General features: G+C 37.2%; 1 protein-coding gene across 1 annotated transcript; it reads left to right on the forward strand.

The window, feature by feature from the left end:
* Positions 1–10,300: 10,300 nt before the first annotated feature.
* On the forward strand, positions 10,301–59,754 carry IL15RA (interleukin 15 receptor subunit alpha). The gene is made up of 7 exons (XM_074195335.1): positions 10,301–10,388; positions 23,970–24,164; positions 25,159–25,227; positions 26,749–27,024; positions 27,827–27,856; positions 56,501–56,555; positions 57,227–59,754. Exons 1-7 carry the CDS (start codon positions 10,301–10,303, stop codon positions 57,312–57,314), a joined length of 801 nt encoding a protein of 266 aa, XP_074051436.1. The 3' UTR covers positions 57,315–59,754.
* Positions 59,755–60,948: the final 1,194 nt, after the last annotated feature.

Raw genomic sequence — 60,948 nt, forward strand, 5'->3', positions numbered from 1 at the left:
AGATGACTCTGGAGGACAAAGTGTGGCTGATGACTTAACACAGCATCCCCATCACTCAAATGCATGCCATGAGATCACCTCCCTGATATCATGATCTTCTTCAAGATTGAGGGACAAATACCATCATCATCATCATCATCATCATCATCATCATCATCAAAAATAGCAGCTAGGTGATACTGGATAGAGCACTGACCATGGAGTCAGGAAGACCAGAGCTTAAATCTGACCCCAGACACTTACTATTTACCTAGCTGTATGACCTTGGGCAAGTCACTTAACCTTATTACTTGTCAAAAAAAAAGTACAATGAGTTAACTTTCTAATTAACTAAAATAGACATTAATATAATGACTTTTGTGTCATGGAACAGGTTCTATGGTTTATAGCTCTTGAAAGTTTTGATAATCATTTTGAAGCACTTCATTAAAGTACAATTATTCCAGTAGCAAAATATATTTTAGTTATTGGACTATTTGATAAACAAAGACTTCCTCTTGAGTTTCTGAAAGTACAGTGGAGACTATACTTTGGAGACACATCTTTGGAGCAAGTGTGTCCAATCCATGACCCATAGGCTGCAGAGGCCCTCAGAGTCCATTCATGTGGAATTATTATATTATTATCATATTAATTGGTAATATGGGTTATGTATTATAGTAAACATTATAAATATTAAATTCTATATGCAGCTCTCGACAAGTTTTTGTTGTGGCCCAGAAGAGCTAAAATGTTGGCTGTAGTATATTATCACTATCTATAGCCATTTAAAACTAAGTGATCTTGAATATTGCTGCTTTTCTTGTCTAAAGTTCATGTGAGATTTGTAAGTATTCTCAGGAGCATAATTTAAAACAGGATACCTCTTTATTAAATCATTTTGAGAAGGTTAGATTCTCTTAATTTAGGTGAGTTAATGCATGTGATTCAATCTAGTTGATTAAAATCAACAAAAAGTAATCAGAGTCAAGATCTTTAAAGAAAACTGATATCCATATCATTTTAAAATTTAAAAATAGAAAAGTAAGTGAAAGGAATTCATATGGTGTCTTGCCCCAAAATCTCCCCCACAGCAAGATTTTCAAGGTTTCCCTAAACAAGGAATCCAATCCAATTCTTTTTTTTTGCAAGGGTTAAGTGGCAAGTGGCTTGCCCAAGGCCACACAGCTAGGTCATTAGTAAGTGTCTGAGGCTGGATTTGAACTCAGATCCTCCTGACTCCAGGGCCAATGCTCTATCCACTGCTCCATCTAGCTGCCCCCAGTCCAGTTCTTATGAAAGAGTCCAGGAAGCTCCAGATTGAATCTTTTCATAGTCAAGCACTATTTAGTAATGTCAAGGACTAGGATAATTTCTAACCTACTTAAATATTAGCACTACATAGGAGTCATGACAAATATCTGATGTTTGTCCTTCATTCACAAAAGAAGACCATGACATCAGGGGAGGTGATGCCATGACAAGCACATAAACTGGATTTGAGTGAGGGGGGCTGTGCTGAGTCACCAATCTCACTTTTTCCTCCAAAGCCATCTGGGTCCACTGGTCAGAAATGAATCAGGACAAATGAAGATGGCCCTGGTTTGAGGTTATAAGGGTGAAGTGACTTGCCCAAAGTCATACAGCTAGTAAGAGGTAACTTATCTGAGGCCAGATTCAAAGTCCTATCTTCCTGACTACCAGGTCAGTGTTCTATCCACTGTGCCACTGTCCCCTGACAAAAGTGGCAAGGTGGCACAGTAGATGGTCTTGGAAATCAGGAGGATAGGAGTTCAAATTCAGTTTCAGATATTTACTAGTTGTGTGACCTTGAGAAAGTAACTTCACCCTGATTGCCTCGATCCAGGGCCATCTCCAAATCTGGTCACTGGGTCCAAATGGTTTGGGAGGAAAAAGTGAAACTGGTGACTTAGCACAGCTTCCCCTCACTCAAATTCAATTCATGTGCTTGTCATGGCATTATTTCCCTGATGATGTTTCATAAATATCTAAATGATGCTGAATTGCAATCATATAATATAGTATCATATAAACAAAGGACCCATATATAGGATGGATAGTTTTATATATCTACTACTTTCAGAGAAGAACACAAAATGAAAACTGTCAAAAAAATTGGGATATATCTATATGGGCATGCTTTCTTTTGAATTGGTTTATACTAATAATAGTTTCCAATAATTGAATAAAATTTCAGAAAGGAACTTATATGTGGAAAATTGATGTTGCTCTTTATCTAGAGAGAGATACTGAATCTCTTGTTGACAGATGTGCAGACAGTCTATCTTGGAAATCATGAAGATAATGATATTGCTTTATGGTCTGCATACACACACACACACACACACACATACATACATACATACAACATATATTTGTGTTCTGTATGAGAGGAGAGCTGTCAAAATAACCAGTACCAAACCTCTTAGACTTCCAGCAGCAGCATGGAATCATCATTCCCACCACCCCATACCAGATGGAGATACTCCTGACAAACCTATGCTGTGAAATCCTTCAAGAGTTTGCAGTCTATCTTGAAAATAACTGGAAAACCTAATATGTCGTTACAGAAGACTTAGTGATCTTGTCTTAGAGAAACATCTCCTACTACATTTATTTGATACAGTATCATCAGGGCAGGCAATCGACAACCTTTGAGATTATTCAAAATTTAGCAGAAGGAATAAAAACTAATACAGGAAACAGGCTGAATTACTTTGGGGAAATTGAAAAGGTCCCTGAATTACCCCAAGCTTCCCATGGAAATATTCTACTGGTATTGTATTGCGGTGAGACATGGAATGTAATAGTCTTTGGAGAACTGAAAATGAATATCACACAAGGAGTAATAAAAAGAAGTATGGTAGGTATGAGCAGGCTGCAACATATAATTAATGAGAAACTTTAAAAGAATAGGAATAAAAGATGTTATCAAGGAAATGTATAGTTGGATGGCCTAGCCATGTGTCAAGATAGTGGGATAATAGGTAGACAGTCATCATCATGGTGTACCCCCTGTGGCAATCTTCATATAAAAACACAAAACAACAACAATCATGCAGTTTGAGCAAGCATGCATGGACTGTGATCTGCACAAGGGAATTTCCAAGTCAATGAAATCACAGGTCAGTTTGAATGTTTAAATATTTGAGTTGTTAGTCCCATGACTGAGAAAAATGACCCCTTCATTAAAAAAGCTTTTAAAAAATATAAAACTCTGACTTTTGAAATAAAAATGCTTGGCAGACTCCTCACTTGAAGAAGAAATACTTTTGGTCAAAGATTATAACTAGAGTGAAAAGCTGGAAACAACTAAGAACTCCATTGTCTTGTGACCAATCAAGCCTATTCCAAGAGGCTTCTGAGGTAAGCTACATGTTCAACTGTACAATATCCATACACAGAGCATCCATCAGAGCAGCACTGACAAGATGAAATGACTGAGGAAATAAGGCTTGCTTTTCCAAGCATATCACTTTACTAAGCAATGCGTGCCAATTGCCTAACAAATCAGGGTCAGGCCCCTTCTTCAGATTAGAGCTGGACCCCAAATACAGGGAGAGATGGACTTTTATACATTAAAAACAATTAATCAAATAAGGTCAATTAATTGAAAGGAAATAATACAATATTAGCTAATCTGATTTCTAATTGGAGGTAAGATTAGGAACTTTCCAAGTCAGGAGGGGAAGGAAGAGTGAACAGGAGAGATAGGTATTTTGCTTACCCCAAATATTTATAAACAATCAAAGAAACATGGAAACTATATCTGTCTGATCAGTATAGGACCAGTTTTCAGATCATACTTATGGGTTGCTTGAGAAGTATGCTTGTGAGAAACTCCTTACTTTAATATCTGGATTCCGGTCATCATAATCAAGGTCCCATGTTTAAGGGTCCCTATGGAGCAGGGAGAGGTGGTCCAGTTTCCCAGTCTTGCAGGGCTAGGTTCAAACAAAACAATAAGGTTTTCTACCAATTCCCACAAATAAATCAGGTTTTCTCACAATACAGAAATTCGCCTAGACCCACAGTTGAATAGAAAGAGAAAAGAGCTAGCTCCAGAATTGAGTCACAAATGGAATGTGTGGTTCACTTATTAGCTATTTTAATATACTAATCCCTCAATTTCCTCACCAGAGGGGAGTAGAGCCAGCAGGAACAATGTGATGACATATCCAATGAATATAAAGCAAACATAAAAGATGATATCATAAGCAAGGAAGAAATTACATTTCACATTTTAGGATAAAAAGACTTTTTAATCAAATAAAGGGTTGGGGTGAGATTTAAGAGATTTTGCACAAACAAAAATTATAGGGAAAACTGATACCTATATATATTTTGCAGTCTACATATAATATTTTATCTACATATATACATACATATACATATTCAAATTTATAAGTATATAAGTTAAAATCTTTCCCCTACATGTAAGCAGGGCTGTTATTTTGGGGCTTAAAGAGGGATTGCCTCAGAAAGAAAAAGTACCAAGTTAGAATTATATTTACCTACTCCCTTAAATACTATTTAGTTGAGAGGATATGGTTTCCATGTTCAAGTTAACAGATTCCCAGTTTTATATCTAAGGCTTAATTCTCCACCAAATACTAATTCTACAATGAGCATACAGAGCAATTAAGAAAGAAATCCATTTATCCATATCAGTAGCAAAAATAGAAGTCATATAAGAAAATGTATCAGGCTACAAAGAGAAGGAGCTCTTTTGCTGAGAGTGAGGTGACAGCATAGCCACAAGAGGGAGTCCTAGATCTCAACCAAGGAGAAATTCCTCAAAATTGCTAGTATATCAAGTTGAGGGTACGAATATGATTCCTCTCAGTTCATCTTCAGTCCAGATTTTTTCCTTCAGCACTCTAAAGTGGGTTGAAATTGTCCATCTTCTCTCTCAAAGTTATAAACCAGAAGCACCTGAAACCTGAAGATACTGAAGACATTCTCAAGCCTGAAGAAAAAATCCTTCTCTCCCGCTCTCAACAACTCCACTAGACTTTTCACAAAGGGAGAAGGTATTGATCTTCACCAATGAGAGTGACTCATACCAATGGACTTTGGCACTTAGATTACATGAAAAAAATTAAAATTTCCCAGAAGATAAACAATCAAACATATAACAGATTTGGGGGGGGGGGATTAACAATCATGTGAAAAATTAATCATTAGGAAAATAAAAATTAATTAAAATAACACTGAAATTTCACCTTACATCCATCAGATTAGCAAAGAAAACAAAAGAGAAAAATGATGAAGGTTGGAGGGGTTGTGGAAAGGTAAGCACAGTACTGTTGTACAAGTTCTAGCTATTCTGGAAAGTTAATTTGCCCAAAAGTTCACCCAGTATTGCCACTACTAGATCTATATTCCCAAAGAACTCATAGAAAGAGAAAAACAACTTAAATGTATGAAAAGATTTCTGCTTGATCTTTTTGTAACAACAAAAACTAGATATTAATGAGATTTCCAACCATTAAGAAATATCTAAACATATTTTAATATACAAAAGTAATATATTATTATTGTGCCATAAAAATTACAAAATTGAGATTTACAAAGGAAATGTATACATTGCATGAACCCAAGCAGAATGAAGTGAGCAGAAAACTAAAGAAATAAATTATGTAACAACATTAGAAGCAAAGATAACTTTAAAAGACCTTGGAGCTCTGATCAATGACTCAAAACTAGCTTGTGAGATATTAAATGAAAATATAATTATTCCCATTTTATAGATGAGGTAAGTAAAGGTTGCCATAGGGAGCCCAAGGACTGGGTAATCCTAAAAACTAATTCTTGTTCAGATATACATTTTTAGACACAGTAGTAGAGCAGGGACCCTCATCACAATTCCAGGGCAAAAAAGAATGCTTGGTCACTAACAGATCAGAGCACAGACTCACAAAGTAGTAAACATACCTCTTCTTAAATCATATCATTTTGAAAGAACTGAAAACTTATAGGTCTCTAGAAGTATCTGAAAACAGTTGCACAAAAACCCTGCATCTGGGGACAAGTGCACCCTCCACCCATGAAATGGATTGGAGAAATGAGCAAATTACAGAAAAATTTCTGACTACAGGAAGTTACTATAGTGGCAAGGGAGATCAAAACACACTCAGAAGAAATCAAAATCAAAGTTTCTGTTTCCAGAGCCTCCAAGAAAAATATGAATTGGTCTCAGGCCATGAAAGACCTCAAAAATGATTTTGAAAATCAATTAAGAAAAGGTAGAGGAAAAAATAAGTAAGAGAAATAAGATTGATGCAAGAAAAGCATGGAAAAACAAATCAAAAACTTAGTAAAGGAGATATGCATACAAAAAAATACTAAAGAAAACATCATCATAAATAACAGAGTAGGCCAAAGGGTAAAAGAGATACAAAAAAGCCAAAAAGGAGAAGAGTGACTTAAAAAGCAGAATTGGCCAAATGGAAAAAAGAGACACAAAAAATCACTGAAGAAAAAACACCTTAAAAAGTAGAACTGAGAACGGCTACGTGGCACAGTGGATAGAGCACCGGCCATGGAGTCAGGAATACCTGAGTTCAAATCCAGCCTCAGACACTTAATAATTACCTAGCTGTATGGCCTTGGGCAAGTCACTTAACCCCATTTCATTGCAAAAAAAAAAAGTAAAACTGACCAGATAGAAAAAAGAGGCACAAAAGCTCACTGAAGAAAATAACTCCTTAAAAATTAGAATTGAGCAAATGGAAACTAGAAGACAATGTGAAAAATCTCTGGAAAATCAATCAAAGAGATATAATTTTAAAATTATTGATCAAAAAAAGGACCTAGATATCATCTTTTAAGAAATTATCAAGGAAAACTACCATAACATGGCCAAACCAAAGGATAAAATAGAAACTGAAAGAATTCACCACTCATCTCCTGAAAGAGCTCACAAAAAAGAAAACTCCCAGAATTGCCAGGTTAAAGAAAACATATTGCAAGCAACCAGAAAGAAGCAACTCAAGGATCATGTAGTCACAGTCAGGATAACACAAGATTTAGCAGCTTCTACAGTAAAGGATCAGAGGACTTGGAATATAATATTCTGGAAAGGAAAGAAGCTAGATTAAAATCAAGAATCACCTACCCAGCAAAACTAAGTAGAAAATCTGATTTTCAAAAGAAGCATAAAAAGGTAAACAATAAGAGAAATCATAAGTCTTTTAAAGTTTAATTGTTTATATTCCTACATGAGATCATATTTCTAATTCAAAAGACCTTTTTCATTATTAGGACAGTTAGAAGGAGCCTATAGACAGAGGGCACAGGTATGAGTTGAATATGAAGAGACGATAGCTAAAAAAAAAATAAGGGATGAGAGGAATGTGCTAAGAAAGAGGGAAAGAGAACAAAAGAATGGGGCAAATTATCTCATAATTTAGACTATAGAGGCTAAAATCATGCCTATCCTTTGATCTAACAATACCACTACTAGGTATGTATTCCAAAAGAGATTAAAAACAAATTGGAAAAGGATTTATAAATGTACAAAAATATTTATAGTAGCTTTTTTCCAGTGGCAAAGAATTGGACATTGAAGGGATGGCCATCAATTGAGGAATGATTAACAAATTGCAATATGTGAATTTGATGGAATACTATTGTGGTATAAGAAATAATGAACAAGACTCTCAAAAAAACCTGGAAAGATTTATATGAACTGATATGAAGCAAAATGTACTGGGTACAAAATAACAACAATTTTGTAGGACGATCAGCTGTGAATTACTTAGTTATTCTTAGCAATACAGTGATCCAGTGATTGACTTTATGATGAAAAATGCTAACCATCTACAGAGAAAAACTGATGGTTTCTAAAAAGAAACATACTTTTTTACTTTACTTTTCATAAGGGGTTTTTGTTGCTGTTCACTGTTTTCTTTCACAATATGACTAATAGTTTATGGGAAGAATGATTAATTATTCATTTCCTGACTTTAGTCTCCCAGAAACCATTCAAATTACAATTCCCTTGAATACAAGATCAAATGCATCATCAAATGAAGATGGCCTTGGTTTTTTTTTTTTGATCAAGTCAGAATCAAACTGGAGGGAGAACTTACAGGTTTTTCCCCCCTTGATTTTTACATATTAATGCTTACTAAGATTCATTAAGGAAGGAAGAATAAACTTCTATCCTTTGATCCTAATAGGATGGGGGGAAGGGAGGGAGGAAAGACCTCAATTATGGATATAACTGAATATAAAAGTATGTAATGATATATCAACATTCATTTATTAAATATCTAGATACCAGGAACACAAAGACAAAAAAATGAAACAAACAATACGTACATAAGAAGACTGAATCAATCCAAGAATCATTTCTTAAAGAGGGCAATCAGTAGGAGTTGGAGAATATCAGAAATGGTTTTGTGTAAAGTGATACTTGAGTTAAACTTGAAGGAAATGAGGGATTCTATGAAGTGAAGGTGAGGAGGAAATGCATTCCTGGCAGAGATGACCAGAGCAAAAGCACAAAGATGGAAAATGGAGTGTGATATGTAGAATAGAGAGAAGGCCAGTTTGGATGGACTATAATAGATAGGAAATGGCATAATGTATAATGATAATGGAAAAGTAGTTTTGGATTAGGTTATAAAGAATTTTAAAAAGCAAACTGAGGGAGAAAGTGAGACTGGTGACTAATTTGCATAGCCCTCCTTGCATGTCATGATATCTCCTCCCCTGTATCATGATCCTCTTCAAGAACAAAGGACAAGGGGCAGCTAGGTGTCTTAGTGGATAAAGCACTGGCCTTGGAGTCAGGAGTACCTGGGTTCAAATCCGGTCTCAGACACTTAATAATTACCTAGCTGTGTGGCCTTGGGCAAGCCACTTAAGCCCATTTGCCTTGCAAAAACCTTAAAAAAAAAAACTATGTGCTATGACTTTGGTAAGTGATGATGATATAAATAGAATATTGTTGTAACGGTATTAAATTTTTCTGCAAATCTAGGTCTTTTTTTCCTTTTTTAGACTTATTTAGTCAATGCAAACGAACACAGTTTGAAAAATTCTGGATTACTATTTTAAAATTTCTTGGTACATTTACAGTGGGTCTACTTTTTTAGTAAAATTTCATTTTAATAATATTTCATTTTTCCAATATAATGTAAAAAAACAATTTTAATTCATTTTCAAAAAAGGTGGTGCAGTGGATAGAGCACCGGCCCTGGAGTCAGGAGTACCTGAGTTCAAATTCAGCCTCGGACACTTAATGAATACCTAACTGTGACCTTGGGCAAGTCACTTAACCGCCATGCCTTGCAAAAACTAAAAAGAAAAAAAAAAGAATGAGGTGATTGTTACAAGTAGCCAGTTAAATGGTACAATATCCAGAGCACTGGGGCCAGAGTCAGAAATATTTGAGTACAAATCTGGCCTTGTTACTTATATTATGTATGACCCTGGACAAGTCATTTAACCGGTCATTTGCATCAGCCAACAGGACAGGATGGACACATAAGTGATCTTGAGGGGGGAAAAAGAAAAGATCTGTCTCTGACACCATTTTCTGTAGGTAATTACTTCGTCTCTCTGGAATTCTGTTTCCTTATCTGTAAAACAAGCAAAATATGAGCCATTGGGGATCCCTTTGAGAAAATGTGAAGCGATCGCTTCCAGTTGGACAGGGAAGAATCAGGTCCCCGGGAGACGTTCCATAGTCGCCCGCACAGTTCCCACCCTTCTAGACAGGACAAAAGTGACTATTCACAGCTCTAACTCTCAGAAAGGTCCGAAAGTCGTCGCTTTCTTGCAAGGCAGGGGGTGAAGTTAGCCCAGGGCCACGCAGCTCGGGCGTTATCAGGCGCCTGAGGCCGGATTGGGAGCCGGGGGCTCCGGGCCCGGGCCGGCGCTCTGTCCACTCTCCGCCCGAGCGCCCTCGTTCCTCGGTGCCCCGCGGCGCCATCGGCGTGGCCGGGCATTCGGGGTGGAGGCAGGAGGAGGCCGAGGCCGCCTCCGCCGGCCCGGGGCCGCCTCGGAGTCCGGGAACAGGGGCCCCGGCTGGTGCGGGCGAGGGTGGGGGCGCCTCCTCCTCGCGCTCCCGGTCCTGGGTGCAGGAAAAGCAAAAGCGAAAGTGAGGGCGCCGCCCCCGGGCCGCCGCTCCTCCGCGGCCCTCGCGGACCCCCGTGCCCGGGGCGCGGGCCGAGGCGCGGCCGGCCGGGCCGCCAGGGCGCGCGGCTCCCGGCCCGGGGGCGCCCCGCTGGCACGCCCCGGAGCCCCGGGTGGGCGTGGGGAGCGCGGAGGCGGGAAGCCCGGACTCATGGCCAGCCGCAGCCCGCGCCGCCGGCCCCTCCTCCCGCTGCTGCTGCCGCTGCTGCTGCCGCTGCCGCCGCCCGGCGCCGCGCCAGGTAAGCCCTGCCCGGGGGGCCCGGGGGGCCCGGGGGGCCCGGGGTCCTGCCCGGCCCGGGGGGCCCGGGGTCCTGCCCGGCCCGGGGGGCCCGGGGTCCTGCCCGGCCCGGGGGGCCCGGGGTCCTGCCTCGGCCCGGGGTCCTGCCCGGCCCGGGGGGCCCGGGGTCCTGCCCGGCCCGGGGGGCCCGGGGTCCTGCCCGGCCCGGGGGGCCCGGGGTCCTGCCCGGCCCGGGGGGCCCGGGGTCCTGCCCGGCCCGGGGGGCCCGGGGTCCTGCCCGGCCCGGGGGGCCCGGGGTCCTGCCCGGCCCGGGGTCCTGCCTCGGCCCGGGGTCCTGCCCGGCCCGGGAGACCCGGGGTCCTGCCCGGCCCGGGGGGCCCGGGGTCCTGCCCGGCCCGGGGTCCTGCCCGGCCCGGGGTCCTGCCTCGGCCCGGGGTCCTGCCCGGCCCGGGGTCCTGCCTCGGCCCGGGGTCCTGCCCGGCCCGGGGTCCTGCCTCGGCCCGGGGTCCTGCCCGGTGGACAGCTCAGCCCTTCTCGGCCAAGGCGGGAGTGAGGCAGTGTCAAAGGACTCGGGGTGGAAGAACAATTTTTAGTTGTTTAATTAGCTGCTTAGTGTGGGGGGGCTGAAAGTTCACTTTTTTCTTGTTTTAGGTTTTTGCAAGACAATGGGGTTAAGTGGCTTGCCCAAGGCCACACAGCTAGGTGATTATTAAGTGTCTGAGGTCGCATTTGAACTCAGGTCCTCCTGACTCCAGGGCTGGTGCTCTACCCACTGCGCCCCTTCTTTCTTTTGGGTTGACTTTTTTTTTTGGCAAGGCAATGGAGTCCAGTGACTTGCCCAAGGTCCCGTAGCCAGGCAATTACTAAGTGCCTAAGCCCAAACTTGAACTCAGTACGCCTGGGTCCAAGCTCTGGTTACTGCGCCACCTAGACGCCCCCCTGTCTCTGGCTCCTAAGAGAAATCTTGAAGTTCCTCAGGTCCAAGTGAAGCCCCTGAGATGACTGGATTTCAGTCGGTTGGGCGCTTCTCTCCTTAGGGGCTTAGTTGCAACCAGTGTGGTTACTGTGCAAGAAGATGGCCAGGACAGGCCTCTGTAGACCCGTCATTGAAGGCTGGTCCCCCTTCTCAAGAAGTGGGGAGCCGAGGAGGCATGGCCACGATACACTGCGTCTGCAAGCCATAACCAACCTTCTTGAGAGCTACAAAAGATTCAGTTTTCTTTTCTACCTTCCTGGGGGTACTTTCCACTTGACTTTCTCTTTCTTTGAAATGCTTCTATCTCCTAATTTGGCTCCTATAATCATCATAAGTTCACTATGATTCATAAGTTAATTAATTGCTGGGGGGGAGGAGGGAAGAGGGAGACTATGACAGAAAACAGTTTGGTTTACACAGAATTAAAGGAGTCAGAAGTTTTGACCTCTAACTGGAATGCTAAAGATTCCCTAGTTTATAAGCAGATTGTGAAAGAATTTTATGACTTTTATTGATACCTTTCAGGAGTACTAGAGTAGCAAAAATTGGTAAATTATTTGACTTAAGACTATACAGTCCCTGGACTGCTAATGGAGATTTTGGTGAACCAGATTCATATGACTTAAAACACGGTGTTTCAAGGAAGTTCCAGCTTCAAAAGCTGCGTGTGGGGATAGGAGTGGGACTTGGGGGTGAACCCGGGACTTGGACCCGGGAAAGGTCTTGCTTTCTGGGATAACCAATGGAAAGAGAAAGGTGTGGTCTATAAACAATCTATCCTACCCACATTCCTCAGGTGGGAGGGAAGCTGAGGAGAAAAGGACTCTTCCTTTTGCTTTCACTTTCCTTTGTCAACTTTTAACTAGATAAGGAGAGAGGGTGAGATAGAAAGAGCCTCCCCTTCAGCTTTATAGCTAGAGACACAGGCCTTGTGGAGGGGCAGAAGGTGGACATTCCAAACTGACAGACCTCAATTAGAGACTGATAGAACAGCTTTTGATCAGAAATATAGATCAGAAATATTTTGATTCCAATTTAGAAAATATCAGCTTCTGCAGAGATTTGCAGAAGGCTACAAATTCGCCATCTAGCTAGTCCTCAGAGAGGCATTTTAAGGAGGTAAAAGAAGGGAAATACTGGGAAATATAAGGGATATGAAATCAAAAGGTAACAAAACCTCAAAAATTAAAAAAAAACAAATTATTTCTGTGTGACTAAAGAACTAGATATCATGGCAAAAGTAAGACATGTTTTTAAAACTTAGTCAATCACAAGTATCTACACTAGACACTGTGCATATGAAGATATAAAATCATCTCTTCCCTCATGAAACTCACATTCTATCAGGGGAGACAATATAATCAAATATACATATAATGTATATGTTCATAATTGTTGTGGTTTGCTTCCTTGGGGCCCACAGTGGCAACCTTCCTCCAGGAGGGAATAAGGGGTCAAGCCACCACTGCCTTATGCCTCCAGCTCAATTTTATTACTGCTTAGCTATTACATATATACTGTTAGGTCTTCCAGGGTAGAACAAAGAATAATGAGGTAATTGAGGGGGATACAAGTGGGGTGTACATGCAGCATCTTGCATTACAGGATAAGGGGGTATGTCGGGGGGGGGGGTAAAACACAGCTGTGTCTAGTGCCCTTAGGTCAGTGGGGTGGAATGTCCAGCTCCCAAGGACTCCAGCACACCTTTATCTCTAAGGGCAGCTTGCCAGCTCGAGATTGTCCAGGTGGCGGTTTACTTGGAGATGATTCGTGTCATGGCTGTTAGAATAGCCTGTGTACCCACATCTCCCCCCTTGTTTTTCATTTAGGACCTGGAGGGCCTGGATATTCATGGCAGAGCCCATAAGGGCTTTTGCTGCTCTGCACCAGTTAATCAAAGAACAGAGGAGGAGTAATAGACAAGTAAGAATGAGAATCCCAAGAATGATTTTAGTTGGGGAAGTCCAGCTAAAAAAAATCATGCAAGAGCATGTCTATGGAATCACTATCCAGTCGTGGTCGGATGACCATGTTATTGAGGTCCAGGACCTTATATGTCATGTTGGCAAGCAGGGATTGCAAGTGGGAGTCCCACTGGGATGAAAGCTGCCTATTGAGGAGAGTTGGAGCATGGGAAAAGTTTTTTACAAGGAATGGTGTCACACAAAAGGAGGTATATCTTGCATCACACATGGTCCTAATTTGCTGTTCTACAAAGGAGATTTGTTCATTAGTGAAGGCTAACTGTTGGTTTAGGTTAAGAATAGCTCCCCGGGGCAGCTAGGTGGCGCAGTGGATAAAGCACCGCCCCTGGAGTCAGGAGTACCTGGGTTCAAATCTGGTCTCAGACACTTAGTAATTACCTAGCTGTGTGGTCTTGGGCAAGCCACTTAACCCCGTTTGCTTTGCAAAAAAAAAAAAATAGCTTCCCACAGGAGATTATTGACCTCATTTTTCTGGTGAAAGATTCCAGCCATTTGTCTGACCATGTGCTCTATATCCTCCGGCCATGGCATGGTGGCAAGGGTGGTGGCTATGGAGGCAGCTTTAGAGGCTATAAATGTAATAAGGGATGCTATGAGCAGGGCAAGTAGGCCGATGGCTCAGGATTCTCTATGATAGATTGTAACTTGTTGTGTCCACCCATCAGTGGTCACGGGTATCCAGAGATACCTGGGTGTACGGACCAGGATGTGCGTGTTGGCATCAGGCAGGGTGCAGGAGGTAAGATAGCAAGAATTATTACAGGAACAGTTGAGGATATCAGAATGGTCAGGGGTCAGATTGGCAGCTACCCAGAAAAATGGGGGTGTGAGACAGGCCTGAAAAAGTATTGATTTTTCTGGCTGTATTGTAGGCTCAACCAGGGCTAGCTTGGACCACCTGGGGTTCGTTTTCTCCCAAGTTCCATTCTACCAGACAAGCCCTCTCATGAAAAAAAGAGGTCTAATGTCTGTGCAGGCTGAAGGGCCGCACAGAGGGGCCTGTGACAGGGCGGTGTATTTTGCATATGGGGGGTCTATATCTCAATGGGGGTGCCCCAATCTCATCTAAATCAGAATAAATACTGAGCCGGGAACCGATGCAGAATGCATAGGGGCCTCTGCATGGGGCCCAGGGGATCTGTGGAGATTAGAACCAGGGGGAGTGTCCAACATCAGGGAGAAAAGGGCAGGGAGGGGAGTGTGGAATTTGGGGTGGTTCAGTATTCTCAGGTCCATAGTACAGTGTTCTAAAATCCTTGGGCCTGCACACACCAGTACCATTGTATCCCCATAGACTTCCAGCTGGGAATCTTATGTCAGAGGAGTCAAAGGCAAAAAGGTCCCCTTGGAATGAATGGGTTAGTGGGACCCAGTACAGGTGTGCAAAGGACCAGTTAAAGGTGAAACCAACAGAACTGGAAACGTTAAGAGTCCCAGGAAATGGTATGGCTGCTTGTTCTTCCAGTGAGAGTGTGGGGAGACCCACGGTTCCATTAATGGCAAAGAGAGCAGAGAAGAGAGATGCATCATAACCTACGGGTAAAAGAATTGGGGGGGAGGGGATAAGTGCCCATCAGGGGGTGGCCCGTACTTCGGGGGTATTCAGCAGGAACAGCATAGTAATGAGGAGTTGGTGAAGAGACAAGTGTCCTCTAGGTTTAAAGTCCTTCTCTCTTTTTGCCAAGGTGAGGAGCTGGTCCTGGAGCACTGTGGGAGGTTGGGGGAACTGCCTCCTCCCCCTCTGTCCTCTGCATCTTGGGTCTCCTCTATTGTTATTTAGTGACATTCTCTGCTTCTCTTTGGTCAGGACTGCAACGTGGGGCGTCCATCTCGAGAGGCAGGCCGGATCAAAAACACAAGCAAACCCTCTCCCTTGTGTTGCAATAGGGTCAGGTCCCCTCCATTTGTTAGAAATAGGATCCTTCCAGTGAACCCTGGGCAAAGGTGTGGCCAAAGGATTGTCCAGGAGACCGTTGCCTGCAGACAAGGGGCCTGGCAGCCTGGTATGTGAGTGTATGTGGGAGAGGAACCACAGTGCTGCTCTGCAGTGTAGAAGTGACTGGCAGGAATGCATAAGAGCGGAGATGAGGTTGGCATCTTCTGGGGGCAAGGATGCAAAGGGGAGGCTAGAAAGCATCTGCACAGCGTAAGCACTGTCACTGAAAGTGTTGATGGGATGGGAGGGGAAGCGGGCAAGGACCAAGGCTAGGGCTTGCAGTTCTCCCCATTGCACAGACTGGGTGTGGGGGCTCTTATGAGTGAACAAAACAGATCCATTACTGTAGATTACATAGCCCAGGTGCTTTCTGTTTGTAAAGGCTACATAAGCCTGCGGAATGGGTCAGGGAGAGGGAAATGAGAAGAGGAGCATGCTGACAAAGAGTGCTGAAATCCCCTTGAGAAAGGGGGAAGGGTGAGTAATGGTTACCAATATACCTAGCAAAGCCTAGGAGTGCCATGGCAAGATCAGGGGAGTCAGAAAAACAGTGAGGGATATGGTGAAGGGGTATGGGGAGGACAAGTCTGTCAGGGTTGGTTCCGAAATGAACTTGGGCACCCTTTAGGATGAGATGAGCCAAAGACAACACCCTCAAGGCTATATGGGGAAGAGAGAACCGGGATAGGTGTACCCAAAGCAGGGGTGCACTCTGCCAGAGGAGGGCAATGTGCAGAAAGACAATCAGGGAGAAGGGTTTGTGAGGGTCCCTTTGGGAGATGGTAGCTAGGCATAAAGCTGAGTTAACTTTGTCAATGGTCGCCACAGCATCGCTGGTCAGCACACGGGGGCTGGAGGGATCTGGGAGCCTCTAAGACAGTTGAAAAGCAGCTGCAAATCATTAGTCCAGACAAGCTGGGAGGGCGAAGCCAGTTAAAGTTCCTGAAAATCTCCTGGAGGGATATAAGGGTGAGGTTCTTTCGAATGGTAATGACTGGCCGGCCTAAGAGGGCCAGGGAAGAATGCACCCTAAAGCCCAGGTAGGTAAATGGGGGGTGCCTCTGAACCTTATCGGGGGCTATCTTCAGGCCAAAATCAGAAAGGCTCTCTATAACCCAGGCCTCTGTTTTCTTAAGGGTGGCCTGAGAGGGTTGGGACAATAATATATCATCCATGTAGTGGATGCAGGTTAGATGTGGGAAGGTACAGATGGGTTTAAGGGTTGCAGCAAGGTAAGTCTGACAAAGGGTGGGGCTATTTGCCATGCCCTGAGGCAGAACCACTCAATGAAAGCGGTCATTGGGAGATTCAAAGTTTGTAGTGGGACCAAAAAAGCAAAGCAGGGGGCATCCTGAGGATGCAGGGGAATGCTGTAAAAGCAGTCTTTTATGTCTATTACAAAAAATGGGTTGGTTTTTGGGTATAGCCAATGGGTGAGGGAGACCTGGCTGTAATGGACCCATGGGGATGAGCCGGCTGTTGGGTCCCCAAAGGTCATATAAGAGACGGTATTTTCCTGGTGTCTTTTTTGGGATAACAAACACTTGTAGTGTCTTGCTTAAATTCTTGGGATATCCTAAAGAGAATGGTACCTTGATTCAGGACTCCAAAACAAGGGCTTATCTGAGGAAACTTTCCCCCTCTTTGCTTTGAGCTAAGTGTTGTGACCAAGGCTATGAGTAGGACCTCCCCCCCACAGCCAAACCTTTATGGGCGGGATTTCCTGCCTTCACCAGAGAGGGTAAGAACCATAGCCCGAACCCCATGCCTCAGTAAAAGGGAACTTCCCTTTTATTCTACCCTGTAGATTTATGAAGTGTTGATCAGGACTAAGGAACAGGACTCTTGGACCTGATACTTGAGTTAATGAACGATGAATAAATGAATACTGCCCTGGCAATACCCTCTAGCAATACACAAATTTGTTTGTTTGTGGCTAGAGGTTGTTACAGAATGAACAAATAAAAAAATAAATATATACAAGTAAATGAAAGACCACCTAGTGTTCTAACCATCAGCATCTTGACAGTGATGCTCTTCATGCCAAGGACCAAGGGTAAGGAGTAATAACTTAATAGAATACTATGAGGGGAAGCAAAGCATGGGTTGAACTTGCCAGCTAATAAGTTTCCATGCAAATTAAAGCTGTGTCACATCTTAGTTATCAGATTGTTTCCAAGTGATTAAATGGATCACATAGCAAGACATTTCCACTACACCTTGGATTTGTAGTTCTTCATGGTTTGGTAATAGAGGAATAATTTGGAATTAGCAACACCAAGAGGTGCTAAGGAGAGGAAAGAAGAGAGAGAAAGCAGTCATACCATGGCAACAGTCAGTTTCTGCCAAACCTGAAAACTTTGTTTAAGAACTTGGAAGATATCTTCTAAAGGAACAAAATGGAAAGTATGTGATGGAGTTTTTATCATGACATCTGCTCCAATAGCAGAAAAAACTGACGAATCAACCAGAGAAACAGAAGGCCCTTAATTCTGCCTAATTGTGTAAATGTGAATTTTTAGCACTTTGCCAAATTTAATATTGTATCTTATTCACCCATTCTTGATATTGCTCAGGGTCCCTTTCTTTTGGGCATGAGGGCAAAATGGAAACCACTCAGAAAAGAGGAACCTTTCCTAATACAAGGGTAAGAGCTCAATGATGGTTTGCTTTATAACTGGGGGTGAATGAGCACAAATCATTTCATAACTACCTTTATGAATGTAAGTCATGTTTTGGAAATCTGCCTTATGAACACAAACTGATATTATATTGTGGATATCTCTTCTTGGAATCAATTTTTCTTTTTCCCTCAATATTGTCCAAGAACTCATAGCAAATTACTAAAGTTTATTTCTCATCTTGATTTTAATTAACTTGGTTATAATTTTACTATCATTATTTATCACTTGAGTTGAAAGCTGAATAAATCTCATGTGGCTAATTTTGAGAATTTTAAATATCAATTGTCATGCTATATTTGTTATACATTTCTTCTGAAGCAGGCATGGACTAGAAATGGAAACAACTCACAAGAATGCTTCCAAAGGAAGGGCAGCATTTAGACCCTTGCAGTGGTGAGATTCAAATAAATTAACAACCAGTTCTCTGCCCCAATGACCATTTTAAGAATACAAAAAGATATACCGAAAGGTAGTTAAATATTCCATTCACTTAATACTCAAATAATAACAATAAAAGAAGTACACAAAACTAAATAGCTATTTTACTCACAGTAAGCAAAGGTATCATTATGAACTAAAGCAGTCATATGACCACAGCAGCCAATGTTGGCTGAACCAAAATTCATTCTACCTATTCTAATTCATTTTTCCTTCTACTTCTATGGCTTCCAAAATGAACTATAACCCTTGAAATCTACATTTCTATTGCTCCATTGTATCCCAGTTTCCTATAGTTTCACTGTTCCAGCACACTCATAATATCTCTGGGGAATTTGGGGCATAACACAAAGCAGAAACAAATGACAGCTTATCACCCTGGTTGTTTGGGACTTTTTCTCTTTACATTATATGTTTGTTTACTGAAGGAACAAAAGCAGGGTAATTAAAATGTAGTATTTCATCAAATGTATAATGGGTTTTAAGAAATGAACAAATAAATATTACAAGCAGTTTCGTCAATTTTTTTCACATATGGACAGAATGAACATTACTATGGGCACTTAAAAATGCTGTTGCATGGATGAATGTTCTAAAAAAGAAAAAGTAAGGAATGCAAATTTGTGACTTTCATATTGGGTGACTGCCTAGGTACCCACCTTAGAGAAAACTGATTACAAGTACCATTTTAACAACTGCTTCACTGAATTCAACGTAAAATTAAGTATCAGTTTTGCTGAACTGGTATAAACTGACTGATTTCCAGCTTGGTCCCTTGGATATGAGCAATGTTTTCTTGACACAACTTCCTCCACCCACAGTTTCCTTCATATAGCACACAATTGTCACCCAGCCTTATAGTTATAGCTTTCTGGTTGAGACTCAGTTAGTGAAGGATAGGAAGATTAGAGAAAAGATTTTAAAAAATACTAAATTGAAGAATAAAAATGAAAAGATATGGCATACAATTAAAACAACTTCAAACTATGTTTAAACAAACTGTTGAAAATAAAAGATGAGAGATAAACAAAAGAACAGACATTAATTACAAATTACCTCCATTAACTCCATTTCCTAATGATTTTTGAAATCAATGAGATCATCTGAAAGCCTAGAACCTATCTCAGTCAGTTAATACTTGATCTTCTTGTCAAGTGGAGAAATATGGTAACTAAGGGCAATTCTTCTCTTAAGTTTATAGCCTTCTAAACTCATTTTTAATATCTTAATATTATAATATAATTACATTATAATATTGCACAAATATATATATATATACATAATATAATATCTTAATAATATAGAAACATCAAATTTATTGAAAGCTTTATCATCCCTCAAGAGTATTTATGGATGGAACTAGAAGAATAGAAAAAAGGCAAAAAATATCAGGCAAAAAATAAAAACTTGTCAAGATATCTATGACAAATTATAATCTTTGTCATAATAATGGTACTATCATATGGCAAGACTCAGGATCACAGAGGTTTTGAAAGACTTTCTAGGGATCCCAGAGACTTTGGAGGACCTTCCAATTCCTTGACCTTAGACTATTCTCAGGCATTTAGGAAAGAAGTTTTGAAGTTTGTTTTAGAATTCCAGGGACCTTGAGGAAAGGACTTTGGTGTGAGAACAGGATGCAAATGAATGAGTACACAGACAAGAGAGCAAGAGGAGAAAAGAGAAGTATGTAGTATTCACTTGTTTTTCCCAAAGCATATCAATGGTGGAATTTCCATCCAGAGTTTAGATTTCAGGGGCAGCCAGGTGGTGCAGGGGATAGAGCACCAGCCCTGGAATTAGGAGGACCTGAGTTCAAATATGAACTCAGAGGGGCGGCTAGGTGGCGTAGTGGATAAAACACTGGCCTTGGAGTCAGGAGTACCTAAGTTCAAATCTGGTCTGACCCTTAATAATTACCTAGTGGCCTTGGGCAAGTCACTTAACCCCATTGTCTTGCAAAAACTTTTAAATAAAGTTTAGATTTCTATCCCTTTTTTTAATCTCCCTGAGACCTTTCTAGTTTCTTTTAAATTTCAACCAAAATCCCACCTTATACAACTCCCTATAATTCCAGTGTCCTCCCTCAGTTTATCCTATATATTGCTGACTTTAATCTTTTTATCTCCCCCTATTAGATTATAAACTTCCTGAATCAGGGACTGTCTTTTGCCTCTTTTTTTTGTATTTGTAGCATTTAGCACATTGCTTTACTTAGAGTAGGAGCTGTATAAATGTTATTTGATTGATTGGCACCAGTTGGGAGAATGGTGTGGACTCAAGGCTTTCACACTACATTCCCCAGTATATTATATTAGAAAGTAAAAATGGCCTTAAATAATATGGAAAGAAAGAACATATACTTTGTGTATGATTGAAACAGCAGAGGAAAAAGAAAAGATTCAGATAAAATTTTGTGGGGAAATTTGAGGCAAGGAAAATCATTTAAGATTATGGAGAAGCTGGCACCTGAATATTCTTTTGAAGGAAGAGAATGATTTTAATGACAGGATATGAGGTGGAAAAAAAATACATTCCAGGTATGGTGGGAAGTTTTTGCAAATACACAGAGATAGGAGATTGAAAGAGGAGATTTTGACAATTCAATTTATTTGGAACAGAGGATGTATAAAGGGGTGTAATGTGAAATAATGCTCAATGCGTTACCATACTTTTTAGTGTATCAGTATTGTTCTGGTTTAAATCTCATCCCTACTTAGTTCTTATTTTTGTGGTTAGGCAATTCAGTCATGCTTCTCTCATAATTGTTTTGTTCCCTCAACTCTACCACTGTTTCTGTTCTAAAAATCTGCAACCTTGGGCAACTCCCACCATTTGCCTCTTCTGCTCCTATTCCTAAATTGTTGAACCTAGCTGGAGGAAATAATGAAAAAATTCTGAATAAAAATTTACTGCATCTGATACTATTGAACATCTAGTTCTCCTGGACACTTTCTCTTCTCCTTCCCTGGAATTTCTGTACACTTCTTTCCTGGTTCCCCTGTCTTTTTGCCTGATTCTGTAAATTGTATAGGACCATGAAATGTATGTGCTTTGTAAGATCTAAAGCCTTGAGCGTCACTCAGTTGTGTCTCTGTGGTATCTGTGTCTTCATTAGCTGGTTCAGCTGCTAGTTCTGTCTCTATTGGCTGCCTCTCTGTTTTGATCTGTGTTGTATATATCTGTCCAGGGGAATTGAGGAGACAGTGCTGTGCATCCCAAGGTCCTGAGACAGATTAGGTGACTCTAAGACTCAAAGCTCATCTCTCCTTCCCATTTCATTCTATTGGATTAAGAGTTGTTCCACCTGTCTCATTCTCCAACTGGCTTCCACTTCTGCTGATTTCACCTTACTTCTCTGATCCTCCCTTTCCCTAACTCCGAGTCTAATGAGTATTTTCAATTTATTTAATTTAGAAAAACTGCATTAATTAGGCAAACAGACATTTTGTAATTTTATTCTGGGTTTCTCAGGGTGGCCAGAAATGTCACCTATATGTTTCTACAGTAGCATAAGTCATAGCATGTCTCCTAGAACTTTTTCTAGTTGCTGGAAATGAGGGAATGAGAGACCTGGAGTTCTTTGGGAAGAAGATCCCCCTGAGTTTGGAAAGAAATAGAAATTTAATAAAATAATGCCTTTAAAAATAGTGTGGAGTTCTTCCATTATTATAAGAAATTTAAAAACTTTTAAGATTGTAAAGCATTGGTATGGAAAAGTGTGCTTCTCATTAACAGCAATATTGTGTGATGATCAACTATGATGGACTCAGCTCCTCTCAGCAGCTCAATGATCAAGGACAATTTAAAAAGATTTATGATGGAAAATGCCATCCACATTCAGAGTCTATCAAATCTGAATGCATACCGAAGCATACTATTTATTTTTCTTTTTCTCGTGGTTTTTCTTCCCTTTAGTTCAGATTCTTTCACAAGATGACTAATATGAAAATATGTTAAACATGATTATATATGTATAACATATATCAGATTACTCAATATTATGGGGAGGGAGGTAGAAAAATGTGGAACTCAAAAGCTTACAAAAAGATGAGTGTTGAAAACTCTTTGCATGTAATTGAAAAAATAATAGAACATTTAAAAGTATGCTTCTGGGCGGCTAGGTGGCGCAGTAGATAGAGAACCAGCTCTGGAGTCAGGAGTACCTGGGTTCAAATCCAGTCTCAGACACTTAATAATTACCTAGCTGTGTGGCCTTGGGCAAGCCACATAACTCCATTTGCCTTGCAAAAACCTAAAAAACAAAAGCAAAAACAAAAGTATGCTTCCACAAAAAAAGAAAGAAAGAAAAACAACTCTAACATCAAGTAACCCAGGTTCAAATCCTGGCTTTTTCAATCATTACCTGTGTTGTCTTGGGGAAATCATCTTCCTCTGTAGAATGAGATAGTTTAAGTTTTTTCTGACTCCAAGTCCTCTGAACCTTAAATTCTTATGTGATCTCTCTGCAGTAGAGCTGAGTGAAACAGACAGAGCTTGCCAGCATTTCCACGATCTCTGCTCAGATAAAATTTACCTCTTTACTTACTGATTTTGATTTCAGTTAAAATTTTGTCAGTGGGGCAGCTAGGTGGCACAGTGGATAGAGCACTGGCCCTAGAGTCAGGAGTACCTGAGTTCAAATCCAGCCTCAGACACTTAATAATTACCTAGCTTTGTGGCCTTGGGTAAGTCACTTAACCCCATTTGCCTGGCAAAAAACTAAAAAAAACAAACAAATAAAATTTTGTTGGTGACTATAGACAAGACCCCGTGACACACAGGGATAAGTCTGTAATATCAACTGAGACTTTATAGAAAGTAGTCTCTATGGTTTAGTTATAATGTATCAAGTATTAGTCTGTTTTGTCTTTGTTTTTATTTGTATTTATATTCCCAGTTCTTAGCCCAGTGTCTGGCATATGAGAGATATTTCATGTTTATTGCTAGACTGACTATTAAGGGAACCTTTTCAGACTTTTCATAAGACCAGATTCTCTTCCTTGCATCACTGTGATACAATGTACATATTTCAAATGTTACCAAGATCTTGCAAATGACCAGTTTCCCAGGACCCATAGCAATTTATTTTAGGTAAAATAGTGATTTAGCAAATCTTAAATTCTTTCATTTTTGTTAAACTGTAAATTCTATGAGGTCAGGGATCAGATCTGCTCCTTCTTTATATGCCCCATTTAAGGAGTGTTTAAATAGCACTTTAGGGTTTGCAAAGTACTTTTCTTTAGACATCTGGGAAGTAATTGTGTAGTAGTAATAGGTGCAGAAATTGAGTGTGTAGTGTTTAAGTGATAAACCAAAATCATGTCACTGTTAAGTGTCTGAATCTCTCTACTCCATTGTGCTATCTACTAGATCACAAGAATAGTAAATAAGAAGGATCTTTGCTAAAACTAGTCTGTGAAATCCTTGGAAAGATGTCCAGGCCAAGGATGTTTTTTTATCAATCTTCTAAAACTTAGGACCCAATGTCTTAATGGGTCCAATGGAAACAATAGTCCTGATTTTCCTGAATATTCCATCTTTCTTCTCTTTGCTTTTGCAGAAGTGACATGTCCAACTCCCAGATCTGTTGAACATGCAGATATTCAGGTCAAGAGTCACAGTGTGAAATCCAGGGAGCGCTATGTTTGTGTTTCGGGCTTCAAACGTCAAGCTGGGACATCCAATCTTATTCAGTGTATACTTGATCAGAAATTGAACACTGCCTACTGGACAGAAACCAATCTGAAATGCATCAGTAAGTGGGATCTTTTCCAGAAGCTCTCTTGGGTTAGTGGGGGAGAGCATACCAAAAATCACTGAATAATCAAAGTATAGATGTCTTAGAAAAAGTTCTTTGTTTGACATAAAGGCCTGAATGGATTAATAGAACTGTTGTCACCAGATGCATTCCTTCTAGGGTTGAATTAAGTAGCTAATAATATGTAGAATTGCAATCATGCTCCCAAAACTGTCAACTAAAACACTCATCCTAACCAGTTCAACCATCTACAGGCTATGAGGTGAAAGATAATGTTATTCCTTGTCCTGTTTCATTGAAATGACTGGAAAGTTAATGGTTCCTAGAACACTTAAACATGAGTTAGAGAAAAAACTAACACAGGCACAGGGCTGGGAGAAGACCTACTACAGATTGTATGTCTATTCATGACCCAGGCTGAATAAGACTTCTTGAGCCTAGAAGAGGTTCCCATTTGAGCGGGAAGTGCCACGAAGGTTGTACAAAGATGAGAGGCAGTTATCAGATACAGGTTGCTAAGGAAAGTGGACAGAGGCAGGATGCTAGGCTTTGCTCAGGTGTGTGAGTCAGTATCACAGAAACTGAGGAACAGCTAGAGATAAGGTTTGTTGAGTATTGGAAGAATTGGGAGAGTTCTAAGGCAAGGGATAGAGTCTAGCAGAATTTGTAGCACACAGTCCTTACAGTGAGTTTTATGTCCTGGAAAAAAAAGATCAGGTCTTTCTCCTAGTTTCTTCCTATAGCCACTGGTATTATTACCCTCAGAGGAAATTGGCATCTTATATAAGTTATAGTTGATACCCAAAGTAGTAAAATTCTATTTCCAAGCTGGAGAAATTTCAAGGCTAACTTTAGTTCTATGCCTATATCTCTAAGGCAGTCAGCCTAAAAACTACCTTTGTTAAAAAAAGATTCATTACAAAGCATTTACATATCTGGACTTCCTCAATTCAAACTTCAGTCATAAATATCATCTAATTGTCATCTCTAGGAGATCCTGCCCAAAAGTCACCTTTCTCAACAGTATCACCAAGGGAACTTCTCACCTTTCCTGGAAAAGGTAAGAATATCTGATACTATTGTAGGACTCATTTCTCCTGCTACATCCTTTATTACTATGCCCACAAAATGCATAAATTATGGGTAAGAGACTTAGCAAATATATAAAAAGGTAGCTGCAAGTAAAGCCTAAAAGAAAGGCCTAACATAGCTTTCATTTCAAGTCTTTAAAATCCAAAGAACTTGACAGTTGTTTTATATCCTGGTTTTATGTTTCATAATTGGCATCATTTTAAAGTAAAGTGTTAAATGACTCAAATCTGGTTTATTACTAGATATATATAGTAATAATGCATTTCAGTGGAGCCTTCCATCCTTTCTTCAGAGCTTTTCATTCTCAGGATAAATTCTCTTCCTCAGTTACAAATATCTAGAATGATATTCTTATAGTTGGCCACAATATTTAAAGGAAGATATTTAGGAATAAAATAAGTTTGGGAATTTTTCATGAATTTCACTTTTGCTAATCATCTATATTCCCGCTCTATCCATTTGTATTGATCAAAAATTCTCAGCTCCAAGTCTGACAGGTCTCCTGTCAAAAACCCAGACAATATGTTTCATATGTGTTAACTTTGATATGCTAAGATATCTATCCACCATATTTGCATGATATCATTTATATGATGCTTTGGTCAATATATGACAAGTGAAATGGAAGCAAAGATAGTAAAGATTCTATACTGTGTTTATAGCTAAGGAAGAATATTATAAAAGAGGCCATAAGCCAATAAGCAAAAACGAGGCCATCGTTATCCAGTAGTATACTATGAGAGCACCTTACAATGCTGCTATATTACAAAGTTATATATTAAACATAATTCCTTTCGTGGAACCTGGTTTAAAAAAATTTCCTACTCTGTTGGAATTTTGTAATTGTGTACCACACAGGAATTGTCAAGCTAGGTCTTCCAGCCTATGCTTATCTCTCTACCACAAGGTCAGAACAGGGGTTGAAGTACTCTTTGAGTCTCTCTTTGAATACAGTAGACAGTCCTGACTTCTTCTGGGGGAACTGGTCAGCTAAATGTTCTTCTCATTTCAAGGTTTTGAGAAAAATTTAGGAATTTAAAGCCTGACTCTAAGGCATCTTTGCTAAATATAGTATTTGGTTTTTTTTTAAATAAATCTTCCCAGATATTTTGCTTTATAGGTATTATAGAAATGCTTGCATATATATATATATATGCATATATACATATATACAGATATATATATATATATATATGTATATACTACTAAAACCTTTGTATCCTTTTCCTTACCTTGTGGTAGAATAAATAATAATACATCTCTCTACTTCTCTGAATTTTGATGGTCATTCCAAATAAGATAAAAATGTTACACTTCCAGAAATATCCCAAAAGGTTAGTTTCAGGAGCAAAGGTTAATACTAGACTAGTGTTTTAGGGGCAGAACAAGATTTTGATTATTGAATTATGCTTCTAAATCAGCTTTTACCCTAACTCCAGCCACAAAAAAAGAGACTTGCTTTAAAATATTTATGTTCTCAATATCTCAGACATCACTCTAGAACCAGAAACTTCCAAGTCAGACACTACAGTGGCAACAGAGATACTCATGGTGACAACCTCTATCTCCCTCTCATCATCCCCATACACAGTATCTCCAGAATTAACAGGTACGGTCTCGAAGCCAGTCTCCAAGGAGATATCATCTGAACCACCTTCTACAACAGTCATATTAACAACCGGAAACTGGTCCTTCACAGTCCTGGCTCAAACAACAACACAGACATTGGAACAGTCCTCCCCCAGTACCCATGGGAAAATATCAGGTTAGCTATTAACTCTTCTCCACTTTAAGAAAGATTAGCTCCATATTTCTAGTCACTTAAATTTGGTCTGGAACTAGGGCAATGCAATTTCTGCATGTTGTTGATATATTCAGGTGCAGGTAGAATCAGTGCTGAGTTAGCTCTCTCCCTTTGGCTCTTCTTGGTTCATCTTCTAGAAACTAAAAGGCTTACTTTATTAACCTTCATGGCAAAGCAGGTTCTGAAATGAGATTGAATTATAAATTGTAATTATCCCAACTATAGAGGAATAGGGGTCACTTTTCAATGCCTTTTCTTATACTTTTACTTTTCACACTCCCTTTTTTAATCACACCATTTTTCCTTTTTCTTTCCTCTTTTCCCCCTGCTTCCTGGTAGGGTAGAATAATTTCTAAACTCAGTTGAGAATGTATGTTATTTATTTCCTTTCCAATGACAAAACTCTTCAAAGTGTGGGCATTTGCTGTATTGAATTGTTTGGGTTTTTTATTTTTTAGAAGTTTGGGGATATTTGTATTTCAAACAGGTTATTTGGAGTCTTGACCCACTTCTGTCATATATTTACCAGGGTTTTTCTTATCCAAAAGTCTGGTGTCTCTTCCAAATGAGTCAGATTATTTATTCTTACAGGACACATCTTGTGATATCCCTTATATTTCCAAAAGAATGAGTCAAACTCCTACTTAAGTCTTACTTTTCTTGTCTGTGGTTTTTAAAAGTCTATGGTAGGGGAAATCCTTGCTTTATTTAGAAGCCTCAAGGTCCAGTAGTAAACAGTTTTCATCTCCTTTTTCCTTTGCAGATAAACAACATGTTTTAATACCTGTTTCTGGTAAGTGCTCTTTAGCTAGATCTTGTTGATTATTCCTTCATAGGAGATCCTCTTCATTTGATAGTGTCATTTGTGTGAACAATCATATCCTCTGACAGTTTATTAGCATGAACATATTGGAAATTAACATTATGCCTGCAAAGAGAAGGTTTATTTTAAAGTTTCATCAGAATTTGCTCTTGGGGGGCAGCTGGGTGGTGCAGTGGATAGAGTACCAGCCCTGGAGTCAGGAGTACCTGAGTTCAAATCCAGCCTCAGACACTTAATAATGACCTAGCTGTGTGGCCTTGGGCAAGCCACTTAACTGCATTGCCTTGCAAAAAAAAAAAAAAAGAATTTGCTCTTAGTAGAAGCCAACATTTGCCTAGAACAGGGTGGAAGACAATTCATTCATTCATTAAATATTTATGATTGTAACATCTGTTTCCAAATCACTGTGCTAGTTACTGTAGGGAATATAAAATTTAAAAAAATGGTATCTGCCCTTGTTTACATTGTAGTAGAGAAAAGGTCATTGTAGATGGAAGCACCAAAAAGAGAGCAGTAATCAAAATGCTTAGTGGAGAAAAAAGGTGGAACAAAATTATATATAATTAAGGTAACTTGTACTAGAATTTTCAACTTATCTTTTTACAGAAAGATATATTGTCAAAATAAAAAAAATTTATTCCTTCTTACAGACTAAAATTTCTCCATTCTCCAAACTTTTTGAATTTATTTCTAAAAGTAGATATAAAATTATCAAAAAGAATTGGCACAGGAAAAAAGATTTTGTACAGAACAAATATGAAATGTCTTCATAGGTCAACCAGATGAGTTGTTTACTTAATTAAAAAAAATCAGATAACATGATTTTGACATAAATTTTGAATTATATGAGGATTAGAACAAACTATGATTGCAACATTTAAGCTATTATACTTATCCCATCCATGTCACAAGAGTTAGGGGAATGGTGACCTCTCGATTTGGAAAATCCACACAAAATTTTTTGACCCTACCTTCATGCCAAGGAAAAATTCTGAATTTTTTTTCTTTTATGGGATATTTAATGTACCCTGTTATAAAATTTGTGTTAAGTATTTGGCCAGGTCATACTAGCCTTTGTGTGTCATCTACAGTTTCTGCAATAGTCCCTCAAAATTCCCATTTAATTTCTTATGCCAATCAATGATATATCAAAATCACAATGGGGAAATTTGTGATGTGAAAAGGAAAACTGTATTGTCACATCTTACCACAGTATTTTTTTTGTCCATCCCATATGTAGAAATGTTTGGGGATTTTGCTGTTGCTGGTTTTTGGAATATATTACTAATATGAGTCATGTTTCATCTGACAAAGAGTATAATGGGTCTAAGGATGTGAAAATCCAAAAAATAAATTCCAATGAAAATGGATCTGACCCAGTAGAATCTGCCCAAGTTAAAATTCTACTGATAAAAACTTTAAGAACCAGGGTCATTTCCAAATTATAATAAGACATTATAAGAGAAAGTTCAGCTGCAGAGTATAAGGAAAGGCCCAGAAAGTTTCAGTGATGGGTCTGATGGTAAGGTCTAGAGGTTTTAAATTAAGGGAACCTTAATAGGTCACAGAGATTCTGTCATTTTAGAAATAAGAAATTTGAGGATTAAAAAAATGAAATGACAAAACCAATATTTTAATTTTTTCAATTAAGAAGCATTTTGGGGGTGGCTAGGTGGCATAGAAGATAAAGCACTGGCCTTGGAGTCAGGAGTACCTAGGTTCAAATCCGGGTCTCAGACACTTAATAATTACCTAGCTGTATGGCCTTGGGCAAGCCACTTAACCCCATTTGTCTTGCAAAAACCTAAAAAACAAAACAAAACAAAAAAAGAAGCACTTTTAATCTGTCTCATCTAATACCCCTCATTGATAAATTATAAAACATTCAACCATTGTATCTCTTTCAACATTTAAAATGCATCAACTCTTTTTTTATATATACTTTTAAATTTTATTTATGGCAATGGGATTTAACAGTGACTTGCCCAAAGGCACATAGCTAGGCAATTATTAACTGTCTAAGGCCAGATTTAAACTCAGGTCCTCCTGACTCTAGGGCTGGTGCTCTATCCACCGTGCCACCTAGCTGCCCCCTATATATCATCACCTCTTCAATTTCAGTCTTTTGGATTCATGGCTAATCATGGTATTGATTAAAGTTTCAGAGTTATTTTCCTCTATAATATGATTTTTTTACTTTTTAATTACTTTCATAGTTCTGTTCACTTTGCTCTTTATCACTTCACAAAGTTTCTTGTGGAATTGTCTACTTCATCATTTCTTATGTGTTCTATCACATTCATATATGACAATGTGTTTAATCTTTTCCTAATAGGAGGATACACTCTTAGCTTCTATTTTTGGATTATATACATTTATACCTATATTTATTTGCCTATATATGCATATGTATATAGACACATATACACAGACATAAACATAAACAAACAGTGCTATAAATATTTTTGCATATAGATTTTTACATATAACATTCTTTTACTCTTTCTTTGATATCTTTGGAGTATAGGTTAATTAGTAATATAGGTAAGTCAAATAGTAAATGTACAGTTTGGTAACTAAGTAGATATAATTCGAAATAGTTCATAGTTTCACCAACTGTTCACTTTGATTCAGTCTTTTTCAGTGATGTTCAACTCTTTGTGACCCATTTGGGTTTTTCTTGGCAAATATACTGGAGTGGTTTGCCATTTCCTTTTCTAGCTCATTTTTACAAATGAATAAAGTTATATTAAACAGGATTAAAATTGTCCAGGGTCACATAGCTAGTAAATGTCTGAGGTCAGATTTGAAATTAGGGAGATGTCTTCTTGACTCAAGACACAACACTCTATTCATAGCCCACCTAGCTGTCCTATAACAGTACATTAATATGTATCAGCTTAACAAAGATGACCAAGGAGACTTCCAGCCAAGATGGCAGAGAGAAGACAGGCACAGTTCTAAAGTCTCCTAATCTTTCCCCATCTATGATATGAAACAAACCTCTTAACAGAAATCTGATCAACAAAACCCAGAAAGAAAAGCCAGGAGAAAGAACCTCTACCTCAGCAGCCAGGGATCAGCCTGATTAGCTGCAGGGTTGGAGCCCAGGAGCCTGAGGGCCGGGAAACCAGACCTGTTTGATCAGCAGCAGGGCTAGACCATGGGGGCTTTGGTCAACTAGGGAGCTGAGGCATTGGTGTTGGCACTGACCATCTGAAGCTTGCCGACAGGGTTGGTGGGGAGATCAAGTGCAGGAAAGCTGCGGACATCATCCCTGGGCTCCTCTGGTCAGGAGGAATTCCGAATCCACACTTCCATTTCACCTGAAGCCTCTTCCCAGAATAAACACAATTACAGACTGCTTCTACCCCAGACATAGGAGTGTGAGCAGAAGAACCAACTCAGCTGACAATAGGGAGAGGGATGACCTCGCCCAGGGTAAAGGCCAACATTGAGTGAAGACAAAAGTATTTAACAGCTTCAATCACTCCCTCCAGGTCAAGGGAGAAGGCCTCAATCAAGGTCACAGACACTCCAGAGAAAGCACCAGCACCCCTTACTGGCCAGCTGGAGATATTGCACCTAGTGAGTAAAGCCTCTAGGAATACCAACACCAAATCTCTGTGAACCAGCCCCTCCCCAACTCAAGGTCTTAGTAAAAATGAAGAAACGTCAGGGGAAAGGTGAATCCATAAAAAAATTATTGGAAGGAAAAGACCCTAACTTAGAGAGACCTAGAACCACTGAGGAGAATATGATCTGGTCTCCAGCACAGAAAGACTTCCTTAAAGAAATAAGGAAGGAGTTTATAAATTAATTGGAAAATTTGGGAAAAGAAACCCAAGAGAAGATTAATACCTTGCAACAAGAAAACAAATCATTGGAAAATACAATTGGACAAATACAAAATGAGAATAATTCCTCAACTGGAAATACAAAATGAGAATAACTCTCTCAGTTCATCAATTGGACAAACACAAAATGAGAATAATTCTCTCAGATCCTCAATTGGACAAATGCAAAAAAGAAAATAATTATCTCAAAACCTCAATTGGAAAGCTCTATAAAAAATAGAAATGACCTATTAGAAAAGACGTTGCAAAAGGTAAATGAAGAAAACTCCTCTCTAAAAAGAATGGAGTCTATGGAAACTAATGACTTCATGAGAGAGCAAGAGCCTGTTAAACAAAGCCAAAAAATAGAAAAAATAGAACAAAATGTAAAATACCTCATCAGCAAAACCACTGACCTTGAGAAAAGATTGAGGAGGGGCAATCTGAGAATTACTGGACTTCCTGAAAACATTGAAGAGAAAAAAAGCCTGGACTTAATATTACAAGATCTAATGATGGAAATTTGCTGTGATATCAAGGAACCAGAGGACAAAGTAGTTATTGAAAGAATACATCGATCCCCTCCAGAAAGAAATCCTAAAATGAAAACATTAAGGAATGTTGTGACCAAATTCCAAAACTATCAGATAAAAGAGAAAATCCTACAAGCAGCCAGAAAAGAAACAATTTAAATGCCAAGGAGCAACAGTAAGGATTACGCAGGACCTGACTGCATCAACATTAAGGGATCAAAGGGCCTGGAATGAGATATTCCAAAGAGCAAGGGAGCTTGGAGTGCAGCTAAGAATCCACTACCCTGCAAAGCTGAGTCTTCTTTCTCAGGGTAAAAGATGGACATTTAACAAAATGGAAGAATTCTAAAAATTCCTGATGAAAAGACCAGAGCTAAATAGAAAATTCGGACATCAATCAGGAAGTTCAAGAGACAAATGAAGAGGTAAAAAAAGGGAGGGGAAGTAAAGGAAAAAACCTGCTATCCAATAAGATGAAACTGGCTATATCCCAGCATGGGAAAAAGATTCTTATGACTCTTGAGAATTGTAACTCTAAAAGAGAGAACATACCTAGCCAGAAGTGATGGACACTCATGACTTATCCATGAGACTGCTGTCCAATGGGATGAAACTGGCTATAACCCTACTTGGGAGAAAGACTCTAATAACTCTCAAGAATTGTAACTCCATTAGATAGGATATACTTAACTAGAAATGATGGATACTCAGAATTTTCTATGACTCAGATAGAATGATTTAAAAACACCTCCTCCTTTAAAAGGGGGACAGGAAGGAGACAGAAGGATGGAGATTAAATGGGGTGAATCTCATTACATTAAGAGGTACAGGGGGTGGCTGGGTGGTACAGTGGATAGAGCACTGGCCCCGGAGTCAGGAGTACCTGAGTTCAAATCCAACCTCAGACACTTAATAATTACCTAGCTGTGTGGCTTTGGGCAAGCCACTTAACCCCATTTGCCTTGCAAAACCTAAAAAAAAAAAAAGAAAAAAGAGGTGCAAAATACCTATGGTAATAGAAGGGAAGAAGGGAGGAGATGAGAAACACCTGAATCTTCCTCTCATCAGACTTGGCTTAAACTTTACTTATACACATACTCAGTTAACTTAAAAAATATCTTACCTTCCAAGTATTTAAAGGGGAAAAGGGGATGGGGGACAGAGACAGGGAGGGGGAGAGAAAAAGGGGAACTAACAGAAAGAAGGGAAGGGAAAAAGGGAAAGGGGAAATAAAGGAGGGGGAGGATATAGAAGGGCAAACACACTGAAGGGAGTGGTATTCACAAAATACTGGGGAATATGGATAAGGGGGGTAAAAGGGGAAAAATACAAACAGAGGGAAGATAGCATGGAAGGCAATAAAGAGTTAATAATTATAAATTTAAATGTAAATGAGATGAACTCTCCTTTAAAACATAAGCGAAGAGGGGCATAGTAGGGAGGCATAGGTGGCATAGTAGATAAAGCAATAGCCCTGGAGTCAGGAGTACCTGGGTTCAAATTCAGTCTCAGACACTTAATAATTACCTACCTGTGTGGCCTTAGGCAAGCCACTTAACCCCATTTGCCTTACAAAAAAAAAAAAAATCTGAAAAAAAAAAAGAAAACATAAGAAAAGAGCAGAGTGGATTAAAAACCAGAATCCTACAATATGCTGCTGACAAGAAACTCATTTGAAATAGAGAGATACATACAGAGTAAAGGTAAAAGGTTGGAGCAAAATATATTTTGCTTCAGCTGAAGTGAAAAAAGCAGGAGTAGCAATCCTTATCTCAGACAAAGCAGCTGCAAAAATAGATAGCTTTACACATTTTTTATTATTTTTTGGGGGAGGGTGCAGGGCAAGTGGGGCTGGGTGGCCTGCCTGGGGCCACATAGCAGGGTGATCTTTGGGTGTATGGGGCCGGATTCGGACCCAGGTGCTCCTGGCTCAAGGGCCAATGCTCTGTCTGCCACCCAGCCACCCCTAGTATTATTACTATTTTATTTTATTTTGGGTCTTTTTTTTTCTTCTTTTTTGGTTTTTGCAGGGCAGTGGGGATCTGGTGGCTTGCATGTCACATGGCTGGGTGATTATTGGGTTTACAAGGCTGGATAGGGACTCAGGTGCTCGTGGCTCCAGGGCTAGTGCTTCGTCCATTGCGCCACCTGGCCATACCTACAATTATTATTATTATTTTTTTTAATTTTAATTTTTTTTCTCTCCCCTTTACTTTTTTTGCCCAAGCAAGTCTATCTATATTCATGGGGGGAGGGGTATTTTGTTTACTTGTAAACAAGAATATTTTATTAATGTAAAAAAAAACATTTGTACAAAATGAGAAAAATAAATTAAAAAAATAGATAGCTTTAAAAGAGATAAGGAAGGAAACTATATCCTCCTAAAAGGTTTCATAGGCAATAAAGTGATTTCAATATTGAATATATATGCACCCAATCGGATAGCATCCAAATTCTTAGAGGAGAAGCTGAACGAACTACAGGAAGACACAGACAGCAAAACTCTACTAGTGAGCAACCTCAACCTCCCACTCTTAGATCTAGATAAATCAAATCATAACATAAACAAGAAAGAAGTTAAGGGGGCAGCTAGGTGACACAGTGGATAGAGCACCCACCCTGGAGTCAGGAGTACCTGAGTTCAAATCCAGCCTCAGACACTTAATAATTACCTAGGTGTGTGGCCTTGGGCAAGCCACTTAACCCCATTGCCTTGCAAAAACTAAAAAAAAAAAAAAAAAGTTGAGGTAAATAGATTGTTAGAAAAACTAGATATGATAGACTTATTGAAATTGAATGGGGATAGAAAGGAATATACCTTTTGCTCTGTAGTACATGGCACTTACACAAAAATTGACCATATACTAGGGCATAAAAACCTAATGATCAACTGCAGAAAGGCAGAAATAGTGAATACATCTTTTTCAGATCACAATGCAATAAAAATCATATGCAATATTGGACCAGGGAAGGGGCGACTAGGTGGTACAGTGGATAAAGCACTGGCCCTGGAGTCAGGAGTACCTGAGTTAAAATCCGGTCTCAGACACTTAATTACCTAGCTGTGTGGCCTTGGGCAAGCCACTTAACCCCATTTGCCTTGCAAAAAAAAAAAACCTAAAAAAAAAATATTGGGCCAGGGAGATAAAGACCCAGAACTAATTGAAAACTGAATAACCTCATTTTAAAGAATGAGTGGATCAAACAACGAATTATAGAATTATTTTATCCTAGATAATAACAATAATGAAACAACATACCAAAACTTATAGGATTCATTCAAAACAACTGTCAGGGGATATATTTTATCTTTAAATGCTTATATGAGTAAATTAGAGAAAGAAGAAATCAATGAACTAAATATGCAACTAAAAAAATTAAAGAACAAATGAAAAATCCTCAATTAAATGCCAAATTAGAAATTCTAAAAATTAAAGGAGAAATTAATAAAATTGAAAGCAAAAAAACTATGGAATTAATAAATAGAAGCAAGAGTTGGTTTTGTGAAAAAAAAACAATAAAATTGATAAACCTCTGGTCAATTTGATTAAAAAAAAGAAAGAAGAAAACCAAATTGCTAGTATCATAAATGAAAAAAGGTGAACTTAACCACCAATGAGGAAATTAAAGAAATAATTCAGAATTATTTTGCCCAACTCTATGCCAATAAATTTGATAATCCAAGTGAAATGGATGAATGTTTACAAAAATATAAGTTGCCCAGATTAATTGAAGAGAAGATTAAATACCTAAACAACCCTATCTCAGAAAAAGAAATTCAACAAGCCATCACTGAACTCCCTAAGAAAAAATCTCCAGGGCCTAATCAATTTACAAGTGAATTCTACCAAACATTTATGGAACAATTGGTTCCAATTCTATATAAACTCTTTGGAAAAATAGGGGAAGACAGAACTCTGCCTAACTCTTTCTTTGAAACCAATATGGTGCTGTTACCTAAACCAGGAAGAGTTAAAACTGAGAAAGAAAATTAGAGACCTATCTCGCTGATGAATATAGATGCAAAAATCCTAAATAAATTCTGAGCAAAATGATTGCAACAAGTTATCACTAGGATAATAAATTTTGACTAAGTAGGATTTCAGGAATTCAGGGTTGGATCAATATTAGGAAAACTGTTAGTATAATCAATTATATCAAAAACAAACCTATCAGAAATTATATGATCATATCAATATATGCTGGAAAAGCTTTTGGCAAAATACAGCACCCCATTCCTACTAAAAAACACTGGAGAGTGTAGGAATAAATGAACTGTTCCTTAGAATAATAAGCAGTATCTATCTGAAACCATCAACAAGCATTATATTCAATGGGAAAGACTAGAGGCATTCCCAATAAGATCAGGGGTGAAACAAGGGTGCCCATTATCACCACTACTATTCAATATCATATTTGAAATGTTAGCTTCAGCAATTAGAGAAGAAAAAAAAATTGAAGGAATTAGAATTGGGAAGGAAGAGACAAAACTCTCACTCTTTGCAGATGCCCTAAAGAATCCCAAGAAATCATCCAAAAAACTACTGGAAACAATTAGCAATTTTAGTAAAGTTGCAGGATATAAAATAAACCCTCATAAATCCTCAACTTTTCTTTATATGACTAGCAAGATACAGCAGGAAGAGCTAGAAAGAGAAATTCTATTCAAAGTAACCTCAGACAATATAAAATACCTGGGAGTCTATTTGCCAAAGCAGACTCAGAAACTTTTTGAAAACAATTATAAAACACTTCTCACACAAATTAAATCGGATTTAAACAACTGGGCAAACATCAACTGCTCATGGATAGGTCAAGCTAATATAATAAAAATGATAATTCTACCAAAACTAAACTACATATTTAATGCCCTACCAATCAAAATTCCACAAAATTACTTTAATGAGTTAGAAAAAGTTGTAAGTAAATTCATATGGAGAAATAAAAAGTCTAGAATTTCCAGGGATTTAATTTAAAAAAGTACAAAAGAGGGTGGCTTAGCCCTACCTAATCTTTTTTTTCCCCCAAGGGTCTGAAAATTTATTTATTTATTTTTTATTTTTATTAAAGATATTGAGTTTTACAATTTTCCCCCAATCTTGATTCCCTCCCCCCACCCCCACCCCACAGATAGCACTCCATCAGTCTTTACTTTGTTTCCATGTTGTACCTTGATCCAAATTGGGTGTGATGAGAGAAAAATCATATCATTAAAGAGAACAGAACTCTCAGAGGTAACAAGATCAGACAATAAGATATCTGGTTTTTTTTTTAGCCCTACCTAATCTAAAATTATATTATAAAGCATCAGTCATCAAAACTGTCTGATATTGGCTAAGAAATAGAGTGGTCAACCACTGGAATAGACTAGGTGTAAAAGCAGGAGATGATTATAGTAATCTGCTGTTTGATAAACCCAAAACATCCAACTATTGGGATAAAAATTCTCTCTTCCATAAAAACTGCTGGGAAAATTAGAAGTTAATATGGAAGAAACTTAGATTAGACCAACACCTCAAACCCTATACCAAAATAAGATCCAAATGGATACAGGATTTAGCCATAAAAAAATATTATAAGCAAACTAGAAGATCAATGAGTAGTTTACCTGTCATATCTATGGAAAGGGAAGCAGTTTATGCCATTCCCCAATTGACAAATGGTCAAAGGATATTCAAAGGCAATTCACAGATGAGGAGATCAAAGCAATCCATAGTCATATGAAAAATTGCTCTAAATCATTACTTATTAGAGAAATGCAAATTAAAGCTTCTCTGAGGTACCATCTCACACCTCTCAGACTGGCCAATATGACCAGAAAGGATAATGATCATTGTTGGAAGGGTTATGGGAAATCTGGGACACTATTACACTGTTGGTGGAGCTGTGAACTCATCTAACCTTTCTGGAGAGAAATTTGGAACTATGCCCAAAGGGCAACAAAAATGTGCATACCCTTTGATCCAACATTACCACTACTGGGACTATACCCTGAAGGGATGATAAAAAAAAAAAAAAGCGTAAAAACATCACTTGTACAAAAATATTCATAGCAGCCCTGTTTGTGGTGGCAAAGAACTGAAAATCAAGTAAATATCCTTTAATTGGGAAATGGCTTAGCAAACTGTGGTATATGTATGTCATGGAATATTATTGTTCTATTAGAAACCCAGAAGGATGAGAATTCAGGGAAGCCTGGAGGGATTTGCATGAAGTGATGCTGAGTGAGATGAGCAGAACCAGAAAAACACTATATACCCTAACAGCAACATGGGGGTGATGGTCAACCTTGATGGAATTGCTCATTCCATCAGTGCAACAATCAGGGACAATTTGGGGCTCTCTGCAATGGAGAATACTATCTATCCAGAGAAAGAACTGTGGAGTTTGAACAAAGACCAAGGACTATTACCTTTAATTTAGAAAAAAAAAAAAAAACCTGATTTCTTATTGTCTGATCTTGCTATCTTTTATACTTTATGTTTCTTCCTTAAGGATATGATTTCTCTCTCATCATATTCAATTTGGATCAATGGAAACAATGTTAAGATTGACAAATTGCCTTCTGGGGGGAGGGTAGGGGGAGGGAAGTAAGATCAGGGGGAAAATTGTAAAACTCAAAATAAATAAAATCTTTAAAAAAAAAAACCAAAGATAACCAAGTAAGAAAGTGAAAAATGTTGCATATACCTGGGAAAAATAAGTACAACATATAATATAATATAATAATAATAATAATAATATATAACAGCACCAATGTGCCCATTTTCCTTTATCAGAGAAACAATGCAAAAAGTTTTCCTATTATCTAATTTCCATACAATTTTTACTATATTAGATTTATTGTGTAAAGCCTTAATATTTATTTAACCAAACCTCTTTTTATCTTATATGATCCTCTATATCACTGGTTTATTTATGAACTCTTTCCTCATCCAGAGATCTGAAAAGTAATTTTTTTTGTTGCTTTTCTAAATTGTTTTTGATGTGACTATTTTGTATTCATTTGGAGATCATATTGGTGTAAGGTGTAAGGTTTTAGTTTAAACTTAATTATCTGCCAGCCTATTTTTCCAGTAGTTTTTGTGGTATAGTGAACCCTCACACCACTATACAGATTCCCAAACTTTATTTGTTTGTTGTGTACCTAGTATTGATTGCCCTCTCTCTTTTTTTAAACCAGTGCTAAATAATCTTAATGTTACATTCACATAACTATGTTTAACCCTTCCCCAATATACTGACATCCTTTATAATTCCCACTTCTTTGCTACTTCAAAGGGAGCAGTTATAAATATTTTTTGCACCTATGGATCCTTTTCTTTGTTCTTTTTTTTTTCCTTTGGGATATATCCTAATAATAGTAATAGAGTCATTAGAACAAAAGGTATGAGCAGTTTAGTGTCTTTTGGAGCATTATTTTGTTTTTCCAGAATGACTGGAACAAATCATAATTCCACCAACAGTGTATTAACATGCCTGTTTTCTCACAGCTCTTCCAGTACTTGTCATTTTCCTCTTATGTCATCTTTGTTAATCTGATAAGTAAGAGATAAAACCCCAGAGTTGCTTTTGATATTTTGATATTTGATATATTTTGATAATTACTAATGGTTTAGAATTTTTCCTATGGTTATTGATAGTTCAGATTTCTTCCTTTGAAAACTACTTATTCATATGCTTAGACTTTTGGTACTTTTATATATACACATATATATGTATATACATACATATACATATTTATATATATGTGTGTATATGTATTTTGGTACTTTTATATACATATATATGTTTATATATATTCAGTTTCTTGAATGTAAAACCTTTATCATGTTGCTTATTTTTGGTTTTTCATGTCTAGAACCACTCTAGTGGCTAAAATGTATATTACTTATATGCTTAGACTTTTGGTATACATATATATATATATATATGTATATATATATACATATATATATATATTCAGTTTTTTGAATGTAAGACCTTTATCATATTTGCTTACTTTCCAGTCACAAAATAACAAAAGAGTTTTAACAAGAAAAGGAAAATCATTGTAGTTATAGGACAGTAACCAAAAGTCCCAAATGATATTTCTCAGTGTCAGGCTCAGGCAGTGGAAGTTTCTCATACTGCAATGCCTTATTTCTACAAAATCTATTCCTTTGGGATGTATTTGTCTCCTGTTAGAATATAAGGTCTATGAGAGTATGGATTGATACATTCCTTGGATATTGATTTATTGATAAAGGGGGTGAGAATCCTGGATCCAAGACACTGAAAAAGCAATTCAGCAGATAATGGAAGGATTCAAAGACAGGATAGAAAGAAAATAGTCCCACCCTTAAAGGAGCTTTCATTCACCCTGAAGGAAGACTCCAAGATAATTTGGAGAGCTTTAAGGTGGTTGCAAATGCACTAAGTTTGAAGAATGTTAGAAATTCTAAGAGATAGAAGTTAAAAGGGAGAATATTCCATCATGGAGGATGGCCTTTGAAAAGACATGATAATGGAATGACTTTAAGTAAACAGCATATCATGGATGTTCATAGGAGGATGCTACTTATGCAAAAGACCAGAAAGCCAGTGACTTTCTTCTGTACCTACATATCCCAGACCTTAACCTTTATCTAACTTGCCCCAAATCTATTAAACATGAATATCTTGAACTGAGATTCTCTTTATGTTGCTCATTTGTTTCAGTACTTTCTGATTCTTCATGATCCCATTTGGGATTTTCTTGGCAAAAATACTGGAATGGCTTGCCCCCTTCCTTCTCCAATTCATTTTGCAGATTTCCTCATCTGAAGAGAAGGGTTAAATGACTTTCCCAGCCAGTCACACAACTAATAAGTAACTGAGGCCAAATTTGAACCAAAAAGATTCCTGACCTGGTTCAGCATTACCACCAGGATAGTGTTCATTTATATAACATTGCCCTAAAATATAGGAAGGGAGCAGATACAACAGATAAAGTCCTAGACTTAGGGGTTTGCAACCCTTGTATTTCACAGATCTCTCCTTCACCGTTCTCTAGGAAGGGACTGAGAGTTACAATTGACCTCCCAACTCCCTTAGTCAATAATTCTCTGAATAGTGTATGAATGGTATAACTGTATATCCTTGAAAAAATTGAAAAAAAGCAGCAACATTCAGTAGAATGATTCCTAGATTTGGAGTCAGAGTATCTTGACCTGCTGTGGTCTTCAAAAATTAGTAAACTTCCCTGGACCTTGTCTATAAAATGAGAAAGTTGGACTAGATGATCTCTGAAATTCCCTTCTTTTCTGAATCTATATCTATATCATTAGTTCTAATGGAATCTATGATTCCATTATTCTTGATAAATAGGGAATTTTGCTTAATGTATGAGGAGAGAGATATTAATGAAGATCAGTAAGAACTTAGGGGGAAATTTCTAGCCTAGGACAAGTATATGCATGCATCCAAAGTAACTTTTATAAATTAATGATATAATCTTAATATACTTTAAAGTTTGTTGCTATATTTAAATTAGTTTATAATTAAAGGATGTATAAATTTTAAAAATTTCATATTATTTTTATATTACATTTTGTTTTTCTTTCACATTTATTTCCAAATGTATCCTCTCTAGTGAACTGTCCCATATGCCAAAGATTCCAAAAGAAAGAGAAACAAAACAATTCCACATAAATCATCAACACATGGACTGTATATAACAATATACACTATTCTATACTTATAGTTCCTCTATTTAAGAGAAAGGTCAATTTTCTCAACTATTCTTGAGAGCCAAGCTTGATCATTATAATTATACAGCATGCCCTTTGAATGTCTAATGCTTAGCACAGAGCCTGAACTATAATAGGTGCTTAATAAATGTTTATTGATACCATGACTCCCTGACTTTGAGGATACAAATCTTAACATTAAATCTTGGAATGGGAGAGAGTAGGGAGATAGTTGGAGAGGTGAATTTAGACAGTGGAAAAACAAAAGAAATAATTAAAAACATTTAAAGAATCTAAAGATATATTTAAAATCATTTCAGAAAATAGGATGAAATTAAATTACTTCTTCTCAGTTCATGTGGACTTACTTTGAGCAGCATCAAGCAGACTTCTCCATTCCAATCCAAGCAGAGAAAGTCACATAAAAGTAGAGGACTGAAGAATAAAGACAAAGATCACTACCTCACATTCCTCTATCTACTAGGGAAGGAGAAGAGCTGAAGGAAATTTTTTAAAGAAAATTCAATTTGAAGACATCCAACCCTGATACTCAAAGAAAAGTCCTCTCCTTAGTCACTGCTGCCTCTGTTCTGAAATATATTTTCTTGGCTGTAGAGTAAAAAGGTTGTTCACTAGCCCTAATATACATTTTAGCCACTAGAGTGGTTCTAGGCATATGAAAAACCAAAAATAAATTCCAATGAAAATGGATCTGACCTAATAGAATCTACCCAAGTTTGATTTCTACAGGTGTAGCTTTTAAAAACCAGGGTCACCTCCAAAAGAAAATGTGACTTCATAAAAGAAAGTTCAGCTGAAAAGCATAAGTAAAGGACCAGAAGTTAAAATAAGCTGTGACAGTATATATTATGTGTGTATGCATATGTGTATATGCATATTTATATATTGTTTTGTCCTTCATTTTCTTTTCTTTTTTTGCTTTTTTTTTTTTTTTTGCAAAGGCAAATGAGGTTAAGTGGCTTGCACAAGGCCACACAGCTAGGTAATTATTAAGTGTCTGAGGCTGGATTTGAACTCAGGTACTCCTGACTCCAGGGCCGGTGCTCTATCCACTGTGCCACCTATCCGCCCCTGTCCTTCATTTTTGAAGAAGACTGCAATATCAGGGAGATGATACCATGACAATCATGTGAATTGAATTTGAGTGAGGGAGGCTGTGCTAAGTCACCAGCCTCACTTTCTCCTCCAGAGCCATATGGATTCAGTGGCCAGATATGAATCAGGATACCTGGAGATGGCCCTGGATGTGAGACAATCAGGGATAAATGACTTGCCCAAGGTCACATACCTAGTAAGTGTCAAATGTCTGAGGCCATATTCGAATTCCTTCCTCCTGATTTCAAGGCACTAGGTGGCACAGTGGATAAAGCATTGGCATTGAATTCATATCCTGAGTCATATCTGGCTATTGGACCCAAATGGCTCTGGAGGAGAAAGTGAGGCTGGTGACTAAGCACAGTACCCCCTCATTCAAATCCAATTCACTTGCTTGCCACAGCCTCTTTGAAAATGAAGGACAAACCTACAATTTATATATTATATTTGTCACTATAATATGATTCTCCATAAATCTAGCTAAGAAGGTCTGCTCTAACATCCTCTAATTATTTTATCTCAGGAAAATATCTTTTCAGAGATTTCAAGTTTGATGTTTAAACAAAATAAACACTCAAGGAGATTTGCTTTGCCTAACATAGTGAGGATATGTAACAAGAATACAGTGGTACTTAACCTTACTTATACCACAACTTGGTCTTCTGCTATTTTATGACAGATATATATGTAGAAGCATTCTTTGTTTTTGTTTCCTTCTGATTTTGTCCATTTTTCTGATATCTTCCTACCTGGTTTTGCAAAATATTCTAATAGATATGTCACTCCCAAAATCCCTTATTTCCTATTGTTTGTAAGAGATTAATTTAATATACCTAAGGTATTTTGTTCACTCTATTTTATTATTTTTCTATGTGTCATTAATTGCACACCATTTTCTAGACTTTTATTTTCTCTTATTAAATCCTGTTAATTCTATCTCCACAACATCTCTTATATTCATACTTTCCATACTACTCATTCTATAGTCACTTTAACTCATCTTCATCCCTCATCTGGACAACTGCAAAAAGACGCATAACTGAACCACATAGATCTACCTTTGACAACTGATTCATTCATTCAACAAGCATTTCTTTGTTTGTAATCGATATTTTACTTTATTTTATTCAATTACATGTTTTTCAACATCCATCATTTGTAAATTCATAACATTTTTCTACCACCTCCCTTCCCTCCCCCTTCCTCTTGACAGCCAACAGTTGTACGTGTTCATTTGTGTTTAAGATGTTTACATATTAGTCATTTTATATGAAATTAGGACTAAGAGGAAAGAAAAAAAAAGTCATGAGATAGAAAAGAAAACATAAGAGAAGCTTTTAAAAAGCGAACATGTTATACATTCAGATTCTGTGGGGTATTTTTTTCTCTGGATGTGGATAACATTGTCCAAAACAGGATTGTCCTTGATCTCTGAACTGCTGAGAGGAGGTGCATCCGTCATAGCTGATCAATTCACAATATGGTTGTTACTGTAAACAGTGTCCTCTTGGTTCTGCTCCCTTCACTCAGCATCAGTGCATGTAAGTTTTTCCATGCTAAAGTTCAACCACTCATGCTTTCTTATAGAACAATAGTGTGCCATAATATTCACATATCATAACTTGTTCAGTCATTCCCCAATTGATGGGCATCTTGTCAATTTCCAGTTCTTTGCCATTTCAAAAAGACCTGCAATAAATTTTTTGAACATGTGAGACTTCTCCCATTTTTAAAATTTCTTTTGGATCTAGGCCTAATATTAGTATCACTGTCAACTATGTATGCTCAGTTTTATTGCCCTTTGGGCATAGTTCCAGATTGCTCTCCAGAATGGCTGGATTAATTCACAGCTCAATCAACAGTACATAATGTCCCAATTTTCCCACATCCTCTCCAACATGGATAATTTTTCTTCTTTGTCATCTTAGCCAATCTGATGGGGGTGAGGTAGTATCTCATAGCTGTTTTAATTTGTATTTCCCTAATCAATAATGATTTTGGAGCATTTTTTCATATGACTATATGTAGCCTTAATTTTTTCATCTGAAAACTGCCTGTTTCCTATCCTTTGACCATTTATCAGTTGAAGAATGACTTGTAATCTTATAAATTTGATTCAGTTCTCTATATATTTGGAAATGAGACCTTTATCAGAAACACTAGCTGTGAAAATTGTTTCCCAGTTTCCTGTTTTCCTTCTAATCTTGACTGCGTTGGTTTTATTAGTGCAAAAACTTTTAAATTTAATATAGTCAGGGGTGGCTAGGTGGCCCAGTGGATAGAGCACTGGCCCTGGAGTCAGGAGTACCTGAGTTCAAATTTGACCTCAGACACTTAATAATTACCTAGTTGTGTGGCCTTGGGCAAGCCACTTAACCCCATTGCCTTGCAAAAAAAAAAAAAAAAAAAAATATATATATATATATATAGTCAAAATCATACATTTTACATTTATAATGTTTTCTTGTTTGGTCATAGATTTCTCCCATTTCCATAGATCTGAGAGATAGAGTATTTCTTGATCTCTTAATTGGTATATGGCACTGTTCTTTATCTCTGAAGTATTCATTTTGACCTTATTTTGGTATAGGTTGTGAGATGTGGGTCTATACCTATTTTTTGTCATAATATTTTCCAGTATTCCTAGCAGTTTTGTCAAATAATTAGTTCTTATCCCAGAAGCTAATGTCTTTGGGCTTGTTGAATAGTAGATTATTAGTCACTTACTACTGTTTCTTTTGTACCTACTCTAATCCATTGGTCCATTACTCTATTTTCTAACCAGCACCAGATAGTTTTGATAACTGCCACTCTAGATAATTTTAGATCCAGTAAAGCTAGGCCATATCCTTTGCATTTTTTTTCATCAATTCCCTTGATATTCTTGTTGTTCCCAAGGAATATTGTTACTATTTTTTTCTAGCTCTGTAAAATAGTTTTTTGGTAGTTTGATATGGCACTGAATAAGCAATTTAATATGGGTAGACTTGTCATTTTTATTATATTATCATCTCAGCCTAACCATTGATATTTTTCAGTTGCTTAGATTTGACCTTATGTGAAATGTATTTTGTAATTGTATTCATTTAGTTTTGTATTTTATGTTGTCTACAATTACTTTAAATGGAATTTCTCTCTTTATTTCTTGTCCTTGGGCTTTGTTGTTCATATATATATATATATAAATGCTGATGATTTATGTGGGTTTATTTTATGTCCTATTGCTTTGCTGAAGTTCTTTCGAGAAGCTTTTCAATTGACTTTCTAGGGTTCTTTAAGATCATATCATCTACAAAGAGTGAAAGTTTTGCTTCTTCATCTCCAAATCTAATTCATTCAGTTTTTTTCTTATTGCTAAAATTAAAATTTCTAATACTATATTGAATAGTAATGGTGATAATGGGCATCCTTGTTTCTCCCCTGATATTATTGGAAATGTTCTTTGTTTATCCCTATTATATATAATGTTTGTTGATGGTTTTAGATAGATATTGCTTATTATTTTAAGGAAAACTCCACTTATTCCTATATTCTCTAGTTTTTAAAATAGGAATGGATGTAGTATTTTGTCAAAGACTTTTTCAGCATCTATTGAGATAAGCATACAATTCCTTTTGCTTTTGTTATTGATATGTTTGATTCTGTTGATTGTTTTCCTAATGTTAAACTATTCCTGCCTACCTGATATAAATCTTACCTGATCATGGTGTCTTATCCTAATAATAAATTCTCTTAATCTCTTTGTTAAAACTTTATTTAAGGTTGTTGCATCAATGTTCATTAGAGAGATTGGTCTATAATTTTCTTCTTAAATTATAATTTAACCTTTCCTCTTTCTACAATCAATACTTCTTTTCTTCTTCTTCTTCTTCTTCTTCTTCTTCTTCTTCTTCTTCTTCTTCTTCTTCTTCTTCTTGCAAGGCAATGGGGTTAAGTGACATGCCCGTAAACACACAGCTAGGTAATTATGAAAATTCTGAGGCCAGATTTGAACTCAGGTATTTCTGACTCTATACACTCCGCCACCTAGCTGCCCTGGTCTATAATTTTCTTTTTCTGTTTTAACTCTTCCTGGTTTAGGTATCAGCACCATATTGGTGTCATAAAAGGAATTTGGCAGAATTCCTCCTGTTTTAAAAAATAGTTTATGTAGAATTGGAATTAATTCAACAAGCATTTCTTAAGTACCTCATATTCCAGGCACTAATGTTGAGTACTAAGATAAAAATGAAACAAATCTCTGATATGCATACAGATTAGAAAAAATATAAAATATACAATATGCACTCATTTTCAATAGGGAGAATATTATAGGTTTTATGTAGAGCATGGCGCTTGTACTGACCCCTGAAAGAATCTAGGCAGTCTGTAAGGCAAAAGTGAGCAGGTAGTGCATCCTAGGCAAAACAGATAACCCAGGCCAAGGCATTGAGACAGGAGATGTATTGTCCTGTTCAGGAAACAGAAGTTTGACAGAAATGAACTGTGTAGGTACAGTACAATATAGTCATCAAAAGTCATTATTACTAGGCAGCTAAGGTGGCACAGTGGATAGAGCATTGGCCCTGGAGTCAGGAGGACCTGAGTTCAAATCTAGCCTCAGACACGTAATAATTACCTAGCTGTGTGACCTTGGACAAGTCATTTAACCCCATTGTCTGACCAAAAACAAAAAGTCAATGTTACCTAATAAAACAAAGAACATCATTTATTTTAGTTCTTTTTTATTTGTATCAATAATAATGTCAGTGTCTACACCCCCTTGGAGAAATATTATCCCCAAAGCATTTATTTCCTCTTTAACCACTCACTCTGAGGATTCTATTTTGAATATGGTCAAAGATGTAAAAAGAGATACTTCTTTTACGTGGATTAAATAAAAATCTCAGCCCTCTCTTAGTTTGCTTACCACAAATGAAATGAAATCTTTTAATTTCAGGGATTCCTCCCTAAAATTGTTTTTCTTCTGTTAAAGAAAAATTGATTAGAGTTTTGATTCAAATGAGTCCAAGGTCTATAACAACTGAGATGGATCCATATTCCTTCCTTTTTTGTGTTTCCTCTCTTCATTTTATAAATAAGTTTTGTAAACTGTCTTTATTAATTGTAGGATCCCATTTTGCATCTACTTTCCTTGATCTTAGGATGATTTGATCAATAGCAAGGTACAACCAACTATGGGCTTTCCATGTTCTGCTTTAATACAGCAAATGTGGCAAAACTATGAGCTGAACTATTCCAGAAACTATAAACAGTATGCCAAATGGCATATTGTTGAGACATTGCCTTGAAAGGCAAGTATCCCCAGGTTATATCAGTTCAGGTATAGAAAGCTATAGAGTGGGTTGAAACAAAAGTCCAGTGTTCAAACAGACCTGAGTCTCCCATCATTTAATCTTTTGAACAGTAGCCAGAAGGTTAGGAAGATAAAGGAAACTATCTGGAGTCTGGGTAGTTCAAATAAAGAGTAATTGGTTTGTAGGGGGCAATTTGGTGGTGCAGGGGATAGAGAACTGACCCGGGGGTCAGGAGGACCTGAGTTCAAATTTGACCTCAGATATTTAATAAGCTGTGTGACCTTGGGCAAGCCACTTAATCCCATTGCCTTGCAAAAAAAAGGAGTAATTGGTACTTAAAAGCATTTTATTCTGCTGATCAGCTGACAAGTAGGTTGTATGATCCCATGAAGTTATAGTAACTATTAAAATGGATGTTATGAATTTAAATCTTGATTATCTTATTCTAGACTATCCTAATAATTATCTGAAGAATGTACTTCCTATTCTTTGTTCAACTCAAAAAAAATCTTATCATGCATTACAGCTACATCTTCATTTCTTATTGTTCTGTATATTACAAATGAATTGTTTTAAAGTTCAGAAAATTCCCTGATTCCATATTTATTATCAAGCTTCTTTTTTTTAAGTTTTTTTGCAAGGCAAATGGGGTTAAGTGGCTTGCCCAAGACCACACAGCCAGGTTAATTATTAAGTGTCTGAGACTGGATTTGAACTCAGGGACTCCTGACTCCAGGGCCAGTGCTCTATTCACTGTGTCACCTAGCCGCCCCTCTTATCAAACTTCTAATATTATTTCAGGAGCATTTATAAATCAACTACAGTCTTTTCTATTAGACTGTCTCAGAGCCTTGATATCATCATTGAAGACTATTCAATCCCACATATATCCCCACCTCAGGATCTCTGTAAGCCCTATGAATCAAGATCCAGATTCCTTTAATAGCAATATCAGCAGGGTAGGCACATTATGAACAGTTGAGCCTGAGAACCTCCAGGCAATCCTCCATGGTCTTTCATCCAAGGGATCTCTGATTTGCTATGTAGATTATCAAGCCTGAGTTTAGGAGTGATGACATATTTATGGCCCTTGTCTGGTGATTCAAGAAATCCTGGTCCTCAAAGAATGTTCTTTACAACTGGAGCATCTCAACCTGTTGGACAGCAACCCTCCTCAATAATAAAGGCACATTCTTTTAGTTTCCTAGTGCAAAAATGAGGGGAAGCTCTCCCAAACTTACCTGGAATTAATTCAGGTGGGCTCCTGTCATAAAAACAATTCTAATTGTTCTAGAGAACTCTTCTGAACCTTTTTGTATATCTAGACTAAATTGTTGTCTAATTCAATCTAATTTACCTGCAGGAAGGAAGGAAACCAGATGCTAGCCAAGATTCTGAGTTGTGCCCATTCGGGTAATTGTCCCCTAGAAACAATGATAGTTTGGGGGGAAATGGGCTGTTAAAGAAAGGATTGTTTTACTACCATTCATCTTCTATGCCAATTTTAGATTCTGTAGTAAGATAGTACCATCCCACTTAGATCATTTGTTCCAGGAACCATGGCTATATCCATTTCCTCTCCATCTATGGTAACAATTTGTATATCCATCAGTACATACAAATCTGGATACAGGTGAAATCCCTTCTTAAAGAATAACTGACCACAGAGTTAGGAAGTGACAGATGAAGGCATTTAACAATAAAGGTAGCTTCTAAGCCTCATAACTATTAATCTCACATTTCCAGTTAAATCTTCCCCAATTCCCTCTAGGAAAGGGCTCATGAGGACTAGCAAATTCAATTCTCTCATGACTGAACACCTTTTTAACTCATCAAATTTCATCAAAGACACATATAAAAGACAAAAATAATATTTTTCCTCTTCATCTATCTGTCTTTGTCTCTCTCTGTCTTTGTCTCTGTCTCTCTCTCATCTCTGTCTCTGTCTGTCTTTCAGTATTTCTGTCCCTCTCTTTTTGTCTCTCTCTTTCAACCAGCAACCTTCCTTCATGCAACCAATATTCAAAATCTTATTTTCAGAGGGGATAGGCATTACCACAAGCACAGTCTCTTTACTCTGGTATAACTTCTGTTCTTCTTTGGGGAGGGAAGAGGGCACTGGTTCAGTTATCTTGACTTTTCCTTTCAAACTCCACTTTAACAAAAGTCCCTTTACAATGAGATATGAGCAGCTTTGGTGATTAATAGTATTTGGTTGCAGAATCTTTCATCGTCTTTATGAGTGTTTTGGAGCTTTCTTTGGTAGTAGTATAAACTCCACCTCATCTCATATTCATAATTATGATATTTTTCATAATTTATCATTTGAATAAAATCAACTTGGACCTTAACAATATCAAAAAGATTTCTCTTCCATGTTTCCCTGTGTATCAGGATTAGTTTCCCAATATTATGTAACTAGTGAATGAGTCAGTTACAACAGTTGGGCTATTGAAGGAAAATTCTCTTTCTCCTTGTTTCTGCCTCTTGGCTTCCCTGGCCTCTGCTAACATCCCATCTTTGCTGAGAAACCTTTCCTGATCCCCCCAGGATGTTCTGAATTTATATCCACTTTATAATATACAGACTTAAGATTTGCATGTTGTCTCACTCATTAGATTGTGAATCCTTGAAGTCAGGAATTATTTCTGCCCTTTTGGTATCCCCAGTGTATCACACAGTGTTTGGCACATGGTAGGTGTGAAATCAATGGAGGCTCAGTTTCTTTTTTTGCAAAATAAAACCATTTATCTAATTTGGTTTCTAACTTAAGAATCTCCAACTTCATAGTCTGTCCTAATTTTCCTTTAATCTTTTTTAAATTTTATTCATTTTATCACTTTGTTTCTAATTTATTAAACAATTAAATCCTTCTGAATCATTCACATTCCCACTATGGTCAGACAAATCAAATTTTTTTCTACCAAAAATGAAGTATTGTCTTTTTCTCAAAAGTATTTTGGTTTGCTTTGTATATGAAGTGCTTCTTTTCCTCAAGGAATGATAAGTATCAAAAAGATAAGCTTCCTCTTCCAAGTTGAAGAGGAGGTTAAAAAGTTAAAGGACACTACTTGTGAACAGGATTCTTATTCACAAGATAAAGCTGCAAACTGAGTAATTGAGTATTTGAGTCATTTGTCCACTCTCCATGACCTCATTTTGGGATTTTCTTTTAAAGATGCTAGATTAGTTTGCCATTTTCTTCTCCAATTCATTTTACAGATGAAGAAACTGAGGTAGGTACAATTAAATGACTTGCCCAGGGTCATAAAACTAATAATAGTATCATATGATTAAGAATTATTAAATAATCTGGTCTCAGACACTTAATAATTACCTAGCTGTGTGGCCTTGGGCAAGCCACTTAACCCTGTTTGCCTTGCAAAAAAAAAAAAACCTAGAAAAAAAAAGAATTATTAAATAGACCAAATTTGAACTAAGCTTCTCTTAAATCCAAGGTCATTGCTCTATTCACTGAACCACCTAACCACCCCCATACTGTTTGAGAAGCTTCTCTAACTTTGGAGTCATTTTTTAAAAATCTTTTAATACTGATTACAAATTTATAAACATCTATTTACTGAACAAAATTCATCAAAGATTTTAAAAAAGCATATTTTGCCAGCAACTTCTCATTTATACAAACAAAAATTTTGAGCACATCTGAATCATAAGATACTTCTGAAATTGTTTAACCTGGTCATCTCTAGTAACATCTTTTTTTTTTGTTTAAGAATTCCAAGTTTTTTCCTTACAGTGGATAAAATACAAAATATTGAGCTTTTCTAAGATAAGACCATTTTTATCCAGAAAGACTGTCTGGAATTTTCAAAATGTATGTGTTTTCATTTAAAATGTTCTCATTCTGTTTTTCTTTCACAAAATGACTAATATGGAAATAACTTTTGCATGATTGCACAGGTATAACCTATATCAGATTGTTTGCTATCTCAGGGAGGAGGGAAAGGAAGGAAGGAGAGAATTTGGACTCAAATTTTAAAAATAATGAAGGTTAAAAAATGTTTTTACATGTAATTGGGAGAGGGTGGCTAGGTGGCACAGTGGATAGAGCACCAGCTCTGGAGTCAGGAGTACTTAAGTTCAAATCCGGTCTCAGACATTTAATAATTACCTAGCTGTGTGGCCTTGGGCAAACCACTTAACCCCATTGCTTTGCAAAAAAAAAAAAAAAAAAAAAAGATCCATGTAATTGGGAGAAAAATAAAATATTATTTAAAACATTTTTTAAATAAAATGCATTCATTCTCTCCTATCCTGAATTACCCAGGACTAGTCTAGAGCTGGTGATCCTGGTCTGAATTAAAAAGAAAGCCAACAGTAAACTGGGGCAAGTAGACCACTGACAAGGACAATTTTGAATCTTTGCATCAATATCATCTCAAACTATTTTTCCTTTTCCCTCAGAATCATACATAAATGTAGGACAGAAAGAACATAAATATCCTGAATTCCTAAATGCTCAGAGACCACAATTTCATGATTCATAAGAAGTAGAATATCATCCAGAATAAGTAGAAGAGAGATTCTGATCTCTTTCACCAGTGCTAGTACTCAGGTTTCTTCAACTCTTCATACTCCCCTGCATCAAACATTTCTAGATCACACACCCATTCAGTAAGCTCAATAGGTAGAATAATTGGCAATTGATATGCAAACTCTGGAGTTTAGTCCTCCTAGTCTGAATTTTTTCAAGTGAGGGTGGGGCATGATATAATGGAAAAAAAAACTATAAGGAACTATGGTTTGTGTTTCAGTCTCAAAATTTAACCAAGGAGTATCTTCCTTACCTACCACCACCCCTTTTTCACTTTCACTTTTAGTCATTGAACAAAAACAGGAAGGATGTATTCATAATAGAGAAACTAGATAATTGGCATCCACTTGCTTTTTCTAATAAAATTTATCAGTTACAGTAAATGGAATACTAAACTTATTGAGTAATGTGAAGATATATCTAGGTCACTAATAAAGACAACATGTTGAACCAGCCTTTCTTTTTTAGCTTTTGTGACATAAAAGCTGGTATATCATCCCAGTTTGAAAACCCAAGTCGCTCCTAGCAATGTTTCCTAGGCTTACTGTCTCATCATGATTTATTTTCCCTAGGATCTGTTTTACCACTGAGTTACAAGACTCCATTGTAATTGCCTACCTTGTCATTTGTCCTCTTTGAAGAAGGATATCTCACTGTCCCCAGGTTATATCAGTTGAGGTATAGAGTGGCTGGACCAAAAGTCCAGTGTTCAAACATACCTGAATCTCTAGTCTTAATCTCTTGAACAATAGCCAAAAGTTTAGGAAGATAAAGGGAACTATCTGGAGTCTGGGTAGTCCTATGGTTAACATAAACCTGCACAACTGGAGATTATTTAGGAGACTTCAATCCATGGTTGTGACTTTACAATTTCATGCTTTTGAGGTTGACTTAATAAAGTTAAACTGAATTAATTTGGAGTTTGTTGCTATTACCCAATTACTCTTAAAGCTGCTCTGTTTGATCTCTAGCCTGTGCCTTCTCTCTTGTGCCTACAAATTGATTCTTACTTCCAAAACTAAAAGATGGTTTCTCAGATTGGGGCTAAGAAGGTAGCAATATCTCATTGAGATCATCACAGGTCTGGTCCTCAGGGACTTGATTTACCAGGTAACAGAGGTTGTTTGGTTACACATTTATGTTAACCATACAATACTGGTTCATAATAATAGAATACCAACTTATATAATGGAAGATATCCATACATTATCATTGCACAGTAGTTCTATTCAGGGCACCAGACTTTAAGCTGGAGAACTTTGGTAAACATAGAATTAGATCAGAGAGCTAAAAGTTACACGAGGTTTCCATCAAGACTTAGCTGGTTAATCAGTTTTTTTTTTTTAATTCTAGGACCATTTGTCTAATAGTAACTATTATTGATCATTAGAACACTCTAGACATTACTTTATTACTCCAAATTTACTTTATAGTTCTCTTTTTACTAGACTTCATGCATATCTTCCCCATCTTCCTACTCTACTGTAATTTATATATATTATGATCTTAGAATTTTTACAGTTGACTATTTTATATTAATTACATGTTGGATTCTTCCATTAAAGTCCAATGCCTCATTATGTCATGTAGGGAAATATACTCATAGTTCTAAAAAAGAAAAAAGTTTTATTCAAATAATTTGTTTTTACATCATAGATAATTTACTCATTTCTAGAAATGTCCCTCCACTCTGCCCAGAAATGGAACCAGTCCTTTTACCAAAGAAAAAAGATTGTTTTTTTTTAACATTATACAGTGACTAACAGTATATTCAACATTCTACTTTGGTAGTCTCCAAGTTCTCCACTGAGAGGAGGGAATAACATTTCATTTTCTTTTCTCTGCTACCACTATTGGTTTTTAAATTGATCAGAATTTAAGAATAAGCCTGAGACCTTAATGATGATTAGCAGAGCAAAAGCTAAAGGTATGGTTTGGGTATAGGCTCAGTGATGGCCCAAGATAAAAAGCTGACTTTGGGTTGTTGAATTTTTTTTTCAACCAGAAAAACTATAAAGACTCCTAAAGTAAAGAGTTTTGTGATATGTTTGGATAGAATGCCTATAATACCTATTAAATCACAGTTTCTTGAGGCCTCCAAGTCTCTACTTTTGTTTGGTATCCTGAAAGGGTTTTAATTTGATAATTCTGAGTGCTTATGGAAACTTGTGTCCTATTCATACCTCCCATCTCATCCAAAAAAAAAACCTTGGATATGTTTCATGTTTCAAAGACTTCATACAGGAAGCATTTTTTATCTATATATTTCTTTCCCACTTTCAATAATTTATTCTTTCTAAATATTATGTTCTCTTTCAAAACTTTATTCTCTCTAAAGATTATATTCTCCCCCAACCAAAAGCACTTTGATGCAACTATGAAAGAAGGGGAAATGGCTTCTATCTATTATGTTCAGTTCCTTTTGTTGTAGGAATCATGAAAAGAGCCTTAAACTAAGAGGTCAGGCCCTGTTAACTTCACTTTTTTGGATCTCCTTTTCCTTATCAGTCGAAATGAGACAATTAGACTAAATGATCCTCCACATCCCTTCCAGTCCTTACATTCTGATATTGTAATGATTATCTTATTAGAAAATAATAATTCATTAATATTTTAGATGTGGTTACCAGGAAATATTTGTACTGAAAAACATAAGAGAACTATAAATTGTCATACCTCTGAGATTACCATTTATTTATAGCATGTTAGCTGGTGAATTGACCTTCTCCACTCTAAGAGAATGGAGGATAATAAAGTATAAGTATTTATAAAAAGGGTTAATTTCAAATAGAAGGCACTAGCCTAGGATATAGTGAAGGTAGCTTCCATCCTTCCAGAAACCTTTTCCTCAGGGGCAGCTAGGTGGCACAGTGGATAGAGCACCGGCCCTGGAGCCAGGAGTACCTGAGTTCAAATCTGGTCTCAGACACTTAATAATTACCTAACTGTGTGGCCTTGGGCAAGCCACTTAACCCCATTGCCTTGCAAAAAAAAAAAACTAAAATAAACAACAACAGAAATCTTCTCTTCCTTTGAAAGTTTTCAAAGTAAGGGCATTAGTCTATAATTTTCTTTCTCTGTTATGGCTTTCCCTGGTTTAGGTATTAAAACTACATTTGTGTCATAAAAGGAATTGGTTAGGACTTCTTTCTGATTTTTTATCAAATAGTTTATATTAACTTAGGATTGTACCTTACATATTTGGTAGAATTCACTTATAAATCCATCTGATCCTTTGAATTTTTTTCTCAGGATTTTTTTCCTTATGGTCATTTATGGTTTTCCTTATGGTCATTTACTTTTCTAAGATATAGTTAAACATTCTATTTTCTTTTCTGTTAATCTAAACAATTTATATTGTGAAAAGATCAAATAGCTGGGGATTAGGAGAAGGGACCAGTGCTAGGATAATTACCACTACAGACATTTAGAGAAGAATTCAATACCAAGAATAAATTGGTTGCAAGAGGAAGCAATGCAAATTGTTAAGGATTTTTTCAAGCTCTTAGACATAAATTAGACCTTTGGATTTATCATGACAAATTTTATTTTGTGTTTCTCTTTCAGTTTTTTCGAGTTTCCTAATAGTTCTTTTGGCACTTTGGCTCTGCATCAAAAGAAGGTAAGTAAACACAAGAGAAAAAATAGCAAGATTCACTTTTCAATTCCGTACAAAAGATTAATCCCCTTATTAGAAAATGAAAAGTTTCTGTCTTCTGTGATTCTATAGCCAGTACCAATTGCATGGCTGCACATGGCCACAATCCCAATCCGTGACCCTGCTTGTCACTCCTTTGGCCTTAATAGAGCTCCAGAATAGAAACTGTACCCTGCCCTGTTCTCATTGTCCCCAGATGAGGCTACATAAGTACAGGGGAACTGTTTGGTCCTACTTCCTTCCCTAAGCACATTATCAAATTCACAAGCCAAAAACTGTATTCAGTGAGGTTCCTCCAAAGAGGTCAAGATACATTCACAGGTATTATCAACTCATATCTTCAGTTCATCTCCAGGAAAAAGGTTGTCCAGGCATTGGCCCACATAATCAGGCCTGAAAGTCCCTTATATCTGGTATGAATTCCTGTGGTTTCTAAAGAAATTTAAATGGGCTATTGAAAACCAAGGAATAAAGTAAATAGATTTTTCAATGCTTCAACACTTCAAAACAGCAATATTATTATATAAAATATTATTATATAATACTTTGGACTTCCTTTCAGTATCCATACAGAAAGTTCAATTAAATACTTATTGGTTTGATCTTCTGACACTAATGAATTTTCTGCTTTTCAGGAATTCAGTCCCAGAACCACTTGATGAGATGGAAGATGTGCCAATGACAGGGCAAACTGACAGCAGAGAAGAATTTGTAGGCAGCTAACTATAAAACCTGTATGGCAGAAACAGAAAAACAAATTCCTTCACTCCTATGAAGCAAATTCTGGGGTAAAGAAGCCACGTTTACCTTAGCAAAATAGAGCTTTCTTTGGCTTAAAAAAGGGAGAGAGAAACCAGAATAAAAAAAAAAAAATCTAAACATTGCAGCTAAGGAGAGATATATAGCTCTTAACTCTTAAGTCCCTTCTGCTTCTATTAAGCACCCTAACAGCAGGATGGAATTTGACTGGAAAAGGTACACAGGTGAAAAGTTAGGGCAAAGAAGTTCATTATGGGAAAGTTTACCATGAAAAAGCTCAGCTCTATAGATCCTCATTACCAGGTACTTCATTTGTCTGGATAGTATAAGGAACCTAAATATTTTCCCCCAAAATACATGTAACCTACAAATGACAAAGAGAAGATATATATATATATATATATATATATATATATATATATATATATATATATGCAGTAACTACCTGTAAGTCTTCCCTGTGAAATATCTAGTTAAAAGATTTCTGATTTTGAATGAATAGCATTTTAATACCTAAAAACATCTCCAGCTAAATTGCTTCCCTCAAAATGCATTGTAAGAGTCACTGATTAGGCATTAGAGAAATGTACAAATTTAGGTATAAATGAATCCTTTTGATTGTTGACAAAGATTCAAAATAGATGATATACTTATTTTATAAATGTATATGTCTCGTTTATGTACTTGTTTGAATGTATGTAATAAGATAAAACAAAAATTATATTTTAATTTTTTTAATGTAAAAGTAAGCAGAATAATGTTTAAGGATTAGAAAGTATATTACAAGTGAAGGAACAAACAAGAGAGAGTATAAGCTCTCTGGGCTGAGTATTTTCTTATTGTTATATAGGAAAAGAGGTGTAGTTTTGGTGGAAACCTAAGGTTCCACCTTGGTTCCAGTCCTTCAGTAGCTCTTTTCAGCACTAATTTTTTTCTGCAAACATTGGAGCAAGACAATAGGAATTATCATTACTCCCACACACTTTCCATTTCTATACTATTCATTTCTCTCTTCTCATCTGCCTGCCTAGGGTTCCCAATTAGCACCTCTTTAGTGTTCATTGTTTTTAAGCCATTTTTAAGCTATTTCTAGGATAGTGAGGTGGTTTAGTGGACAGAGCATTGGCCTTGGAGTCAAGAGGTCAGGAGTTCAATCCAGCCTCGGAAGCTTGACACTAGCTGTGTGACCTTGGACAAGTCATTTAACACTGATTGCCTTGTATCCAGGACCAGCTCTAGTCATCCTGATTCATATCTGGCTACTGGATGACTGGAGGAGAAAGAGAGGCTGGTGATTTAGCACAGCCGCCCCCCCCCACTCTAATTCATGTGCTTGTCCTGGTATAATCTCCCTGATGTTATAGTCTTCTTCAAAAATAAAGAACTCCCATATCCCCATCAAAATGTCCATTAACTTGCTATCAAGTTTTTTAGCTAGCTGTCATAGAGGAAAGCAGATAAGTTCAATTAAGTATTAATGATAAATATTTGCTAAATACCTTATATCTTCATAATTCATTAATAGTATAAGAATTTTAAAATTTTTATGATTCACTTCCTTCAGAAGAATGTCAACTTATTTTTGGTTCCTTGTCAAGGATCCCAAAGGGTAGTAGCAGTGAAATAATAGATTGAAAAAATTATTGGATAGTCTTTACATGAATACTTTCAGTATGTACTTTTCCCAACATTATGCCCTCCTCCCTGCAGAAGAACAAGAGTAAGACTAAGGACCATTTTGAATTGTTCTGTTTCCTGAGTAAGTTATCATAGCCAAAGAATTCTGATGAAAGAAAACTCAAAGAACCTGAACATAAATGGATAAATTAACAGAGAAAACATTAACAGAAAGAATATAGTCTCCAGATCTAGTAAACAAATTCAGACATCCATAAATGCAAAATAAAGGAAATTGATCCTACAGAGAATCCTGTGGAATTTGATATTATAGAACCATAACATGCTGTATCAGTAGTTGAAAAAAGAAATGAGAATGTTGAGAGCAGAATTTATAGCCTGTGCAGCAAAAATAAGTGACTGACTAGAGATACTTGAATCTGGAATGGCAAATCTCACCAAAATAAAAAAAGTGTGAAAATCAACTGGAAAGCAAATTGTTGTTATTTGTTGTTCCTTCTTAGTTCTCCAAAAAGACTAATGACATTACCAGGGTGATGTCTTGACTTGCAAATGAATTTGGTTACACAAAATCTTCAGCCTTACTCTTTCCTCCAGAATCATCAGAGTCCAGTAGCCAGACAAAAGTCAAAGACAACTGCTGATGGCCCCAGGAATACAAATTTACAAAGGTGAAGAACAATTTAGCAGAGAAAAAATAAATAATATTAAAAGAAAACACCCTCTTTAAGCAAAACATGCTGCTCTCCAAGGCACAATACATAGAAATACCTGAAGAATCATAGGTTTAAAATGTAAAGACTATATCAGATTGCCTTCTGTTGGGAGGGGGAGGGCAAGGAAAGGACAGGAAGGGGGAAAATTTGTAAAATTCAAAAAAAAATGATTGGTAGAAATTACTATTGTATATAATTGGAAAACAAATAAAATATTTATATAATTATAAAAATAGAATCACAGGTTTACATGCTAAAATGGGAATATGATATAAATTTTTAAAATGTAAATTGAAAAAAGACCATTAGATTTAACAATTAAAAGTCATTCTGGGGAGAACAGATTCAGTGTAATGCTGAGATTGGAAGCTAGCCCTCAAAGAGTTTAGAAGAGTGGAACTATCAATTGTAGAGGGAATTTAAACTCAAAGAGTTTAGTCATAAAAAGATAGGGTGATAGCTACTGAGAAGGGATGGATTGAGGACAACCAAAAAACAGCCAGTTACATTAAAAATTAGTCAGACTTGGAATGATAGAAGGGGCAGTCTGCTGGAAATGAAGAGATGTCATGGACTCAAGGATGCACATAGAGTGGTTAGTCTCATTTAAAAGAAAGACTACCTCTTCATATAAAACAGGAGAAAAAGAGGAGGTGGGTGATGAGTAAGTCACCGTAAGATGAGAAGTGGAAAAAACTCAGTGAACAAACTCAGTTTTTTTAATGATTGCATCAGGGTTCTTAGTTGATTCTCAGAAGATTCTAGAGAAAAATGGAGTGGAGAGAATACCACAAAAAGATGTAAAAAAGGTTTGGAAAGCCACTGTTATAACAGATAGTGAATTAGGATGTGCAAAAGGTTTGCCTTTCTGCTGTAAGGGTCTGGAAGATATATAACAAATTTGTCATAGATCCAGTCAACACAGTTGCATGATTTTCTCCAGTTCAATTCAGCAGTTTCATGACTCAGAGCAAAGAGAGCAGATAGTGAAAGTAAATGAACATTGTGGTTTGGTGAGGCTTGGTCAGGGTTAGGCTAATAAGGCAAGGAACTTGAGTCTAGTGCAGAGTTGAACTGATTCACTAAGGCGTTGAGATAGGGAAAAGAAGAAAATGCAGCCTGTGCAAGGGTGATAACCTGGGTCAAGGGATTAACGAACAGAGTTAGAGCTCATAAGGTAAATGGAAAGATGGAATGTTAGAAGATTAATGGAAGATTTGTGGATGACAAGATTGACCTATGAC

Source organism: Macrotis lagotis, chromosome 7 (genome assembly GCF_037893015.1).
Source record: "Macrotis lagotis isolate mMagLag1 chromosome 7, bilby.v1.9.chrom.fasta, whole genome shotgun sequence".
Lineage (NCBI taxonomy): Eukaryota > Metazoa > Chordata > Mammalia > Peramelemorphia > Peramelidae > Macrotis > Macrotis lagotis.

What these genes read in the sequence shown, in the direction of transcription:
- IL15RA (XM_074195335.1), top strand. Translation starts at nt 10,301, where the DNA reads ATGGCCAGCCGCAGCCCGCGCCGCCGGCCCCTCCTCCCGCTGCTGCTG. An exon ending in GCCGCCCGGCGCCGCGCCAG is followed by an intron (nt 10,389 to 23,969) that starts GTAAGCCCTGCC and finishes TTGCTTTTGCAG; the next exon opens with AAGTGACATGTCCAACTCCC. An exon ending in TGGCTCTGCATCAAAAGAAG is followed by an intron (nt 56,556 to 57,226) that starts GTAAGTAAACAC and finishes TCTGCTTTTCAG; the next exon opens with GAATTCAGTCCCAGAACCAC.